General features: G+C 52.4%; 1 protein-coding gene and 1 long non-coding RNA gene across 2 annotated transcripts; one reads left to right on the forward strand and one right to left on the reverse strand.

The window, feature by feature from the left end:
• Positions 1–25464: 25464 nt before the first annotated feature.
• On the reverse strand, positions 25465–33788 carry LOC121017540 (60S acidic ribosomal protein P1-like). Its single transcript, XM_040455803.1, has 2 exons — positions 33732–33788; positions 25465–25837 (listed from the first exon to the last, which is right to left on the reverse strand). The coding sequence occupies exons 1-2, from the start codon at positions 33786–33788 to the stop codon at positions 25487–25489; spliced, it is 408 nt and encodes a 135-aa protein (XP_040311737.1). The 3' UTR covers positions 25465–25486.
• Positions 33789–68879: 35091 nt separating this feature from the next.
• Positions 68880–69846, forward strand: LOC121018242 (uncharacterized). The gene is made up of 2 exons (XR_005785102.1): positions 68880–68988; positions 69524–69846. It is a non-coding gene; the product is annotated as an uncharacterized LOC121018242 (long non-coding RNA).
• Positions 69847–70477: the final 631 nt, after the last annotated feature.

Consider the following 70477-nt stretch of genomic DNA (forward strand, 5'->3'; position numbering starts at 1 on the left):
CAGTATCTACCTATCCATCCATTTATTATCTCTCTCTTCCATCCATTCCTGCATCATTCATCCATTATCTACCCTTCCGTCCGTCCATTTGTCTATGTATCTATCATCTGTTTTTAAGTGTGGGGTCACACGCATGTGGGGACACTCCTAAGTATGTCTGTGCCTAGGCACGCATGCATCTGAATGTACGTGATAGCTGCCAGCGTGTATCTGGTGTCCGGACGTGTGACCGCCTTCACTCCCTCAATGGGGACCCTTCCCCCATGCCTGGGAAGCTACCTGAGGGAGGAGAGAGAGGGAGGCCCAGCCTCAGCAAGGCTGCCCCGGGCCCTGGCTCCCCTCCGAGCCTCAGTGGAGGGTTAATTGAATCCTTTCCCCGACAAGGGTGGTAATTAGCGCTAATGGCTGGGCCGCGGTGAGGCTGCTGGATGTCCTGCTGGGGGTGTGTTTGAGTGTGCGTAGGCATGTGGGTGTGGGTGTAGCGGGGCCTTAGCGTGAGGGGCTCGTGGGACCCCGGGAGGGGCCTGGGAGAACGCCCCGCTCTCCTCTCCCTCCAGATCTCCTCATCGGAGGGACCCCGGAGGCCTGGGCGGTGGTGGGTCTCCCGCCAGCTTGCCTGGAAAGGGCCTGCTTGTGGCGCCCTTGGCCCGAGGACTCTGGCTCTCTGGGCGTCCACGTGCGACTGAGGGTGTGCTTCCGTGTGCGTGTGTGTGCGCACGGGACACTATCTGTGAGCCTTGCCGCGTGCGCATACAGGGCCCTGTGCAAGAGGGGCAGTGATGTGAGGCCGGGCTCCACGTTTGTGCGTCCGCGACGTGTGCGTGACGGCGCGTTTCCGGGGGTGCTCTGCGTGCCCCGAGGGGCCCCTGGATGTGGGTTTCGGTGAGCGGGTGCCTCTGTGTGTGTGTAACGGAGAGCGAGGAGCCGCAGGGCAGCCGACTTCCGGGGCCTGACTGACACCCTTTGCAAATAAATGTGACAATGAAATATAGTCCCGGAATTGCTTTGGATGCTCCGTCAAGCAGGCGACGCGGAATAGGTGAGGTTGTAAAATGTTCCCCGGGGAGCCGCGGCGGCTGAGTGACAGCCGGGTCCTGGCTCCCGCCTCTCTGCCCGGCTGTCCCCCTGCGAGGCCCTGGGGCTGACGGCGCTCGTCCTGACCCGCAGCCCGGGAGGAACGTGAACCCCACTTCGCGGCCTGCCTGAGGGGTGAAGGGCAGAGTCCGTCTGTCGGGCTTCTTTGCTTGATGTTCGCCTCGCCACCCTCCCCAGAATGGAGAACCCCAGAATAGGGCCATGTCCAGTCCCCCATGTCGTGCACTCCTACTGGGCCCTGTCTCCTCCCCCTCCCTCAGACTGGATGCCTGGAGGACGTCAGGCATCGGCCTCTTCAGACTGGGCTCCCTGGGGACACGGCCCTATCTCCCCCCCGGAGACTGGGATCCCTGAGGACAGGCCCATGCCTCCCCTCCACCTCAGACAGGGTACCTTGAGGACATGACCACGTCACTCCTTCAGACCGGGTTCCCTGAGGACACAGCCCCATCTCCCCCTTCAGCCTGACGTTCCAGGGGGCACAGCTCTGCCTCCTTCTCTGACCGGGGCTGCCCTGAGGTTGAGAGACCCCTGAAGAGAGTGTCAGGAGGTGTCCCTAGGCACACCCCAGCACCCTCCAGCTTGCACACTGTGAGTGCGTGTCTGGTGGAGGGCACATTTGGAAGCCAAAGAGCGATGTTTGCATGAGCCTCGGCTTTGGAGACCCGGGTTCAAACCCCACATCTGCTAACTTCTGGCTGTGACCTCACTGAGGCCAGGGGTGGAGTGGAGGGAGGAACAGCTTCCACGAAGCCATGATGCTGCTTACGGCTCTGGCTGCGGGGCCGAAGGGGGTGCTTTTTTCCCACAAGGATGCCTTCGTTCAGTAGAGCCATGCGCCCCCCCCCAGGCCGCACTGTTCTAGTCTGTTAGCCCAGGGGGCCCGTGTTAAAATCCCCCCCAAACAGCAGCACAGGCTGCGGTGGCCGTGTGCGGAGGACAAATGAGACTGGCCACGTGAAACACTTGCTCAGCGCCTGGTCTGTGGTGAACGCCACGGGGGCCGAGCCCTCTGGTGAGGTCTTCTGTGGGTTGGCGGTGAGGGTCAGAGTCGTCTCTGGGCCTGAAGACTGTGTGGGGGGCACTTTGGCTTCTTTGTTTTACCTCTTGTGTGGTGGCCATTTGTTCCGAGAGCCAGCGTGTGTGTGTGCGTGTGTGTGTGTCAGAGAGAGAGAGTAGGAGGGGAGAGGGGAAGAGAGAGAGTGTGGTTGTCTATGTGTGTGTGAGAGAGAGAGAGAGAAGGGGGGAGGGGAAGAGAGAGAGAGAAGGAGAGGAAGGGAGAGACAGGGAGAGATACCAAAAGAGAGGAAGAGGGAGAGGAAGGGAGGGTAGGAAGGAGAGAGAGAGAGAGAGAGAGAGAGAGAGAGAGAGAGAGGAGAGGCACTGGTAAAAGAAGACAGGGGTGGGGTCGGGAGCGGGGACGGGGGATGACAGGGTGACTGGTCGTTTTCCCTCAAGCTGGGCCCTCTCAGTCATCTGTCAGGAACATCACTGGGGTTTCCACTGCCCCTTCTGGGAATGTCCCTTCATCTCTCTGTGCACAAGGCATTCTGGGCCACGTGTCGGGACAGCTCTTGCCATCTGCTCCGCCCCTCCCACAGCCAAGTCCTAGGAGGGTACGTGGCCTGGGACAGAACCCATCCTTGCCCCTAAGCAGGCCATGGCTTGCAACTGGGCAGTGAAATGTCTCCTGTTCAGAGCCTACAACACTGTGAACCCCGTGAGGGCCTGGACTATGGTTTCTTTACAGTCAGACATCCTCAGCTCCTGGCACGTAATAGCTGCTCAATAAATACCAGTCTCACAAGTGTGTTTCAATATCAGGATCCACCCCTCCACAGCTATGGCTTCTGGCATTGTGCACGGCGTGATAAAAATTAAGACCAAGATCACTTGGCTGGCAGAATGTTCTGGAGGTTTTACGGACAGGTAGTGAATTCCACAGGATGAAGGTCAGCGAAGTCTTGGGTCCAGCCTGACTCCGAGAGAAAGATTCCCTCGCAGCCTTTATAAGCCCTAAAGGGACAATAACTTCCGTGTCTCCTTCTACCAATTTCACCTCCATTTCCATGTGACACCGGGCCTTGGCAAGAGAGGAGATTTGTGGCTGTGACTTTTGCTGTTCGTCCTGGAGGCTCTCCGCCCAACCTTTAATCTTCCGCACGGGCCATCAGCCGACCTCTCGGTGCCCTCAGCCAGACTTGAAAATCCCGGAATTCTAGGCTGCATACCAGACGGACGGGAAGAGACATTTCCACCTTTTCCACCCGAACACTTGTTGACAGGTGGCCGTGATCAGACCCGGATGCCTCTGGGTTTAACAGAGGTGAGCGTTCTGGCCAATTTAGTCAGGAAGAAAAAGAACAAAGGGAAAGCCATTATGTACGTCTGATCGTTTAGAACCACTCTGGCTTTTCCCTGCGAAGCGCATGGGGGAGGGAGCCAAGTTTCAAAGCGTCTGCCCACGCGTGGGTTGCTGCTAATTTCATTTTGATATTAGACCATTGTATGACGAATAATTACATACCTGTGCGCAGCGAAAGAAGGATGGAAAGAAGGTGCGTGCCGGGAGGCGTGGAGCGGATGGGTCAAAAGCGGGGGTTTGGCTCTTCTGCTGAACAGCCGGGGGGGGGGGGGGGGGGGAGGTTACTTAGCAACCCCGTGCCTCAGTTTCCTCACCCGTAAGACAAGAATGGCACTTACTTTACAGGGTATTTGTGAGTATGAAATGAGATTACGCACACGCGAAGTCTGTGGTCAGGCAAAATGTTGGCCATTACCATGTTGTTGCCTTTAGGTATCTGCATGCGAGCGCACGTGTGGGTTGTCCCGGAAACCCCTGTACGTGTCCACGTGATGGGCACTGAGGACGTGCGTGTACGATGGGCACCTGCGCATGTTGGACCGCGCACGAAAGACAACGCGTAGGAGAAAAAAGCTTGGCTGGGGATTCAGCTCTGTGAGTTCTGTTTCTATTTCTACCATATATGTATTATGTATGATGTCGAACAGGCCGTTTACCTGTTTCCTCGTCTGTAAAGTGATAAAGATGATGGTGATAATCACGGCACATGTTTAACCAGCGCTTCCTCTGTGCGAGGATGGTAAACCCGGTCCTGGCTACCCCACAGGGTTGGCATTAGATTCAGATTCAGAAGTGTGTTACCAACCAACATGATCTGGGCTCCTAGGATGGAAGTCGTTGTGGATGTGCATACGTGAGTGTGCGTGCACAGCCCAGTGTCTTTCTCGGTTTCCAGGCTGGGCTGCATGAACACGCACCTGTGTACCGACCACCCCACCCGTCTGAGTGCACACCCAGCCCACCCATGTGGCCATGCCCATGTTTCCACACATGTGCTCACGCGTGTACAACCAAGTCAATGCATACTCACCCCCGTGCCCCCCCCCCCCCCCGTGCAGGTAGATGTACACACATGAGCATTCTGGCATTGCCCTGTGCACGCGCACCTGCCCACTAGCACGAGCACACCCCCCCAAAGACGGCTGAACAACGTGCTATTCCCCGGACAGCCATTTGTAACTGACCGGTGTGTTAATTTCTAAGGGTGTCATAACAAAGTACCACAGACGGGGTGGCTTGAACGGCAGACAGGTCTTCTCTCACCGCTCTAGGGGCTGGAAGTCTGAGATCAGAGGGCCAGCAGGATTGGCTTCTTCTGAGGCTGCTCTCCTTGGTTTATGGGTGACCGTCTGCTCCCTCTGGCTTCCTGGTCCGCCTCTGTGTGTGTCTGTGTCCTAATCCTTTCTTCTAATGACACTAGTCATACTGGATGAGGGCTCACCCTAAAGACCTCATTTTACCTTAATTACCTCTCATTTATTAATTTTTTGATGTTTTATTTGTTTTTGAGAGAGAGAGAGAGAGAGAGAGAGAGAGAGAGAGAGAGAGAGAAAGAGCATGAGTGGGGGAGTGAGAGGGGCAGAGAGAGAGGGAGACACAGAATGCGAAGCAGGCTCCAGGCTCTGAGCTGTCAGCACAGACCCCGGGGCGGGGCTTGAACTCACGGACCTCGAGATCATGACCTGAGCCACCCAGGCACCCCCTTAATTACCTCTTCAAAGATCCCATCTCCAAACGCAGTCATAGTCTGAAGGTACGGGGGGCTAGGACTTCAGTATGTGAATTCTGGGGGGACACAGTTCAGCCCATAACACTGGGGGAGAGAAATTCTCTAGCACAGTTTTCTCTGTACAGAACACCTTGACTTTGGCCTTGCTTCATTGTCCTTGTCTGTAAAATGGGGATAACGACTGTACCCACCTCGTAGAGTTGTTTTGAAAATTAAATCAATTAATCTATGGAGGTGCTTAGGGTAATGCCTGCCTGGCACACAGTATGTGCTCAATAAACATTAGCTGTTTTTATGATCATTTATTATGATAAACAGTTTTATATTTGTTGCATCACAGGTGACACTGCACCTGTAATGAATGGTAGCAAGGTCCACACCTCTGAGGTGGGCTTCCTGCTTAGCATCCCTAGGCTTAGAAAACTGTATCCCTGAGATCTGACCTTGAACCCCAGAGCTCCTAGACTGTCTGTGTCCTTTGCTGAACAGGAATTCTCACTGGAACGCCCTGACAAGCACATCAGGGTTTGTTTGTTTGTTTGTCTTTTCGTTTGCACACCTCCAGTGATGGGGAGCTCATTTCCTCCCAGAGCAACATTGATAGAAAGTTCTTTCTGGCTACTGCCCTGAGCAGCGACATGTCATTCTGTCCATGATTCCTCCTTCTGCCCTCTGCAGCCATGCAGCAAGCCTCGTCCCATTTCTAAATGGATTCCCTTGAACTGCGGCCTCCGATATTGCTTCTGACGCATGAGTTGTGGCCCCGTGAAGTCCTCAGCCTCTACAAGTGAGGCAGACTTTTAAAGAAAATGTTAATAGTCCTATTATTTTTCTTGATCTAAAAATGTAATACATGGTCACTAAGAAAATTCAGACAATACAGGAAAATAGGAGGAAGAAAGTAAAACCACCTATCACCCCAGCAACGAAAGATAACCAGTGTTAACATTCTTTAATTTAATTTTTGAATAGGCAATACATTCACAGGGTTCAAAATTAAAAATCATAAAAGGGTATTATTCAGGGGAAAATTTCCCTCCCACACCTCTGTCTGGTAGCCTTAGTTTTCCTCCCCACAGACTAAAAAAGTTATTAATTTCTTACGGATATTTCCAGAGATATATTAAGATATCTGAGGCTATTTTAAGATCTTTTAAGATACCGTTGGGCTATTTTAAAGGGTCTTTTAAGCCATGTGAGGACACACACACACACACACACACACACACACACACACACACGTTTTCCTCCCCACCCCCCATTTTTGTTCACTGCTTTGTTTGCTAAACAGCATCTGGAACTCTCTGTCTGTTGGTTTTCAAAGATCGGATCTTTCAACACTTCCTGTTACACTTTGTCTTCTTGGCCTGAAGGCACTGTTTTGGACTTTCAGGGTCATTTGACATTCTTCTGTCGGTCCTTCCAGCTTTCTGACATCTTGTCATTTTCAGGTGTGTTTGCGGTGACCCTCTCCAATGACACGGCCTCCACCCCATTTAATCAACGCTCAGCACAGCTTCCATCAACGTAGGACAGTATTTCGCCCAGCCCACGTTTTACAGAAACCAGTGTGGCTCTCTTAGGAGGGCCTCACCTGTGGTTCTGAAGTATCCCCAGTGCTCTTTGACTCGTGTTCCAGAAACGCCATTCAGTGTGGACGTTAGCAGGATGTAACTTTTTCAAGTGAACCATTGTTGGCTCCTGGCGACTTCTCTTTTCTTCCTGAAGAGCTAACAAATGAGCACAGAACGGCTAACACAGTGAGGACTCTTCCCCTGCCAGGCATGGTTACCTCACGTACCTTATGTCATTTATTCCTCCAAAGACCCTTACAAGAAAGGGACCGTTACTACCCCTATTAAAAAAATTTTTGGGGGGCGGGGTGCAGAAAGGTGATTTTATTAAAGCATGGGGACAGGACCTGTGGGCAGAAAGAGCTGCCATTTTTTTTTTCAACGTTTTTTATTTAATTTTGGGACAGAGAGAGACAGAGCATGAACGGGGGAGGGGCAGAGAGAGAGAGGGAGACACAGAATCGGAAACAGGCTGCCATTTTTTTTTTTAAATGTTTGTTTATTTTTGAGAAAGAGAGAGACTGAGTACGAGTGGGGGAAGGGGGGCAGAGAGAAAGGGAGAGGGGCAGAGAGAGGGGGGAGGGGCAGAGAGGCAGAGAGGGAGGGAGACACAGAATCTGAAACAGGCTCCAGGCTCTGAGCTGTCAGCACAGAGCCGGGCGGAGGGCTCGAACCTACAAACCGTGAGATCATGACATGAACTAAAGTCGGACACTTAACTGAGCCACCCAGGCGCCCCTGTTACCACCCTGTTTAAAGGTTAGGAACCAGTCTCAGAGAGGTGAAGTAACTTGCCTGAGGCCACACAGCTTGTAGGAGGCCACCCTCTGGCTTCCCCAGCTCTGCCACTAGGTGTTGTCTCTGTCATCCCATCAGTTGGCAAATGTGTTGCAGAGCTTTGTCAGGCATCTGCACTGAGTTGCTGCCCCCGGATTGCCACCATCCTGATGGGCCCCCTGGGCACGGTGGTCCAGGCTTCTTCATGGGGTCTCCTCTTCACGGGGCCGCGGAGGGGCCTTCCCTCATTGGCTGACCCCTGCTCTGCCGTTGTGGGTGTCCTGCGTGCGGTTTTGTGGACGGGGCTTTCCTTCGCAGGAACTGTGGCAGCAGGTGTGAGCCTGCCATCCCCCGGGGCCAGCAGAAGGGGACGGTGCAGGGAAGGGTAACGATCAAGACCACCGCATTTTGGCCAGGTTCCACTCCTCGCTCCTGTGTGACTTTGGACAAGTTACTTAACCTCTCTGGGCCCCAGTCTCCTCCACAGCTGGGGAGAATAGCTGAGATGATGTGTGGAAAATGCTCAGTGGCAAGGAGGCAGCCAGGAGATCCCCCATCGTTGTTATGGTGGTCATCCCAATCTTATTTGTCAGACCTGGGCCTCCCTTTTACTCCTCAGTTTCCTCAGTTAGCCCTTCTTCAATGGTGCAGTACAGGTCCTAGCCAGGCAGGGTGGGGCTGGAGACATGAATCATCTTGGTCCCGACCTTGAGGTTTCCTGTGTGTGCATAGGGCAGCCGGGCCTGGGCGGGGAAGTCTGGGATTGGCTCTGTCTGTCCTTTCCCCTACTCGGCCCGTCCCTGCCCCACCAGCCTCTGAGGAAAGGTCCACTCCCTGGTCTCTTCTGAGGGAAGGACATTCCAGACACCCCCTCCCTCACCCCATGACTGCTCGGTCTTTCTGGGCTGTGGCTTTCTCTGATGGAGATGTTCTGGCCTTGTGCCCTGTCTCCCCTCCTGGATAAGGGTCTCTCCTGGGAAGGGACGGTGTGTCCTCAGATTGGACTTCCCACGGCCCTGGCTATGTGTCTCCCTTCAGACTGGGGCCTCCAGTGATGCGTGTGTCTTTCCACCAAGGCCCTCCAGAACAGGGGTGAGGCTGCCCCCCCTGATTGCTCTCCTGTCCATCTCAGAGTGGGGGTACCCAAAGAAAGAGTCTGTGTCTCCCCAGGTCGGGGCCCCCAGGGCCCCCCAGGGACATGAATTAGGTCTTCCCCCTCAGGAAACTCCTTGGGGGTGAGAAATTTCTCCTGTCACACTTGGAGGTGGTCAAAGATAGAGGCGTATCCTCCCTCTCAGTTTGGGGCTTTCCGGGGACAAGGGTTGTGACTTCCTGCTCAGATCTGGGCTCCCTGGGGTCAACTTGTGTCTCCTCCCTCACGCTTGGGCTTTTCTGGAATAGGCCTATTTATCCCTTCAGACTGGGGCTCTCAGGCTGGGCATTTGTAGCCTGCTCCACCGCCCCCCCCCCCCCCCGCCCCCATGCCCTGGCCAGGAGTTCGGTGCCAGGCAAGTAATTGAATTCCTGTACGTTAACAAGTCAATCATGGAGTCTTAATGAGTCCTGAGTAATCTCAGACATGCGTGTTAATTAAATAGCTGTCCTGGTTCTAATCCGCTGGAAGTTAATCATTGGGGAATTAGGAGGTGTCAGCTGGGGAACTTCATTAAGGTGGTGAGGGTGGGGTCTAGCGGGGGGTGGGGAGGGAGAGAGCCAGGGGTGGAGTCAGGGAGGTGGGGGCACGACCTGTCCCGGGGGGCTCCTCAGAGGGCGGGAGTGGAGGGGCACGTGGCAGCAGGGGTCCCAACCACCTCTGGGCATCAGGGTCGGGAGCATCCCCACCCTCAGTCTTCCCCAGCCCCTTGTGCCTGGGCAGAGCCCCTCCGCTCCCAGCCCGGTTCAGCGCAGCCCCTGCCCTGCCTTGGTCTCCAGTCCAGGAAAGCTCAGGAAGAGGTACAACATACAGAAAGTGCCAGGCACACAGTGGGGGTGAGCACAGGCGCGCTCTGCAGATACAGGTTCTCTCCATCCTTCTGGTGTTTGCCCACTCACTCCCTCACCCTGCCTTCAACGCCCTCCACCCTCTTCTGTACCTGGGAGGCAGAACCTCTAGGGAGGTTCTGGCAAGGCCAGATCTAAAGAGATTTGTAATTTCCACTTTTTTTTTTTTAAATTTTTTTTTTCAACATTTATTTATTTTTGGGACAGAGAGAGACAGAGCGTGAACGGGAGAGGGGCAGAGAGAGAGGGAGACACAGAATCGGAAACAGGTTCCAGGCTCCAAGCCATCAGCCCAGAGCCCGACGCGGGGCTCGAACTCACGGACCGCGAGATCGTGACCTGGCTGAAGTCGGACGCTCAACCGACTGCGCCACCCAGGCGCCCCTGTAATTTCCACTTTTGTTGCTTATAACACGCCCTCTTGGAAGCCAGGTGCTGTGTAAGAGGTCTGACTACCACGAGGCCACCACGTTGTGAGGAAGCCCAAGCCAGGCGCACAGAACCGCGTTGGGGCACCAGACAGGTGAGCGAGATGTTGGGCTTTCCAGCCTGAGCCACTTGTCAGCTGGATGCAGCCAGCATGTGTCCTCGGCTGAGCGCACACGGGGCACAAAAACCACCTAGGTGACTCCTGTCTGAGTTGGCAGCCCACCGAGTTACAGACGTGATAGATGGTTGTTGTCTTAAACCGTGACCTTTTGGGGTAGTTTGCTACGTGGCAAAACCGAAATGGTCACCAAATGTGTTAGTTTCTTAGGTCTGTCCTTACAAATGACCGCAAGCTTGGCGGCTGAAAACCACAGAAATTTATTCTCTCGTGATTCCGGAGGCCAGAAGTCCAAAATCAAGGCGTTGGCCGGATCGGTGCCCTCCGGAGGCTCCGAGGGAGAGTCCGTTCTGCACCCCTTATTTGTGCCTTGCGGCTGCCAGCAGCCCCCGGTGCTCCTTGGTTTGGGCTCACACGGCTTCAAGCGTCACTCCATCTCTACGTGCTGCCTTCTCTCCGTGAGTCTGTTTTCTCTTTTCTGTTCCTTCTGAGGGTAGTTGTTATTGGGGTTTAGGGCCCACGTCATCCAAGATGATCGTATCTTGAGATCCTCACCTTAATTAAGACCCTTATCTTAAGTGAGGTCACATGCTGAGGGTCTAGGTGGACATACTTTTGGGGGCTACAATTCAGCCCCCTACACTGGATAGCGTGGCCCACTGGGACTTCCACGGGGCCTGTGTGGGTGGTCCCATCTGGGACATGCCAGCTGTAGCCAACAGTGATTCTCAGACCACTGCCAGCCTGCATTGTTGTCCTTGGCATTTTTCTTTCTTTTTTCTTTTTAGAAGAGGCTTTACGTTTATTTATTTATTTTTCAGAGAGAGGGACAAGAGAATCCCGAGCAGGCTCTGTGCTGACAGCACACAGCCCGGTGCAGGGCTCGAACCCACGAACTTGCGGGATCACGACCCGAGCTGAAACCAAGAGTCAGAGGCTCAACCAACCGAACCACCCAGGTGCCCCTGTTCCTGGCATTTTTCTTCTCTCCCTTGGAGAGTGAGTCAGGGTGCCTTCTCTGGCTGTATCCACGCCATGGCCACACATGCTGACCCGAGCATAGGGCACTTCATTACACAGGTAGTCACCAACGGTCCCCTTTCCCCACCGCCCACCTCTCCTTTGTGTTCCCATAGGACAGCATGAGGTTTTGTGGGAAAAGCTGTCTGCAATTCATATACCTGGAGATGGTGGCCTTCCCTGATGGCTGGGTTGCTCCAGAACAGCAAATGGGGGTCGTGGGATGAGATATAATCGCGACTTCTCTGAGTCCTCACAGTCCAGCTTGAGCTTTGCAGGATTAACCTCTCTCTCTTCCGGGCTCTCGCAGGGCTCTGGGGGAGCACCTATTACTGCTTACTTATTCTCTGCTCTTCTCCCATCAACTCTGAAGTCCTACCCCAGCCCTGAGCTGGGAGGCGACGGCTGGCTCGCTTCAGTTGGGAATTTCTTTTGCTGACTTCTGGTGTCTAGATGTTGGGAGGCACCCTTCCTTACTCCCAGCCAGATGGCAGAAGTGGCTATTTTGCTGGACCAGCTCACTATCTCAGAAGCTTCTAAAGCTGAGCCCTCATTCTGTAGGGCTTCCCCCACTGGGTCTGGTCTACAGGCTTGACTGTATCTTTGTTTGGATTCGGTTTGTCTTGGTTGGTGGCCTCCGGGGCCATCAGCACTGTCTCTGGGTCCCGATCGCAGTCTGAGGTCTCCCTTCCCAAAGCCCTGGCATGCTCTGGATCTGTGTGAGGTCTGGGTCTACGTGAGGCGACAAATGTCTGAGGGGCTTTAGTGATGCCGATGGAGCTGAGGACTATAAGCCCCTGGACCCTGGTGTCTCGTGTCTTCCATCCCCCTCCCCCTCGCCACGTTTGCTCTGCCCTGTCTGCCTACCTGTAGATCAGGGATAGGACAGCTGCCAGCCAGACACACGGAGTGGCTTTTACTCTGATGTGGACAATGGACACGCGGGCCCAGAGCACAGCCGCCTTCCTGGGCCTGGTGGGGGCGACAGCCCCTTTGTCTGCTCCTCCCTGTTCCTGCCCCTCGCTCACCAGGGGAGTCCTTTTCCGGGTGCATCCCTCTGGGTGGCCAGCACAGCCCAGAGCGGCTCCCCAGTGAACTTACCTGCTGCCCGAGGGGCAAGGAGATTCAGTCCTCTGATCTTTGTAGAAGAAATCTGCCTTTCAAGAGGCAGTCTAGGACAATGATAAAAGCCCAGACTTATCAGTGCCCGAAAAGCTGTGTTATTTGTTGCTTGTCCCCTTCAGATAATATAAACTCCCGGAGGGAAGGGTCTTTGTTTTGTTCACCTCTGCATCCTGTAAGGGTGTCTGTTGCCTGGCTGTTAAGGGAAGGAATGAATAGCGTCTTATTTAAGCTTCACAATCACCCTTGAAAGTAGCCACTCTTTTTTTTTTTAAGGTTTGTTTCTTTTTTAAATTTTTTTTTTCAACGTTTATTTATTTTTGGGACAGAGAGAGACAGAGCATGAACGGGGGAGGAGCAGAGAGAGAGGGAGACACAGAATCGGAAACAGGCTCCAGGCTCTGAGCCATCAGCCCAGAGCCTGATGCGGGGCTCGAACTCACGGACCGCGAGATTGTGACCTGGCTGAAGTCGGACGCTTAACCGACTGCGCCACCCAGGCGCCCCTAAGGTTTGTTTCTTTTTGAGAGAGTGCAAGTAGGGGAGCGGCAGAGGGAGAGGGGAACAGAGGATCCGAAGTAGGCTCTGCGCTGACAGCAGCAAGCCTGACGTGGGGCTCGAACTCACGAACTGTGAGATCATGACCGGGGCTGAATTCGGACGCTCAACTGACTGAGCCACCCAGGCACTCCTGGAAGTGGTTATGCTTATTAACCCCATGTAGAAATAGGGAGACAGAGGCACAGGGATAGTAAGTAACTTGCTCATCAAGGTCACAGAAATGGTAAGTGGCTTAGCTGGTTCACAGACGCAGTAGTCTCACTCCAGAACCCTCGTTTTTTACCACTTTTGTCCCCCAGTTTCCTGTTTGTACCTGACACAAGGGGGTGGGCTGGCCTCCTGCTGCTCTCTGCTGATAGGTCAGGGGCTGGCTAAGTGGCTACAAAGGGCAGAGTTTCTCATGGACGCCACTCCTGTGCCTCCCATGGACTTTGCAGGAAGAACCCACCTGGCTTCCAGCCTTCCTGGGGTCCACATGGCTCCAGGCGAGGAGCCCAGGATAAGTAAGCACTGGGGGTGGGTTGCCCTGCAGGTAAGAGAGGAACTGTCACCAGCCCACTGCTCAACTCACTTGCCTGGCCTATCCCCTTATCTTCATTATCCTGAGACATAATTCTTTTCCTAAGAAAAGCCACACCTAGTGCAAATCATAGGATTCAATTCAGATTTCTCTGTTTATTTATTTATTAAAAAAATTTTTTTTAATGTTTATTTATTTTTGAGAAAGAGAGAGACAGAGCGTGAGCAGGGCAGGGGCAGAGAGAGACAGAGACACAGAATCCGAAGCAGACTCCAGGCTCCGAGCTGTCAGCACAGAGCCTGACGCGGGGCTCAAACTCACAAACCGTGAGATCATGACCTGAGCCGAACTTGGAGGCTTAACTGACTGAGCCACCCAAGTACTCCAGATTTCTCTCTTTTTTAAAAAGTTTTTTGTTTAGAGAGAGAGAAAGAGAGAAAGAGAGAGAGAGAGAACTGGGAAGGGGCAGAGAGGGAGGGAGAAAGAGAGAATCCCGAGCGGGCTCCCCTCCACAGTGCAGAGCCTGATGCAGGGCTCGATCTCATGACCCTGAGATCATGACCTGAGCCAAGATCAAGAATCAGACACTTAGCCGACTGAACCACCCAGTTGCTTCCAATTTAGATTTCTCTTGCCAAAGGAAAGCCTTGTGACTTTTACCCCTTCCTACCTGTAGCTGACTTGATTAGTGTTTATGCAAATCGGGTTTGGACACACGGAAGACCACAGTTTCCAGCCTCCGTGCAGTGTGACATTTCTAGCCGATGCAGTGAGTGCAGGTAGCATGTGTCACTTCTGAGCTGAGGCATTTCAGAACCTGGGTGCTCACTCTTCTAATTCTGGGGTGACCCTGGAGGTCCTGTATTCCAGCTGGTGTAACTACAAGATGGCCGGGCCTCTCTCTGCCAGCCTGGGTCCCTGAAGTTCACTGTGCGAGGCAGAGACCCTTGTTTTGCTGACCCAGGTTGAGCCTGCAGTGTGGCCTGAAATAAGTCTTTGTTGTCTTACACCACTGTGATTTGGGGTTAATTTGTTACTGCAGCTTGGTCTAGCCTTTCCTGACTAATGTGCTGTTTCGGACCTATTTTGTATACCTTCAGAATTGGTGGCTCATAGCTCATTCTCTGCCCATGGGAGCGTGAATCGGTACAGCCTTTCTGGGAGACAATTTGGTAGTACACGTATATGAAAAGCCCTAAATAAATGTATTGTCTTTGACTCAGAAATTTTACTTCTAGGAATTTATCCTAAGGAAATAATTGGACAAGTTCAGAAAGTTGCGTGGATGAGAAGGATATTCATCACATAAAATGGTGAGAATTGGATCAGACTAAATATCCCACAACAGCAAATTGGTTAAATAAATTTTGATTCAGCTCTACAATAGAATACTATAGCTGCTGCCCGTGGCACAGATTTATTGGCACAGAAAGAGAGAGCCCCAGTCTATTATAGTGCAGTGTATGCATAATGTGAGCCCATCTTTGTAGAAAAAAAAAAAAATATATATATATATATATATATGTGCATGAAGAAAGTCTCCATGATAGTCAGCAAAAACTTAATGGAAATTTCTGGGCGTGGAATCCCAGGTGGTTTTATCTTTATTGTTTTTATTTTGCCTCTCTCTATTTGAATTTTTTCCTCAGTGATTTTGTATCATGGGTACAATTAAAAATGAGAGGGGAGGAAAAAACGACTATGTGCTGTTGGACACGTTAGCCTCTAAGGGTCACGATTTCCTTACTGTGAAACAGGCGCTACCATACTCACTTAGCTGGATTTGGGGAAGTTGCCGTGAGATCACGTGTTACGAAGCATCTGGCACCTGCTAGGCGTTCAAAATCCATAGCCGTTGTTCTCGGTTATCAGTGAACTAAGGAATCTTAGAGGTTGGTTTGTTTATTAATTAACCCTCCCGTCTATTTATTAATTCACTAAGCGTGGGCTGGAACATACTGTGTGCGTGGCTGTGTGTGGATGAAGACAGTAGGGATGATGAGAATAGTGAACCCTTCTATGTGGTGCCGGGCACTATTGCAAGTACTTGGAGTTTATTCACTGTTTAAATCTACACCATAACTCTGTGAAGGGACACTATTCTTAGCCGTTTTATAGATTCTGAAACCGAGGCGCAGAAAAGTGACCTGCCTCACGTCACCGGCCTAGGAAGAGGCAGAGCCAGGCTCCAGAGTCATTGCTCAGCCTCCAGACTACATGCCTGAGGGACGCAGGGAGTCCGCTGTGGGTTCCACCCTGCTCCCCAACTGGGAGCGCAGGGGCGAAGTGGGAGGTGCCTGCTGGGGGAGGAGCAGATCTCTCAGGGCTAATCCAGACACGAGAGGGTGGTTAGCAGGGTTAGGGGATTCCTATTATTCTGAAGCCCCTGGCCGAGCTGTGGCTCTCTGAACCCAGGCTCCCAGGAGACCCAGACTGAGGGCGACACCAGTCTCCTGGTGAACAAACAAGGCTCCCCACGGGCTGGATACTGGGCAAAGCACATTCACGCAGTATCTCATTTAATCCTCATGTCAACTCTGAAGGAGATGCTGTTTTGTAGAAGTGTATGCATAATGTGAGCCCATCCGAAGCTCGGCCAGGTGGAGGGACCTGCCCAGGGCCTCACGGCTAGCAAGTGAGGAGACCAGCTTCACACTAGGGTCCTGAGCTACTGTCTTAACCGCTGTGCTTAATATCCCCTTGTGTGGGGCTCCCCTGTCTCCTCTCCACCCGCAGTGGGGGTCCTGGGGACCCACAGGGGAGCTGGGAGACTTCCTCTATCAGGCACACCATTTGAAGATAATTGCTACTCCTCAGCTGCCATGGTTTTGCTGGGCCAAGGGACAACATCGTCACATCAGGGCAGAAGCAGGGGAGAGCTGGCAACGCCCAGGGCCAAATAGGCACACAGATGGGAGTAAGCTAGGGGAGGAAACTGGGAGGCTGGGGTAATCCCCCTCTACCCCCTTCATTTTACGGCTGAGGAAATGGGGACAGGGGGTACTTGTCCAGGGTCCTGCATGGGTACTTGAGCCCAGGCTTTCCTAAAGTAGGATCTACCGTTCCGCCGCAGGGGGAATGAACTGAGGCTGTGGGTGAGGTGGGGGACCGTGGCCCCTCGGCCGTGACTGGAGGTCTGGGACTCCTCTGGGGAAGGAGAACCATCTAACATTCCTAGGAATCTCAAGCCCCAGGTGATCACTCCAGCCCTACAAGTGGGGGCTTTGTAAAAAAAAACAAATCCCCTGACAGGTGCTCTGTGTGTGTCTGTCTTCCCCGCTTCACAGCAGGATCTCTGAAAGGCAGCGCCAGCGCGTGTCCTCACCGGCACCACCTCCTCCCTCCCCTCTTCTCTCGAACCCACCCAGTCTGTCCTTGTCTCCCACCAGCCTAGTGAAACAGCTCTTGTCAAGGTCCCAGGGGCCCTTACAGTGGCGATTCAGCAGTCACTTCTCAGGCCTCAGTGGCCCATTCTGTCTTCTCCTTGAAAGAAACACTCTCTGCATTCGGCTTCTGCCCCCAGGCATGGCACACCCAGGCTCTCCTTCCACCTCCCTGGCCCCCTGCTCTTCCCAATCTCCGGCCATTAGGAAGACAAAAGTCAGATTCTTCTATTTGGGGGGATTAGGTACACGTTTTCTTGGGTGTAGGAGGCTGGACCAAGTGATGGTTCATCCATATAGATACTCACTGAACAAACAAACAAAAATTAATTCCATCTTAGAAAGAACATCTTGACAGCCGCTGCCCTCAACCTCCAGGAGTCCTTCCCTCCCATGATGATATGCTGCTGGCAGCTTTGGAGAGGGAGGAGGAAGCCAAAACCCAAGAAGCCTCTAGGAAGCCACAGGAAGCCTCTAGAAGCCAGAAAAGACAGGGAAACATCTTTTCCCCTCAGAGCCTCCAGGAAAAATGCAATCCCGCTGTCACCTTGATTTTAGCCTAGTGAATTAAAACCCCTTTGGACTTCTGCCCTTCACGACTCTACGATAGTAAGTTTGCGTTGTATTAAGCCACTAAGATTGTGGTAATTTGTTATAGCAGCCGTGGGACATTAATAATTTCTGTTGATATGATGAATTACACTGGTTTATTTTTGAATGTTAAACCAACTTTGTATTCCCGGGATAACCCTCACTTGGTCATTATATATAATCCATTTTATATATTGTCAGATTCAAGTTGCTACAATTTTGTTTAGCATTTTACTTCTATGTTCATGAGGGATATTGGTTTGTAGTTTTCTTATAATGTCTTTGGCTTTGTTATCAGAGTAATGCTGGCCTCACAGAATGAGTTGGAAAATATTCTTTCCTCTTTAATTTTCTGGAAGAGTTTTTGTTGAATTGGCATTATGGCTTCCTTAAATGTCTGCTAGAATTCTCCACTGAAATCATCTGGTCCTGTAGCGTTTTTTTTTTTTTGTTGTTGTTGTTGTTGTTGGAAGGTTTTTATATACAAATTCAATTTATTTAATGGATACAGGCTATTTAGGTTATGTTTCTTTTTGAGTGAACTTTGATCGTTTATGTCTCAAAGAATTTGCCTATTTCATCTAAGTTGTCAAATTTATTTTAAGAAAGATGTTCATAATGTTCCCTTATTCCTTTTAATATTTGTGAAATATTATGGTGTCATCTCTCTCATTCCTGATACTGATAATTTGCCTTTTCTCTCTTTTTTCCTTACTTGTCTATCTAGAGGTTTATCAATTTTACTGATTTCTTCAAAGAACCATGTTTTGGCTTCAGTGCCTTTCTCTATCATTTTTCTGTTTTCTGTTTCATTGATTTCTGCTCTAATTTTTAGTATTTCTTTTCTTCTGTTTACTTTGGGCTTAATTTGCTTTTCCCACCCCAATTTCTTTTCTTCTTTTTCAAATTGAGGTATAATTGATGTATAACGTTATGTCAGTTTCAGGTATACAATAACATGATTAGTTATTTATATATATTGCAAAATGATTACCACAGTAAGTCTAGTTAACATCAGTCACCACAAATTGTTGTAAATTTATTCTTGGGATGAGAGCTTTTAAGATTCACTCTTAGCAACCTTCAAATATACAGTATTAGTAACATCACCAGGCTGTACATTACATCTCCAGGATTAATTTGTTTTATAGCTATAAGTTTATATCTTTTGTCCCCTATCACCCCATCCCCTTCCCCAGTTTCTTTAGGTGGAAGTTGAAGTCAGTGATTTGGGACCTTTTTTTCTTTAAAAAAATTTTTTTTAACATTTATTTATTTATTTTTTTTGAGAGAGAGACAGAGATAGTGTGAGTGGGGAAGTGGCAGAGAGAGAGGGAGACACGGAATCCAAAGCAGGCTTCCTGATAGCTGATAGCTATCTGTGCTGATAGCTCAGAGCCTGACCTGAGGCTCGAACTCACGAACCGTGAGATCATGTCCGGAGCTGAAGTCGGACACTTAACCAACTGGGCCACCCAGGGGCCCCAAGACCTTTCTTCTTTTTTAATATTGGTATTTAGTGCTATATATTCCCTCCTAAGTACTGTCATAGAAGCATACCATGAATTTTGTGTTTTTATTTTGTGTTGTGTTTTCCTTTTCATTCGGTTCAAAATACTTTGTAATTTCCCTTTTGATTTCTTCTTTGAACCATAGGTTAGTAAGTATGTTTTTTGTTTGTTTTTGTTTTTAGCTTCCAAGTATTTGGTGATTTTCCTCATATCTCTCTGTTATAGATTTCTAATTTAGTTCCATTGTGGTCAGAGACCATTCTTTGTATGACTTGAATGTTTTAAGATTTATTCAGACTTGATTTATGGCTCTATCTTTTAAAATATTCCATGAGTACTTAAAAATCATGTATATTCTGATGTTGAAGAGAGTGTTCTATAAATGTCAACTAGGTCAAGTTGTTTTAGAGTGTTGTTCAAATCTTTTTTTTTTTTTAATTTTTTTTTTCAACATTTATTTATTTTTGGGACAGAGAGAGACAGAGCATGAACGGGGGAGGGGCAGAGAGAGAGGGAGACACAGAATCGGAAACAGGCTCCAGGCTCTGAGCCATCAGCCCAGAGCCTGATGCGGGGCTCGAACTCACGGACCGCGAGATCGTGACCTGGCTGAAGTCGGACGCTTAACCGACTGCGCCACCCAGGCGCCCCAAATCTTCTATATCATAAATGCTTTCTGTCTACTTGTTCTGTCAGCTTTTGAGGGAAGAGTATGGAGGTCTTCAACAATAATTGTGGATTTGTCTATTAATCCTTACCATTATGTTTGTGCATTCCGTAGTTTGAAACTCTGTTATTAGATGCGCAAAGATTTTAGATTGTTATGTCTTCTGTATTAAGTGATATCTTTATCATTATGAAATGAATTTCTTTAAGATTTACTTTACCTGGTGATAGTTTTTGCTCTGATATCACTCTGGTATCTCTTTAAAAAAAATTTTTTTTTTTAATGTTTATTTTTGAGAGATAGAGAGAGAGAGGGAGAGGGAGAGAGAGAGTAGGGTAGGGGCAGAGAGAGAGGGAGACAGAATCTGAAGCAGGCTCCAGGCTCCGAGCTGTCAGCACAGAGCCTGACATGGGGCTCAAACTCCTGAACCATGAGATCATGACCTGAGCCGAAGTCAGATGCTTAACAGACTGAGCCACCCAGGTGTCCCTACTTTGATATTTCTTTTGTTTAGTGTTAGCATGGCATAGCTTTTTTGGCATCCTTTTAACCCCTATGTGTCTTTATATTTAATGTGTCTTTTTTGAGACACATGGTTGGTTCTTGCTTTTCTATCCAGTCTGACAATCTCTGTCTTTTAATTGGGATGTTCGGATCATCTATATTTAATGTGATTATTGATATGGTTAGGTTTAAGTCTATCATCTTGTTATTTGTTTTATGTTTGTCTCATCTGTTTTTGTTTCCTTTTTTTATATTGTTTGGTTCTTTTGGTTTTTTTAATGGTTCCAATTTATCTCTATTGGTTTATTAGCTATAACTTGTAGTCATTATTTTAGGGTGTATAGTATGTGTGTTTAACTTACAATCGTCTACAAATGGTATTGTGCTATTTCAGGTGTGATATAAGACTTTTATGATAGCATGCTTCCATTTCCCATCTCCTAGCCATTTTTCTATTGTTGTCATACATTTTACTTATAGATGTTATAAACCTCATAGTATACATTGTTGTTTTTGTTTAAATAGTCAATTATTTTAAAAATTAGTTCAAATAATAATAAAACTAATATATTTACCTGTGTAGTTATCATTTCTGGTGTTTTTCATTCCTTGAATCCATATATCTATCTGGTATCATTTTCTTTCTGATGGAAGGGCTTTCTTTAACATTTATTATAGTGAAAGTCTGTTGTTGATGAGTTCTTTAAGCTTTTGTATGTCTGAAATAGTCTTAAATTTGTCTTTGTTTTGGAAGATATTTTTGCTGGGTTTGGACTTACAGATTAACTGCTGTTTCTGGAAAATGCCAAGGATGTCCCTGCATCGGGAATACTTTCTCTTTCCATTGCCCGGAATGCTCCCCCCCCCCCCCGACCCCAGACATTTCTCTGTCTCTTCATTGTGTCTCAGCTCAAATGTCCCCTCCTCATAGAGCCCTTCCATGACTATCTGATCTAAGATAGCAACTCTGTTGCTTCTCTTCTTACCATATTTTATTTTTCATTGTAAAACTTATCCTTACCTGACATTCTGCATTTTTATTTGTTTACGTGCTTATCATCCTTTCCTCAGTGGAATACAGGCTTCACGAGGGCAAGGACTTTGTTTTGGTCACTCTTGAGTTATCTACGCTTAGAACAGTGCCAGACATATTGTAGATGCTTAATGAAGCAGATTGAATGAACGAATGAATGCTCTTTTTGGTCATTAGGTGCAATCTACTTGCTGTGTGACTGTAGACAAGTCCTGTTCCACCTCAGGGCATGTCCTTTTCTAGTGGGCAGTGGCTGAATGTCAGCTCACCCTCCCCGCTAACCTCCCGCACTGGGCACTGTGCCAAATGTGCCCTGGGTTTCGCCGCTCCCACCCTACCAGAGGGAGTAGGGCCAGATGGTTTCTATCCAGGGCTTGAGGGCACCAAGCTTTGTATTGTCATGATCACCACCAGGGGGCGCTGGATGCTTAGATTCTGGACCATTGGGCTCTGTGCCCTCGCTCCTCTTTGGGTTGGTAGAAGTCACTGTGAGTGACTGTCGATTAGGATCTCTGATGCAGGTGGTGTAAATGGACGTGGGGAATGGGAAGGCATTTCTAGGATCCCTGACTCCCAGGCTCAAGGTGTGGGGTTTCAGCTCTCGCTGTTCACCCTCCCATGGCTCCCCACCCATCAACCGACCCCTTGAAATGATTCACCCGTGTCTTCCTGGAGACGGGAAGAAGTGGGCCCGCTAGGATGGAAACCGTGCAGGGTGCTTGGTGGCATCTTACATGTCCTGGACCCCCAAATCAACTTGCGGCTTTGGACAAGTAAACCCTTTGGCATCACTGAGCAGGGTGACCCTGTTATCCTTGGGGTCCCTCAAAGAAGCTAGAAACCTGGCAAACCTGTTCCAGCTCTTTGGCTTCCTTTCTGGTGTTTTCCTTTGGCTGAGCTCTTCACTGCCCCTCCTCAGGTCATGGAAGAGCCCCGGCCTGCAGATTGTCCCTCAGACTCTGAGGCTCCCATTGTCTGTTCCCCCTCTCCCACTAGACTGGAGCCCCTTGTGGGCGGGCCTGCAGATTGTCCCTCAGACTCTGAGAGCCAGGAGGAGTGGGGAGTTGCCTTCCGCGTGGAGAGGTTCACATGTTACAGAGGCTCATTTAGTTCTCTTAAGAAGTGGGAATGTTTTTGCTACTGACCCATCGATGGGTGGGGAGACTGAGCCCCAGAGAGTAGGACGATCAGTCTGCGGTCGCATATCGGCATGTCGTATGCTTGGTTCTACTCACTTTCTGTGTTGGGTGTGTCCAGTGCCCCCTTGGGCCATTCCCTTTCCAGAGAGCTAGCTCCTTTAGCTGACGTAGCCTCTGAGCCTTCGCACTGCTGACTTTCCTCTGCCTGGAGTATCTTTCCCTCACCCCTTCACGTGGCTGGTTCCTTCCCGTCATTTGGATGACAGGCCAGATGTCACCTCCTCAGAGAGACCTTCCCTGGCCACACCTCGTCCCTCATTATCTCGGCAGCTTGCTTTATTTCTTCTAGAGCACTCGTCACCATCTGAAATCAGCTGATACCCTGGTTTATGGTTTATGCTCCGTCTCCCCTGTCAGAATGAAGTTGCCAGCAGAGCAGGGACCTTGCCTGCCTTGTTCCCTGATGGGCCACGTCTCACACATGGCACACAGTCAGAGGCATCCCATGGGTGTTATTGAAGGAGTGAGTGAGGACGATGGAGAGTTGTCTGTCACCCATGCGGGTCTCCAGACAGTAGTGCAGAGTCACGCCGACCCTTCCCGGGAGGCCCCAGGCTCTGGAATCCTCTGTGGCCGTTGTGTCCGTTCCTCTCTGGGCTTCTTACTCCTTCATCGTCTCCCCCATGAGTAGCATACTCCTCAGACAGGAAGCGTGTTTGATTCACAAACCAAAGCCAAGATACGAGAGGAGGAAGGAGGGGAGCCATGGGCCTCGAGGGTGGGGTGTTCTAGAGCAGAGACCAAGGATTGCAGACATGCTCCATGCCTTTGATTTTCCAAACTCAGGCTAAGTGTGCAGATGAGGTTTCTGGCCGTGATGACAGCCCCGTGTGAGAACGCGAGTTCCCTGTTAGAGGACCAGTCTTGTCAAGAGGCTGCCCAGGGCACCCTTCTCACCCTGTGTGTTCCTGGGATCCCTCCCAGAGCCTTGAGTACTTACCTGCATGAAGGCCTGGTGACCGGATGGAGAGCAGACAATGCAACAGGAGAGGAGTCATGCTTTGGGCCAAGGAGACCTGACTTAGATAGGGTCCTGGCTCAGTGGCTTCCATGCTGTGTGACCTTGAGCAAGTGACTTTCTCTCTCTGAGCCAAGAAGAAATGAGCTCTGCTTTCTGGGATCAGTCATCCAGGCCCCGCCTTTTCTGTTGAGGTTCCTAGCCATCTTTCAATGTTCAGCATCAAGGGTACCTCTGGGAAAGCCACCCCACCCCCATCTGGGGAGTCAGGTTCTTTCCTTCCCCTGGACTTATCCTGTTCTGCCTATGTCAATAGCACGATGACATTGTCTGTTTAGATGTCTGTCCCCCTCTCCCACTAGACTGGAGCCCCTTGTGGGCGGGACTGAAACTTTGTTCATTTCTGCATCTGTCACGTGCAGCATGAGGACAGGCGCACCACAGGTATGGTAGTGATATCGAGTGAGTTGGGTCGAGACTGGGTTGATTTCTCTTCTCAAGGATCTCTGGGACAAACCTGCCCTCCACTGAGTTCAGAGAGCCCTGAACTCATCCAGCACTCCCGGCCCTCCCCTTCCTCTTCAACGGTGCTGTCCAGAGTGGAACAGTATCATCAGCGGTGACCCCTAACTTACCAGGCGCCAGGCACGGTGCTGAACACTCACCTGAGTTATCTTATCTAATCCTCAAGGCCACACCGTGACGTGATTTTAAGCCCACTTTAGACACAAACATACTGAGGCTCAGACAAGTCCAGTGACTTGCCTGAGGTCACACAACTCATAAGGGGCAAAACCCAGTGGTATGCTGGTCCATGCTTAACAACTGGCTCTCAAAACTGGCTCTCAAAAAGCCTGGATTTGAGGTGTTTGCCTCTTTCTGCGGTGCTCATACTCCCACAGAATTTCAAGCCCCCAACATGACATCCCTGAACTTGAACTTGGGAAGACATGCTCACAATTGGCTCTTGTGGGTGGGGACGAGCCAGCTTCAGCACACCGTGGGGCAAAGCTGAGATTCAAACCCAGACCAATTAGCATTCGAGATTCCTAAGATTTGGTATTCAGTGAAAAAAAGCAAGGTGTATATATACATCCACACAAAAGAATATACATGTACGTATATACGCATTATGTATGTGTGGGTGTGTTTGCTTGTGTGTGTGGATCTTGAAGGATTTGCTAGAAACTGATAACACCCCTGTGTGTGTGTGTTTTTTTTTTTTTCCAGGGAGGGGAACCGTGTGGCTGGGAGATGGCAGGGGTGGGGGCTGGGGAGAGATTTACTCGGGGTGTCCTTTCTACTTTTTGAATTTTGAACCATGCGAGTGTATTAACTATTAAAAAAATGAACAAACAAACAACAAATCCCGGCAGCCAACCTACTGCGGACGGATGCTGGGCCTGTAGCTCTTTGCGAGGCTGGTGGCCGGTCTGCGGGCCGGGAGCTGGGCGGGGCGTGCTGAGTGGCTTGGTTGGGGCTGGTGTTTTGGCAGAGGGGGACAGATAGGGAGGCCCCGTCTTCCCACAGCATGAGGAACAGGTGTACTTGTTTCAATTCTCATCCATGCGGTTTGGTCACCGAGACTATGGCACTGCACTGTAAACTCAATTAGAAATTTAACAAACCTTATAAATCCTCCCCAGCCTGAGCCTTGTAAATCTCCAGAGCAGGGCCAGCTTAGCACTTATCCATCTCTGGCTTAATGACCTCCCCAGCCCAGCCCGAGAGTGATTCAGGGCCAGTGACAGGTCTAATTAGTGAGCACAAAGTGTAGCCGCGGGCAGGCCGGCAAGGTGAGGAGGAAGAGGGAGCCTGGTCCTTGCCCGGGGGCATTAGGGAAGTGAGTCCTGACCCTCCCTTGTCCAGTCTGGACCTCGTGGCTCTGGCACACAGGAGGAGAGGCAGGGAGGGGTGGCAGGTACCTGACTGACTTTCATAGTTCATGTCGCCCTGCTGGTGGTGAGTCTCACTCGGGGATGGCTGTTGAAGACACGCCACTGGTACCGAGATTGCGTCGAGGGCCACGTGGGAGCCAAGAAGTCTCCTAGCTAGGCAAATCTGTGGGCAGATTTGAGGCTGTGTTGATAGCCAGTGTGGTGGGTGTGGGAGAGTTTCGAGGGTGGGTTCTGATCTTCCAGTGCCTCGGGGAATTATATTCCAGAGCAATTCATGTGAGATCACAGGGAGTCCAGACAGCCCCATTTTTAAGAGTGAAGGGTTCAGCTTTAGTGAGAAGATAGCTGACTATCCTTGTGAGGTAGTGAGCTCCTCGTCAGTGGATAGACAGCCCAGGATCCTCTACTATTTTTTTTTTTTTTTTAAGAGTTCAGCTTTTTATTGAACAGGTTACGGGAGAGGTGTGGTCCAAAAGACCAAAACGTGTGTCATCACCAGACTCATCCGATTCTTCTTTCTTTGCTTCCACTTTCTTCTCCGCAGGGGCAGCCCCGGAGGGGGGAGCGGGATCTCCTGCTGGGGTGGCTCCTCCAGCCCCTACCTCGAAGATGAGGCTCCAGATGTTGACATTGGCCAGGGCCTTTGCAAACAAGTTCCTCCAGAAAGGTCCCACATTTACACCTGCTGCTTTAAGGAGGGCATTGGTCTTATCCTCTGTGACTGTGACCTCATCGTTGTGCAGGATGAGGGCTGGGCCCGAGTAGATGCAGGCAGGCGAGCTCTGAGCCGGAGACCTTGGTGCCCGGGAGTGCTGAGCGGGCTCTCCTGGGCGGGTGCTCCTCACTGGTGGATAAAGCCAGGGCCCCACCCCAACGCGACCTTAGCTTCCTTGGAAGGACCGAGCACCTCAGCGGCAGCTGGGAAAAAGGGCCAGGGTCCTCTACTATTAACCCCAGCTGTGTGTCGGGCCTTTTATACATCATCTGATGTGATCTGCAGGCCCCCATCTTACAGGTGAGGAAACCGATGTTCAGGGAGGTTATGCGACATGTGCCAGGTCATTCCGAACCAGGATTTGGATGCTGGCCTGCCTGGCTTCAGAACCCGTGGCCCCTGGCTCCCCCTCCACACTTCTCTCTATCTCTGCTGAAGATGCGCCCTTCAGGCTGGGCACAAAATGATTAAAGGCCCCACAGCCAAGAGCCACGATCTCCCGGCCACAGGGGCTGCCTTCGACAGGCTGTTGCACCGTGTTCCGCGCCAGGGTGGGAAGACGTGGGTCCTCTCTCTCTGCAATCTTTCCCTCCTCTCCTGCACTCATTCTGAGGCCTCATTTTCCTGTCTTCTCCCAGCCTCCCTCTGGCCTCTCTCTGGCCCTGATCCCAGCTCCCACTGGGTTATTCACCAGGAATTTGGGGGTGGGGTAGGTCTCAGCTCCCCCTCCTACCAGTCACCTCCACTGCTTGGATGTAGGAGGCAGAGCTGATAAGGCTGCCTGGGGAGATGGATGCCGGCTCTGGTCCCCGCCGGCCCTCTGACCCCCTCCCTGCCCTCGACCCCCCCCGGAGCAGTCACCAGGAGGAGGCCCGGGTAATTGGTTCCATCCAAGACTCATCCTCAGTGGCGCGAAAGGGAAAGTTATAAATATTTTTACCTATAACTCATGACGAATAAAATTTTAATTACACTGAAAAATTTAAATTTCATAAGAAATAAATATTAATCCTGGAGAGTGACTTCTGTGGGAAGTTAACTTTCAAATGTCGTCAATCTGCAGGTGCCTGGGGTCTGGGGGGGGGGAGGAGGAGGCCCCCAGTTCTGGCTCCTGGTTTGGAGTGGGGGTCTCCCCTCCTGAGACTGAGGGTTCAAAGACTCAGATCTCCACCCAGGGAAGAGTCCGCCCTCAGCTCGCTCCCTCTCTCCGACGATAATTGCTTACCTACCACGTCGAGAGATTTTTCTAGGTGCAGCGAAACTGCGGGAAAGGACACACATTGTTCTTGCCCCGGGTCACGTGGAGGCAGACGTTAAATGAATAATCACCAGCTACAGCCCCGTCGGTACCCCTCTGCTGGGCACAAATCCCTGTTTGGTTTTATTATTATTGTTATTTTACTTTTGAAAAATTCAAGGCTAACACACACCTAGAAAGATGCATAACAAACACATAAGCATGCAGGGCAGGGAGGAATGACAGCGTAGGGGAAGGCACGTGGCCCGGGTCAAGGAAGCTAGCGTGGGCTCCCACGCTAGACGCTTGAGGGAGGGAGAGGCCCTGCCTTGAGGACCTTCACAGACCATTTGATGGATGGCTCCGGCCGCCTGGCCAGGGAGAGGCGATTGGGGGTAAGGTGGCCTAATATTAGTAACAACATCTCAATACATACTGGCGGTTTATCATGTGCCAGGCGTGATTCTAGGCCCTTGATGGGTATTCGCTCATTTCACCCTGACAGAACCCCACAAGGAGAAAACAGAAACACAGAGAGGTTAATTAACAAGTCCAAAGTCATAGCTGGTGGAAGGCATGGCCGGGTTACGCTGGAGTCCCCTGGCTTAGAGACTTCTCTGAGTTTCTCTGAAGTGGGACAGCCCAGGTCTTGGCCACAGGTGCCTGGCTTCCAGTGCCCTCTGGAACCTCTACAAACGCGCTCGTGTTTCACATCTGCTGTGTGGCCTCAGTCAAGCCTCTCAGCCTCTCTGAGTTTCAGGTTCCTCTTTCATGACCCAAGGATTAAAAATCCCCACTCTGTGCCTCCGCGGGTTTGTACGGGGCTGGAAAGTGGTGTTGTAATTCTGGTCACAATGACAAAGCTGATTCTAGCCGTGAACCACTGTGGCCCATGTGCTGGTAGGGATATTGCAAGCCACCTCCCTGTGAGGCAGGCCTTGTTCCCATCTGATGCTGGGGACACTGACATCTCAGGAGGAGCCTGAGGAGAGCGAGGTGATTAGAGAAGCTGCCTGTGGGCAGTGGTGGGGGTGGTGGGTTATTGTTCCAGGCAAGGGAGTTGAGGGCAGGATTTGGGACCTGCTCCAGGAGGGCTCTGACATGAGCAGAGGCAAGGAGAACGATGTGTGCATGTTGTGTTGGGGGGAGGGGAGGGCAGGCTGGGTTCTGAGCTGCCCACCTCAGCTGCTTCCCCATTCCACAGATGCTAAAGTTGAGGCCACCCTGAGCTGGGGCTACGGAGCTGGGTCTGGGTCTGGGTTGCACCTGGGTAGAGGAGGGGGGCAGTGGGGGTAGGATCGTGGACTTGGGCCTGGCAAGCAAAGTCCTTGGCTCTTGAACCCGAGACCAAGGCTGAAGGGGGTGGCTGGGCCTGGTGCCAGCTTGGGGCGGTGCAGTGGGGCCCTGAGGGCCTTGTCCTGCAGCCGTCAGTGATATGGTGGGCTGGAACCGCCATGGCTCACATGTGAGAGAGCCCAGAGGAGGCTGGGGCCCTGAGTCTAATTTGCTCCTTTATGACCCTCCATGGAGGTAGGTGACAGACACTTACAGCTCTCCAGGGACTGAACAGACCAGGTCCCCCTTAGTATTGGGAAATACTCTGAGTCCTTATTTGGCTGGCCCGGGACCCTGAATGGGGGTACTTTAGGAGGGAGGTGGGGAATCCACCCTGTGTGGCAAAAACTCAGGAATGCTTCACCCTTTCCCCCAGGCCCAGACACACGTGTACAGATATTCACATATTCAGACATGGACGTGCACGCTGACACGCGTGTGCACATAGCTGTGTGTGCTCGCGCAGACACGCATACACACGGGTGCTGGTACGCAGGCGCCCACACAACCACAGATAGTTTCCCGGGTATCCGTGGATCTCCGGGTGCCCCCTCCCGACAGCATTCCGCTGATGGAATGCTGTAATATTTTTCTATTAAATGTTGCATTTGTTGTGCCTTTTAGTAGCTCCCCTCATTAAAAATGATATTATCCCCATAAATAAGCCGGCTCCTGAGAAGAGTGCCCGACTCCATTTCTCTTCCTAATTGAGACACTTAGCTTTGATTTGCTCGTTGGCACGTACCGAGCGGATTAATTTTCAATTAATGCTCGTGGGCGGGTGGCTGCAGGCAGTGTGGGCTTGCAGCCCAGTGGCCTGGGAGCAGGGGCAGGTGGGAAGGAGCAGGGGCAGGAGGACCCAGAGAGGGTGTCTTTATGTTTCCTGGCCGTGTGAAAGAGAGCACTGGGGACTCCCTGGAGCTTTGTGGTTTTGTTCTTTGTGGGAGAGTGGGCCCTGGAGGGCCCTTTCTGGTGGGAAGCACCCTCTTCTCTTACTAAGCGCTATGGGCTCAAAGTTTATGTCTCCTCCCCCCCAACCCCCTCCCACCCATTCCTATGTTGAAGCCCTAACTCCCCATGTGATGGCATTTGGAGATGGGTCCTGCTCATCCTCAGAGACCTACCCCTGGTCATTGACTTTCTAGGCAAACGCTGGGGAGGTGTTAGGGCTCCGAGGGTAAGTGGGTAGACAGGCCAGCTGACCTGGGTTCAAATCCTGGTTCTTCTGGTTAGCTCATGACCCGATCAGGTTATTCTATCTCCCTAGGCCTCAGTTTCCTCTGTAAACAAGGGTGATAATAAGAGTACTTATTTCTTTTTTTTTATTAAAAAAATTATTTATTTTTGAGAGAGACAGACGCAGGGCATGAGCAGGAGAGGGGCAGAGAGAGAGGGAGACACAGAATCTGAAGCAGGCTCCAGGCTCTGAGCTGTCAGCACAGAGCCTGATGCGGGGCTTAAACTCATGATCTGCGAGATCGTGACCCGAGCGGAAGTCGGCCGCTCAACTGACTGAGCCACCGGGGCGCCCCAAGAGTACTTACTTCATAGGGGTTGTTAAAAAAAAAAATTCGACCAAGTAAATTTGAGCATCTCATTGGCTCTGTTAAGTGATTCATGAATTAGGAAAGGATTGTTTCAGGCAAGGTCACCTGCACTTAGGTGGAGGAAGGGCAAGGGGTCTCATTAAGTGGGTTACTTCATCTTTGGGGGGTGGAGAGGGCCTATGTATGTGGAGATTGCCTCCTTGGTGCTGATCACAAAATTCCCAACTGACTGGTTAAGCCCTTACATTTCTGAGGGAGGCTGAAACCGCGATTATGTTAGATATTAAGCCCCAGGTTTGATGGCTTGGCCTATGTGATGCCATTTTAAGCCTGTGGTTTTCTTTTCCTCTTTTTTTTTTTTAATTAAATATTTTATTTTTAAGCAATCTCTACACCCAACATGGGGCTCGAACTCACAACCCCGAGATCAAGAGTCACATGCTCCACCGACTGAGCCAGCCAGGCGCCCCAAGCCTGTGGCTTTCTTTTCAACAGGGTGTTGTGCCAATTAGATGAGAGAAAGCATTTATACTTGGCACTCAAAGTATGGTGCCTAGACTGGAAGCATCGGTATCTCCTGGGTGCTTATTAGAAATGCAGAATCTCAGGCCCCACCCCAGACCCGCTGCACTTGAATCGGCATTTCAACACGATGCCCAGAGGTCCCTTGGTGCCCAGCCAAGTTTGAGAGGCTCCGATTTAGCATGACTCTTGGCACAAAGTAAGCACTTCCAAGTGGCAGTCGTCATGATTATTAGTCTAATAAGAATCCCTTACACGAAGGCAGATTCTGGTGCTGGAGAGAAGCCCTGGGGCTCACATTCCGGCTCTGTGGATGCGCAGTGGGTGCCCACTTCAGCTTTGGCACTGGCCTCACGGGTCTCCACCTGTAAACGCGGAGATCAGGACGCCACCTCCCGGAACAGATCGGAGAGCTCAATGAGATTAAGCAGAAGGTAGCTCCGGGAGTTGTGCAAGGTGATTCTGAGATTGCGAAGCTCCAAAAGCATTTTTGTGCATGTTTTATTTACTCTTCCTTTGTCCTTTAATTTACTCTTCCATTGTTCGAATTTTAAACGTGAGCAACGGAGGCATTTCAAACCAAGTGATGAGTCCAAGCTCATTTGGTGAGTCAGCCGCACAACTGGGTCTGGTCCCAGGACTGGTGGCCGTGAGCAGCGCCAGACCTCAGGGAGCTCCTAGAGCAGTGGGATCAGGCCACGGCCCCTCCCTCCAGCCACTGAAACCCTCCCGGTGCCTATCTCTCCCTGGATTGTGCTGTTGGCCGGTTTCTCCTTTTTTGTGTGTGTTGGGAGTGGAGGTGGCTGCAGATCGGGGAGGGTGGGTGACAGGAAAGATCGGGCAGCTCTGGGATCGGACGGTTAATTAAAATGTCCTCGTGGGTGATCAATCCACAGTCAATGGCTTGAATCCACAATGACCCAGCTTCTTTCTGGCTGAGCACGTGGCCTTCCTGGTGGTGCTGGCAGGAGGCCCTGCTGTCTTCCTCCTGGTCCTTGGAGGCCCGGGACGGGATGTGCTGTCGATGCTGCCTCCAAAATATTCCCATCTTGTTTCCATAATAGCTTCTGTCACTGCTCTTGACAGGCCAGCCATTAAGTCTTTGGCAAAATTGTAAGAATTATTAACATATGAGGTTTTATATTATTTGACAGCTGTCGGCTCCTTTGGAATCCACATCACCCTGTCCCCTCTCTCCCCTCCCACCCTCTCCCTTGGCGTCACCCCTCTTGGCCCAGAAGGATGGGAGGGGCCTCCCAATCACTGGGGAACCAGGGGGAGACAAGCCCATGTCAAACTTCACTCACAATCGCTCCTGCGCATCTGTGGGATGTTCCCTGGGGTCTCGCACACCACATCTCTGGCCCTAACCTGGATCATTCCTCAGCATGGACCCTCCTCATCCACACCCCTGGCTTCGATGGCTTCAGTGACGACTCACCACCCTCTACTTACCTCCCAACTGTGCCCCAGACCCAAGTGCCCATCTGTTTCCTGGACATCTCCCTGACGCTTCAAAGACTCCCTCCTGGCTCTGCCTCTTGAGTTTTCCATTTAGGTCCTTCCTCCACCATCCACCTGTCTTCTAGGCCAGAAATCTGAGGGTCACCCCAGTCTCTTCTGCCTCCCACACCCTCACAAGTCTCAGGTCTCCAAGCCCTGTCCATTCTGCTTCCTAAAGGCCTCTTGACTCTCCCCTCCCCTCCCTTTGCCCTTGTCTGGGTCTTGGCCTCTGCTCCTGGGCCACCATACCTGCTTCCTCGCTGGTCGGTGCCCAGACCCCTCGGGCTTTCCAGGTAGCGCATGCCTGCCCTGCTTCCAAAAGCCCGCAGTGTTTCCCTGGAGCCCTCCCTGCTTTTCAGGTCCCCTCTTGGTCGGTTGCTGAGGGGAGTTGCTGCATAAATGCCCCCGCTCCTACCCCTGTGGGTGGGATAATTGAGGTCCAGGGTCTACACAGGTCCCCGAGGTCACCAGAGTGAAGCTCCACTGTAGTAACTGGCTTGCTGAAGGCACACGTCTCATCTTCCTCCCTCCCCTGCCTCCCTCCCCAACTCCCCTGCTGGGTTTCTGGGATGCCTCCCAAAGAAACTGCTTGCACTCAAATCCTTGTCTCAGAGTTGGCTTCTAGGGAGCCCAAACCAAGACGGGACTCATGATTTGTCCATCCTGCACATCCCAGGGTGACCCTTGGGCGATGCACATCTGATTCTTTCTCTCCCTCCTTAGGATTACACGCTGTGGCTTTTATTCCTTCACACTGCTGCAGCGAAAGGAGGTCTTTGGAAACCTGAATGTATACAGCATTTGGGGACTGCTGCTTACGTTTCCAAAGCAGTTGCCACAGGCTTCAGATAGTATGCTTTTTTGGTGCCATCATTAGATAAAGTTATGCTTTTACACAGCTATTAAATAATACAGATAGAGGGCCATCAGTGTTAAAGAGAACCACGTTCTCAAATATCGAAATAACATCACGAAGCTATCCTTACTAAAACTTGAGTTGGTTAGCACAAGAATTAACCAGGTAACGGAGATGGGCAAAGTCGGTTCCTCCTAAATGCTAAACGTGGCATTTCAAATTAGTGTAGACATGGAGGCAGAGAATTAGTTAATCGTGGGGGAAAAACGCAGACACCTACTTCATGCAAATTCCCGATAGATAGAAATGTGAATATAAAAAAAGTGAAATCATGAGAGATCTAGAGGAAACAAAGGCGATTATCTCCAGATGCAGTGGGCCTTCCCAGGGAGACAAGGGAAGAAGCCACAGGCAGGATGGTGAGAACCGCTGGGATGAACAAAGAATCCCGAAGTCAAAAAGACCAGGTGGGAAACTCTACTGGAAGCATGCACTATAGAAGGAAAAGAAGAAATTGAGTAGGGTTTGGTCGAATCAATCTCCATTTTTGTTTGTTCCTGACCCCTAGTTAAAAAAAAAAAAAGTCAGCCAAAGCTGGAACAAATCCTGGAAAGGTGAAGCTTTGGTCGTCCGCTCATGAAAGCGCTTACCCTGGCGGTCAGGAAGTTCTTCCTGGTGTTCACCCTGCATCCTTCTTGCTTCGGTGGGAGCTTTTCTCTGCTTTAGGCCTCAGGGGAGAGGGAGGGCCTTTTCTGGAAGTGACTTCAGATAGTATGTGTGGTTCCCAGGGCGTCCAGGCCAAGAGGCTTCGGGAATTCATGCCTTGCCACATACCAGGTCTGGGAGGTTCCGGCTTCTTAGAGCTTCTCCTGGGTCTTCATCCTGGATCCAGAGCTGGCCTTCCCCTCATGCTGGCTTCCTCCCTGTCCCCATCTCCTTCCGGAGCCCACTGGGATCCTACCTGGAGCTTGTCCCGAGACCCATTCTGAACCGCATCTGGATTCCGGTCTTGAGCCATCTCTGACCCCCAGCGCACCCATCCGGGGCTGTGGCTGGAGCCCCCATGGCCAGATCCTGTCGGGCTGAGCTGCTGCTCTGAGCCAGGCCGGCTGTGCAGGGAACAGATGGGCTCCCCGTGGACGTGGCAGCGGCACAGAAGTTAATCCACTTTTATCTCGTTATGGTGACAGCCACCCTGTTAAATGGAATGGACTATCGATTCGGGGCTCACTTCCAGCCCGAGGATTTTCCATCACAGGCCTGAGTAGAATAGGAGAAAAGCAACACTTATTAACTCGGATGCCAGTCAGGGGAGCTGGGGGTGGGGGGTGGTAGGGGCTGGGCAGGCGCAGGCGCGAGGGGCGCCGGGGATCGGGGCTCAGACCTGGGGTGTGGGGGAGCCCCTCCTCGCCTCCTCCCTCAAGGAGGACGGGGAGACGAGGGACGGGTGTGTGCATGCACACGTGCAATGCTGATACGTACACGCACGCACGTGCAACACTGACACACATATGCACCCGCCGTGGACACATGCCTGCACACGTACCCATCATAGACACACATAGAGTCCAAGTGTTGACACACAGAAATGCACAGTCCTGACTTACATAAATAAACACTCCCTGCCGACACACATATGCACAACCCTGGCACAGGCTTCCGCAATGCTGGTAGATACACATCCGTACGCATGCTGACACATATTCTGATACATTCTTTTTTTTTTTTAATTTTTTTAAACATTTTATTTTTGAGACAGAGAGAGACAAAGCATGAACAGGGGAGGGTCAGAGAGACAGGGAAACACAGAATCTGAAGCAGGCTCCAGGCTCCGAGCGGTCAGCACAGAGCCCGATGCGGGGCTCGAACTCACAGACCGCGAGATCATGACCTGAGCCGAAGTCGGCCGCTTTACCGACTGAGCCACCCAGGTGCCCCAATACATTCTTTAAAAAAAAAAATTTTTTTTTTAATTTTTATGTTTTTGAGAGAGACAGAGACAGAGCTTGAGCGGGGGAGGGGCAGAGAGAGAGGGAGACACGGACTCTGAAGCAGGCTCCAGGCCCTGAGCTGTCAGCCCAGAGCCCAACGCGGGGCTTGAACCATGAACGGAAGCAAGTGGCTTCCCATGAACGCGGGGCTTGAACCCACGAACGGAAGCGAGATCATGACCTGAACGGAAGTCAGTGGCTTAACCGACTGAGCCCCCCCAAGTGCCCCTATACTGATACATTCTTGCTCATGGTGTTGACACACGCCCAACACTGATACACACACAAACGCTGGCTCGCTGACCCACATTCTACAGACACACCCACTGCCAACCAGCAGTCACATCCAAGGGACACATACGTGCCCTGCTGGTAGCCTAATACAGACAGAAACACAGTGGCGGTGCTGGCGTAAACATCGTCTCCCACTGACACACAAATTAACGATGCACATGTATATGACACGTATACACCTATACACAATATTCACACATACACACACTCACACTCATGAGTTCGCTGACGGTTCCCTTTGTTCAGGCCCCTGGTCATTATGGAACACTTTTCCATCTATTGTTTTGATCAGGTGCTGGGCTGAACGGTAGAGTGAGACCTGGTGCCCGCCCTCAGGCAGCTTTGCCTGGAGCGGGGAGATGTACACACAAACAGACCACACAACACCCATAGTAATTACAGCTGCCTCATATATAGTACTTGTATATGGCCCTTACTGTGGTAAGCACTTTACATGTATAAACTTAAAATGTCTATAACAGCCTTTGGAGGTAAGTACTATTATTAGCTTCAGTTTATGAGGGACTTGGGCACAGAGAGGCTAAGTGACATGCCCGAGGTCACACAGCTCTGGAGCAGTAGAGCTGGGATTTGAACTCAGGCCATCAGGCTCTCAAGCATGTGTAACCTGTGTGTGTGTATTGTTTCCTTGCATCCGAATCTGACCAGAAAAAAGCCCCCCAAACCAAAACATGGGCCACCCCCATCGTAGACCCAGACCTATCTGCACACAGTCACACACCCACGGTACCATCATGGCCCATTTGGAATGACCCGCACCCACCTCCTGGGAAGGCTGCGTGCAGGGAGGGTGCAGGCCGAGGACCTCACAGTGGCCTGCCTCTGCGGGGAGGGGCAGTTCATGTTGGAAAAGGCCCTGGAGAGGAGGGGTGTGGGGCTGTGGAGTGGCATGGGTTTTTTTTTTTTTTTTTCCCAGCTTTTCCAGCTGTCTTGTCTCCGGTCTGTTGTCCCGGGGCCTCTTCCTCTACCCGTTTCCTAATTCCCTTTGCTGGCACTAGCGGTGGCTGTTTTATGCAGCTGGGATCTCTCAGGACCAGGGCTGGAGCGGTGTGGGGGGCGGGGCGGGGGCGGGGGCGGGGGCTGGCGCGGTGTGCGCCGCGCCCGCCCGGCGCGGGGGGGATGCTGCTAGGCGGCAGAACCGGTTTTCTCAAACGGGATGGGGAAGGTGAGTCACTAAGCAGGACAGCTGTGAGCTGGGCCTGGAGGCCTTGCTCCTTGGGACAAGTTCTGGAGGGGTATTTTGGGCTGCAGCCAAGTGACCAGGAGCCTGGAGCTGCGCTGACCACGTGCAGTCCCTGTTTAGGACCGACTACTCTGGTTTGAGCCACCCCTGTGGGCAGGTCCCTTAGTCCTCAGTTTCCTCGTCTGAACCTAAGATTCACATGTTGAAGCCTTCTGGTGTGATGGTATTTGGAGGAGGGGGATTAGGTTCAGATGAGCTCATGAGGCCAGGAGCCCCACGATGGGGTCAGAGCTGTAAGGAGTCTTGCTCTTTCAGTGTGCCCCTCCCCCCGTCCCCTCCCAGCATGCAGAGGAGGTCGTGTTAGCACACAGACAGATGGTGGCCGTCTACCAGCCAGGAAGAGGACTGTCACCAGTACCCCACCATGCTGGCCTCCAGCCACCAGACCTGTGGGAAGATAAATTTCTATTGCTTCAGCCCCCTCAGTCTGTGATATTTTGCTATGGAAGCCTGAGCTGACTATGACAGGGCTTCAGGGAGGTCTGCTGGCGAAGGCTGGTCGGAGGCCGGCACCGAGAGCTGGCTCAAGGACACACTGCAGCCGGGGCTTGCCTTGTGTCTCCTTTCTTGCCCAACTGTCCCACCTCAGCCCAGCGGTCCCCCCACCTCAGCCCAGCGGTCCCTCTACCTCAACCCAGCTGTTCCCCTATCTCAGCTCAGCTGTCCCCCCACTTCAGGCCAGCTGTCCCTCCCGACCTCAGGTCAGCTGTCCCCTCATCCCGGTCTAGCTGTTCCAACTGCTCTCCCAGTATAGGCCTAGCGATTCCCCAACGTTAGTCAAGATGACCTTCCCAGGTCAACCCAGCTGCTTCCCAACACGAGCTTAGTTGTTCTTTCGCATCTGCTGTCTGTTCCCTTAGATCAGTCCAGATGTTTCCCATGTCACCCAGCTGTTGTACCTTATCAGACCAGTGGCTCTGCCCTCACATCAGGCCAGGTGCCCCACCCCATCTGCTCGGCCGTTCTCCCCCAACATCATCCCAGCTATTTCTCTTCGGGTCAGCCCAACTGTCCCCTTCCACGTCTGTCCCCCCACCTTTCCCTCGTCACATCAGCCCAGCCGTCCGCCTCCCCTCGCCCTCGCATCAACTGGTTCTCTCCTTATATCAGTTCAGTGGTTCTCTTTTCTGGGCACCTTCTCAGGGCGTGGAAGGGATATGTTGAGTTTCCCCAGGGCAGCTTCTCTGGTCTTGCTAGAGGGGTTCCCTACTGGGCTCCAACTTCCCTCACCCCATGGGAAGCAGGGGCATGGCATGAGGTGTCTAGTCCTGGGCTCATACCTACTCTTCCATGAGAATGGAAAGGGTGGGGAGAAGGACGTACTTGAGACTGGAAGAAGTAGAATTCATGTATTCCCTACCTCCCCCCCATTGACAGGAGGGACCCCTACATCATCGCCAACCCCTCCCAGAGACGGGTGGGGTACCTGGCCTTACACCACCTCCAGAGAGGCAGGGGGAACCCCAGGCGTTCCACGGTCACCCCGGCTCCAGATAGGAGAGACACCCCCTCTATCATCCCCTTCCCCAGAGATGGGAACAACCTCTGGAATCATCTTCCCCACCCTAATCTGAACCCCTGGAGGAGAGAAGACAGATCCTGATTAAATATGCAAATTCAAACAGATGGTGGAGCAGTGATGGGCTGGCTGTCAGGGGAGCATGTCACCATGTGATGTGTGTGCCTTTGTGTAAATGCGTGTCTGTGCAATGAGTGTGGAGGACACTGCATGGGGGAGGGGGGAGTCTGGGAGGGCGGCTCCGCCTCTGGCCAAGGGGGCTGGATTGCGTGGGGTGGGGATTCCGCGGGAGGGGAAGAGAGTGCAATGACTTTCCACCGTGGGCCAGCCTGGGACCTCCCTGTCTCCAGCTCTCCAGGCCTCTCCAAACCAGGATGCTAATTCCACCAGGTCCAGGCTGGGACGGGAGGGGATTCGTTAGTATAATCTGTACCTGTATCTCTGCTCTTGCCATCGGCCAAACAATAAAAGACACAATATTTACACAACTTACTGGGGGAAGCAATATTGGGCCATTGATTTTGTGTCCCTCTGATTTTCACGGTCTAAACCTTAATGGTTTTTAATCATAAAATATTAGCGCCGCAGGGTACTTAGCACCGGTGCCTTGCTGGTGAGGGATGGCACCCTGCCCCCTCCCCAGCTCCAAGGAGAGCGTCCCATGGAGGAGGGGCCAATACCACACACACACACACACACACACACACACACACGCGCGCGCGCAGGGCAGCGGAGCCTTCAGGAACCTGCTGTGGAATTGGTCCAGGTCCAGGAACAGTCGGGGAGCCCCTGAGAACAGGGCACTCTAGGATCTGTCCCCCCATTTCTGGAGACAGAGCAGACTTGAGGAAATCAACGGATTCTCAAAAAGTGGAGATTTGCCTTCATCAAGAGTGTTTAAAATACAATCTTTTATTCTTGCCTTTTCCTTCCCCCAATACACCCTCACCCTCGCTCAGTCTGGGGACTCCTATCCACCCATTAAAATCTCCTAAGTGGAGTGGGACCAGTTTGCGTTCATTTCTGTATCTTCAGCTCTTGGCCCAGGGCTCAGTATTGGTTGAATGAATGAACGAGTGAGTGAATGTAACTCATTCATTCATTCAATAAATATTTACTGATTATCTACTGTGTGTCTGGTCTCAGAGATGCATCTGAGTCGGGTCCTGTCCTCACCATGGCAAATACTATCATGTGGTACTGGGAGGCCCCAGGTGCTGGGGAGGTGGGCTCAGGAAAGAGCCTGGGGAGTGAGACGGAATGCGTTTTTCAGCAGGGGGGTTGACACGCATCAATAAAGTTCAGGCTCCCAACAAAGATGCAGACTCTGAGCCCATCTCAGCTCAGCCCTGTCTTGTCCCGTCAGGGAGGACTTCTAGGTGGGGCTTCCACGGAGAGTGAGGTTTGACTGTTGTGTGTGATGTGTGCACGTGCGTGTGCACGCGTGTGTGAGTGTGCGTATGTGTGCAGGAAGCCCTGCCGGGGAGAGGCCAGTGCAGAGGAAGAGGCGGGTGGGTGTGGTTGTTGCTGTTGTTTATTTTTTCAGAAAGTGAGCACACTGTCCACCCCACCCTGCAACTCCCCTCCTCAGTGCCTGCGGGGCAGTCGATAGCAATGGATTAAACAGCGAGGAGAAGGCTGAGAGCACAATTGGAAGAAAGATAAAGATAATTAAAACTAATTCCAACTGCTCCCAGAGAAATCAATTTCATAACTTCGGTGCATCCCTAAACTTGTTCCTGAGGTGCAGCAGGACGTCTGAGAGCATAGAGCAGGCGCCGGGTATGTGGTGTGAGGACACAAGCGTGCGTGGATGTGCAGGTGTATGCATGTGGTTTCCTGTGGGTGTGTCCATGTGGCTTCATGCACAGGTGTGCACGCTTGCACGTACACCTGTGTGTGCTTTGTGTATGTGGGGGCACACGCAAGTGTATGAAGCAGCAATTCCTTTGAGTCTCCGTGGAACACCAGCTCATGGCCTCACCCAATCCAGTGTGCAAGGGGCAAGAGAGTAGGGTGGCCGAGTGGGCTTAGGCTGCCTCTCCTGCACCCAGATCCTTCCTCTTGCTTGCTGCAGAGGCCTCCTAGCTAGTCCAACTCCCCTATATACATACAGGGAAACTGAGGCCCAGAGAGTGGAGCCTTGCGCTGGTTCACAAAGCAAGTAGGAAGCTTAACCGGGTCCAGGATTATTCTGGTCTCCCGGGTTTCCTCTACTCTAGGGACTTCACTGGCCACTTGGGTGAGGACAGCGAGGGATGGAGGGGGTGGTACATCTGACCTCATATGGCTGGAGCTCCCGTGTGAACAGCCCTTAAGTTACTCACTTATTCTTCGTCCACGAACTGAGCACCTACTGTATGTCAGGCCCTGGGGGTTCTCTAGCTTGGCTGAGGGCTGGGGGTTGGTCACAGGTGCCTCTGGGAGAGGCTGGGTCCTCTGGAGGAGAGGACTGCCGGATGGTGGCCTCTCTATGCCCCTCACCAGGCAGCCTCTGAAGCAGAGCCCAGTACAGAGCACTCCTAGGAACCATGGGCTGCCAAAGGGTCCACCTTTGGCTCTGTTGGCATCGCTGACACAGCCGGTGACTTCTCACAGAGACCTCATGGCTCGTCCCTCATGTGACTGCCTGGTGAGTGGGCCAGGCTAGGGCTCCCCGCCCCCCTCAACCCCTGCCCTGTGGTGAGCTTGCCAGGGGGAGGGCAAGGGGGAAGACAGGTCTGTTATGTCTCTGGGCTGCCCAGGACCTGGCACAGACCCTGGCACACAACGAGTGCCCCTCCAGCACAGGACTGGAACATTAGTGAACGTCTGAGATATTGAAGTGAGCCAGAAAAAATGAAGCCAAGAAGACTGTTCACATCCAGGTGTGGGTATCAGTTACTCTACATGAATGGTTCCCTCTACCTGCCTGTCCTCGTGTCCTCGTTAGTAAAATGGAGCATATTATCCACATGGCAGCTGCTGTGAGTCTCAGAGGAGGTGATGTACAACAAGGGTCCAGCACATAGCTTGTGGGTCCACACCTTCTTGTGGGTCCTGGGTTTCCTAGAGGGGGTTGCCCAGTGAGCAAGGAGCCAGGAAATAGCTCATGGCCACATAGCTGCCTGGAAGCAGGGGAGTGGATGAGATCTCTTGCAGCGCCTCCAGGGCAAGGAGTCTGGGCACATTTATCCATCCTTCCGTGGTGGGCTTGGGAGTGAAGGACCCCTGGGGCTCCCAGGTCGGGCACCAGTTCTTGCAGTTCCCCATCTCACCTCTAGATGGCAGCATTGGCGAGCAGGAGCCGAGTGGGAGAGGACGGGAGGGGGCTGGGCCAGGCGGGATGGGCTAAGGCAGGCTACCCGGCTCTCCAGTCCCCAGGCCCCCGCACCTCCCCACTGTCTGTGAGCAGAACACGGAGGGGTGCGGGGTAGGGGAGGCGATCTCTTGAGAATTCTTGGACTGGGGAGGAAGACTTGTCCCTTCTTTTCTTGAGACAGCCCCTCTGGGAGTTTAAGATTTCCAGCTCTGGGGTCTGGGCATCCAGGCAGGACAGGAATGGCTGCAACCTCTTTTCTCAAAGATCCTTCTACCCTTAGGAGTGGGGCCTTCAGAGGTGTAGGTGGGAGGAGGTCTCTGGCAGAAGGGCAGGGGGCACCCATGCAAGCGGGAGATGCCTAGCAGCTCCCGCATGTGCCATAATGGGACCAGGGCTGAGCGCTGGAAACCCATCCTTTCTGCCCCACGTTTCTTGGCGTCCCCTCCTCACTCTCTCCCTTTACCCAGGAAGCCTGCGAGGAGCAGATGGGAACTGTCAGCAGCTCATTAGGGTTACAGATGGGGAGCTGGGAGTGAAAGAGGGAGGAAGGGAGTTGGAGGGGTAGACTTGTTGGCCAGGCCCCTTGCGGAGCCCCAGGCCTGGCCCGGCAGGGGTGGCCGTGGCCCCATATTCCCTTCTCAGCCCCTCCCAGCCCCAGGGGAAGCCCGGGGGTTCTCCAAGCAGCTGTATCTGGAAGTAACATGGATGTGAGGGTGGGGGCTGAGGAGCCGCAGGCCTCCTGGCCTGGAGAGAGCTGGATGGAAGTGTCCCTCCTCACTCCTGCCATCCCACCACGTCTCTGGACTTCCCAGGGTTGGGGGCCGGAGGCACCCCCAGATCACAGGGGAGAGGGGACCAAGGGCCATCCTCAGCCAGTGGGTGCTCTGGGGAGACAGCAGTGGGTGAGTCTAGACTATGGGGCTCTGAGTTGCTTGTGAGCTCCAATATGCTGGGGTGGGGGGCAATTACTTAAAGATAGAGAACGTTCAAGGGATAGGTGCCACCAGCATCTTGACCACGAACAGTGAAGCGCCTGGGCAGTGGGTAGCAGCCAGGGCCAGGAGCCAGGAGGCCCGGGTATGGGCATATGTGTGGTCTGCTCCTGATTCCTGGTGGCCCTTTCCCTCAGCCTTAATTTCACCATTTGGTAAATAACAACAACAACAACAACAACAACAACAACAACAACAATAAATAATGGCTCCCATTCACTTACACAGGACACAGGACACAGGACACAGCATTTTACATATATTATTTTATTTAATACTCATAACCAGCCTATAGATACTTGGAGGTGGCAAATGACTTGACCAAGGTAATACACAAAGAAGCAAGAACTCAGACCAGGGGGCACTAGCTCTTTCCCCATGTCTTCCAGGAGGCTTAGGAGTGGGTGACTGAGGAGGGGGGAGGTCATTTTAAGGTTCCACATTTAGCCAACGAAAGTACAGGATGCCCGATGACATTTAAATATGAAATGAATTTCTAAGTGTGAGTATACTCCATGCAAAATTTGGGACATACCTATACTTCAAAATTATTTGTTGTTTATCTGGCAACCCTGGTCAATATAATGCATTTTATTGTGCAGTTACTAACTGCCAGGCAGTGAAGGTCCGGGTGGAAGAGAGCAGAGGTCTATGTGGGTCATGCCCAGGTTTTACTCACTGTTAGGGATGCCTCTTTAGGCTCTGTTTCCTCGTCTATAAAATGAAGAAGAACCCCTTCCTCCTTCCTCCGAAGGATGACGGGAGCATCCAGTGCCTCAAGGGATGTGGGTGGCTTTGCAGAATCCAGAGAACTTTGCCAAGATGAGCCCTGGTCTGGTTTGTAGTGGATGCCAGCCTGTCCCCAGGCCCCTCCCCATCTCCTGGGCATCCGTCAGTGAGCCTCCCTGCCCACCTCCATCCATAGCTCTACAGATGCTGATGAGGAGGGGGCTGCGTCTATGATAGAGCCTAGCAGTGCTTCTCAGGAAATCGGTGGTCTCTTAACCTCTTGGGGAGGTGCCCTGGCCAGCAATGGGCCTGAAGGGCCTGGTCTGCACTGCATTGCCACCATTGTCTAGCCCGGGAAGCATCTGGCCCCTCAGAGTCTCAGTTTCCTCATCTGCGGTGGGGGAAGAAAGGATCTCCATCTCACGGGTCAGGGGGAGAGTGCAAAGAAATGGCAGAGTGTGGATGCCCAGGACGTGCTGGCTCTGCCCCACCGCTGGCTGTGTCTTGTGGCCAGGGACACACATCGTGTCACTGCCCCGGCCAATTCACTTAAAAAGACCACGTCATGGCGATCGTCTGCCATAGGTGGATGATTGGGTGGATAGCCGTGGTTTCCCAGTGGTCTGGGCTGAGGTTTGTCTGCTGCTGTAAGGGACAGGGACACTCGGATGTGCTGTCACCGGCACCTTGGCACATGGAGTCACACACACAGACACACACATTCTGTCAGCACACTCACGCTTGGCACACCCACACAGATAGGGGGCTTCTCCATTCATCTCCTCTCCACTGTTTGCCTGGGGTTCTCCCTTTGGTCTGTGCACCGTGCTTCCTGGGCACCCACTGCACACCCACCCTGCCTGTCCTGGGATCCTGGTGCCACAGGCTGGGTTACAGGCTTGCATGGAACCACTTGAATTTGGTCTCCAAATTCACTTACACCCGTGGCACTCATTGTGCAACTTAAGTAATCAGTAAACCAAAATATTGTGAATGCACAAAAAGTTGATTGTAGAAAAAGTTGATTGTAGAAAAAAATGGAAGTTTTCAGAAAGACTCTATCAAGGTGAATTGCTAAAAAAAAAAAAAAATTTTGCCGTCCCATTAGGTGCGGATAAGCAACTGTAAGATAAGATTGGAAACGAAATTGTAAAAATCTAGAAGATTCAGCACTCACATCACTTCACAAGTGTCTTTTACGCTCATGTGCCACTTTAGAGAAATCGAAATTGGAAATTGAGGATGATGTGTTGGGGGTTTAGTTTACCCAACAAATATGACGCCTCTCCCATCAGCAGACCCACAGGCAAAGGCAAGACTTTGGTCCTGCGCTAAAGAGAATGAAAAAGGCAAAAAACTTACATGCCGTGAGTTGAAATAAAATGTTGGAGCTCCGAAGGTGAGTATTTTTAAAATGATTTCCCCCAGAACCATTGTTTTTGGATTAACCCACCACCCCACACGAATGGTCTTAGTTTAATCGGAAGGCTTGTATAAAAGGACACGTCTGGACACGTTCACTGCCATACGCCCTTCTAAGCAAATCCACGTGTACACATCCCAACCCCTGCACACGCACACATCCTTGCACACACGCAGATATGCAAAGGCACGTACACTCAGCCAAACAGTATACTTGCGCACAGACCCATGTGTGCACACGCTCTCACACCCCCAGGCTCCAGTGGACACACGGATGCTCACACATAGTGAGTCACAGGCACACTCCCTCAGTTGCTAGCTCACGCACACCTGGGCACACGCGTGCATACTCACACAAGCTGAACCTTTTTTTTTTTTTTTCCTTTTGAAGAACGGTCAAGGCAATAAGCAGAGGTTGGTTTTTTAATCAGAAATTCACACTTGTGAGTTTTTCTCCACTTGGCCCAGTGGGAGGTTGTGGAGGAAGGTGGAGGGAGCGTGGGGAGGGAACTGGTGGGAGGAGGCAGGCCTCCAGGCTAGATTCTTTAAGCTGGCACCCGGCTGGGGAGACATGTGGCCATGCAGGTGAGCTAGACTCCAGCTGCATTATCCAGTGCCCTGCTCCGCTTTTATGTAAAATATAGCCAGGACCACCTCAGAAGGTGGCCCTTCTGGAGCTCCAGGAGGGAGGTGGGGGCAGCGACTCCAAATGAAAAAGGGCAGTGGGCTTCCTGGGGATCTAGGGCTGGAAAGGTCTGTTTAGTCCAGGTTGTTGCCAGAGGTAGGGACATTCCACTGGGGAGTTCTCTTGGTCTGGGGCTTCCCCAAGCTGGCCTCAGGGGCACCACCTCAGACCTCCTGCATCTCTGGGAGTCGGGCTAAAGAATCTGCATTTTAAAAGTTCCTTAGGTAATTCTGCTGAGCAGTAAGGTTTGGAACCAACCCCTGATGGGAGCATATCCCGCTGCAATAGAAAGACTTCCCTCTGGAGACCCCCAGGGGCACACTGTCTCCTGGTACCTTCGGAATCCTGCGTGATCTTGGCCAGGAGTGGGGAGATTTCTAAGACAGGGTAGAGTGTCCCAGAACTCTGGGAGCTGGAAGGAAACTCATGCATGGGCCTTCTATTTTCATAAAAGGGGATACAGAGAACCAGAGGAAAAAGGACTTGCCCAAGGCCATTCAGGGAATCAGTGGATTGGTGGGATTTGAACCTGGGCCATCTGGTTCCAAAGCTCATTTTGTGTATCAGTCAGCATAGGCCAGGCTGTGCTGCCATAACAAATAACGCCCAAGTCTCCGTGGCTAAAAAAACAAAAACAAAGACCAAATCTCTCATGTCTGCGATATGTCCAGCAAGGGTCAACAGAGCCTCTCTTCATCATCACTCTGTTCTTAGTCAGCTGGTCAATAGGGCTGCTGCCATCTTGGATCTTGCCAGTAGCTGGACTGAGGGAAAGAGAGTCCTGGAGGGCGTGGTGGCACTTAAATGCTCTGGCCCAGGATTGGCCACACCTCTAACAGAAGTGGCCAGAACTAGTTGCCTGCCTCACTTCCAACTCTAAGAAGTGCAGTCCTACCCCCTGCCATGAAGGGGGGAGAATAGGAAAAGTTTAGTGAACGGCACCTGTCACCTGTCTACTCTCTCCAACTCCCTGTAACATGGGGCCCAGGAGCTCTGCTGTGTCCCTGGAAGGGATTGCCTAGACTGCTAGCCTGAAACAGCCCTTCTCCTCCCCTCTGTAACCCAGTCCCAGCCTCTCCAGCTTATTTCTGCACCTCCCAGTGTGGCCCCCCCCCCCCCCCCCCGCCGCCCCATCCCCTTTTAGGTCCAGTGGCTCCTTCTCTTCATGTTCCAACCTAGGGATTTTAAGTTCCAGTCCTGGCTTTGCCTCTAACCCACTGTCCTGGGTGTTCCAGAGTCTGTCCTTTCTCATCCAGTGGGTCTCAGTTTGCCCATCTGTACACTGGGACTCTGCCTCCGAATCTTGGCCCCTACTGCCTCTTGTGGGAAGTGTTTCTGGAGGCCTTTGCATGTTGAGACAACAGACCTGGGGGAACAGACTTTATTTTTCTTCCTTTCCTGTCCCTGTTTTAGAAGATCCCACATATGTTGGGCCTGAAGGCATCCCACGCGTCCTGGTTGCTGAAGGGGCTGCTGCTTCTGCCAGGAAAATCCCTTCCTGGAAGTGGGGAGCTCTCCCCAGAGAGAGGCCAGGGCAAGCTTGTCCCCTCCCTCCTCTTCATTTCCGTGGGGGTGGGGGCAGCTTCCAGGGCAGCAGGCTGTGGCTGGGCAGAGAATTCACCTGGAGACGGCCCAAAAAGTGTGCTTAATGTCTTGACAGATTTAGGTTTGATGTCTGGAAGGACTTCCTGGGAAGAAAAGTTATTGGATGGGAGCGGGGGTGGGGGGTGGGGGGGAGAGATGAAGGACAAGGGAATCTTCTCCATATAGATATAACTTTTAATTAGCCTGTAAACCTTAAACATCTCTCACATTTTAAAAGTCGTTGTTAATGTTACAAAAGTAATACATCCTCACTATAAAAAACAAAATCCAGAAGTTTAAAGAATGCAGAGTGAATATCCTTCCTCCTCCAGACCCACCCTCCAGGGGCAACTTCAATCAGCAGCGTGGTGTCTATTCTTCCAGACCTTTCCGCATAGACATACAGATAAAACCATAAGGTTTTAGAATTTCTTTCCTTTTTTTTTTTTTTCTTTTTTGAAATAAATGGAATTGTGTTTTTGCATATAAATACAGTTCTCTCACCCACTCATTCTTCAAGCGTGAACTGAGCCCCTGCCGTGCGTCTGGCCCTGTTTTAGGCCCCAGGCTTTGGCACAGACCTCCCTGCCTTAGCGTGGCCGAGGCGGGGGCTGCCGCTGGCTCTCGGAGAGGCTGGTTCCTCGGGAGGAGGAGGCCACTCGGCCGTGGGACTGGTTGTCGGTGGCCTCACCGGGGGGTGTCTGAAGCAGAGAAGGGGGCTGAGAGGCTGGGCCGGCTTCTCCTCAGATGGGTTGGCGGTGTGTGCCGGGACTAGGGTCCAGGCCAGGTGGGGGACGGAGCAGCCAAGGTGTTCCCGGCTCTAACCGTGCAGGACTGAGTCCCCTTCATGGATCCATGAAGCCGGCCACCTAGGGTCGGGGCCACATTTATTGAGTGCCACTGTATACTAAGGCTTTCTCACATGTTACTGAATCCTCTACACTAGCTCTGCTCTTTTTAGAGCTTCCCGAATTAAACGCCACCTCCTTCATGAGGCCTTCCTTGGGGCTTCCTTTCCCCTTCCTTGGGGATGGGTGGGTGTCTTTCTCTTGCTGCTCTGCTCTTTTCACTCTTCTGTGTACCCCCTTCAGAGCAATGGCCTGCTTGCTGGTCCCCCTCCACACCGTGACCGGGTTTAACGCTGTATCTACGTTTCTAGCACATGGAAGACACCGACTGCAGCCTCCCACTGGCCTCACACAGACTCAGGCCTCTGGGTGGGACCTAGGGTGGGGGTCTCCCCTCCCAAGTCTTTCCTCTCCTTTCTCTCGAAGGGGGGACAACTCTCCCTGCCCTCCCCTACTCTCCATCCGGCCCCACCCGTCAGATTCTGCGTATCTGAGGGTGGACACAGAACCTTGTGAGAGAGAGCGGTGAGTGTCTGCCCAGCTCAAATACCTTCTCTGACAGGGAGCTCACCACCACTCGCAGAGCCCCTTCCTGTCAGCAAGGAGCTGAAGTCTGTCCCTCGGGGCCTTGGACACCAGCCACCCAGTTTACCTGGCCTTTCACAGATGAAGGAACGGCTTCCCATTCCCTTGGACTTGTTCAGAGTGAATTGAGGAGGGAACCCGGGCTCCTGGGTCCCGCCAAGGGTCCAGGTTCTGACCTCTGGGCCTCACTCGCCCGGGGAGCTTCCTCTGCCTCAAGGGTTCAGCGACTGGGGCCAGGAAGGGGGCGTCTTCCCCCTGCCGGCCTCCCCTCCTCCCCAGACTGTCTCCGTGACGGCCCCTGGGACAGAGCTGACCGGGCCTGGAAAGGCTGCGGTTCGCCCCCGCCCCCCACCTCGCCTCCTCCTTCCCCAGCGCCTCTCATTTTTCCTCTGAAAGGAAAAAATTAATAGAAAATGTAAGTGAGCAATCTCGCGGACGAGGCGGGTTTTCATTATTTGCGGCTGGGGAAGGCAGGCTGGGGCGCGGATCCCAGTGAAGCATGGATTCTGCCAGGAGCCTCGGGAGATAATTGAGCGGCGGCGGCAGAGGCAGCGGCACGGGGCGGGCGCGGGCGCGGGAGCTGTATTATCATTAGAATTTACATGACACATTAGCCAGAAGTGGCAGCGTTCATCTTTCTAACCAAATCCCATTTACCAAATGAGCAGCCGACACTTGTTTTATCAGCTGGCTCTGTTCTCCGAGCGCCTTTCTGCTCAGAGCGCTCCGAGTGGGCTGCTGGCCCTTTGGGCTGGGGAAGGAAAGGCCACCGGCACTTATTAAGCGCCCACTGTGTGCCAGAAACCTTCTTACTTGCTTCTGAATCCTCTTAATAGCCCTGTTGGGGAGGCAGTGTTATTACCCCCATTTTATGGACAGGGAGACTGAGGCTGAGGGAGGTGAGGCTGTGCTTTACTTTAGTTGTGCGTTGTTCTAGACCAACGGTGATCGATGATCGTAAACTTAAGAGGCTGGACCTTGAGGCCGGACTTCCTGGGTGCTCTTCCACTTGCTGGCTCTGTGGCCTTGGGCAGGTTACTTAACCTCTCTGGATCCCCCCTTGTCCTCACCTGCCGCACGGTATTAATACCAGTATGTATATCAGGGCTGTTGTGAAAACCGTATAACCACACCGAAAGCAGAGTGATGAACACAAGTGAACACACAAGTGAGCGGTTGGTGTGATTTAGTTCTTGCTAGGGCTGCGATGGCGGCCCCACCAGATGCGAGGAGTGTGCTAGGCACTCTTCGGCCACTCTCACGTCGTTTCTTCCGATGAGGGACTCGAGGCTCCGAGAGGCGAACTGGCTTGGCCAAGTTCACCCAGCTCCTGCGGGGTGAAGCTGTTTGCCGAGCTGGAATGGAGTCTCTTTTGATAGCAACACCTGTGTCTTTCTGGCCGTGCCAGCTGCTTTCCGGGCCCCCAAAGTTTTTCCTAAGAGCAAGATAGTGAAAGCCCTTGACAAAGGGCCTCTTTGAGCCCCTCCCCCCAGCCTCGCCTCCTCTCTGCTCCTCCCCTCTGCCTAGAGGCACCTGCAGGGGGGTGTGGGGCAGGGGGTGTCGGCTCAGCCCTGCTGCTTTTGCCCTCAGGAGTGTCTGCCGCTGAGCTTATCACACGTGCAGGGAGGTGGTGAGGGTTAATGGCAGGGAACCCCTGACTGAGCACCTACTATGCGCCGGGCCTGGGGCGAGACAGAGATGAATGAGATGCGGCCTCCAATGACAACACAAAGGGTATCGCTGACGGAACATGATTAATTGCAGAAGGGAGGACACGGACAGCAGCGGGGCTGGTTTGCAAGTGGGAGAGTCCTGCTCGCTCTGATCCGCGAGCCCGAATCTCAGATGCCGTGAGGCAGGGTTTGTTCATTCATCCTGTGGATAGTTACTGGGTGCCTACTATGTGCCAGGCACTTTTTCCAGGTGCTTGGGGCTCTCCCTGGGGCCTCTGCTCCTGTGGAGTTTAACATTGTAAGCAGATGACAAAGAATAATGATGTAAAACCATAATAAGCTAATTTCAGATGGCGAATGCTCCGGAGACAATGAAAAAGGCTGACGGGGCTGAGGGGAGGCGTTGTTAGATATTGAGGTCAGAGGAGGCCTCCCAGAGGAGGTGGAAGTGAACAGTGACCTGTATCAGGAGAGGGAGACAGCCATCCGAGGGTCAAGTGTGTTCCAGGCAGAGCAAAGGTTCTGGAGGGAGGGATGAGCTTGGCGGGTTGTACAAATGGGAGAGCAGAGCATGACTAGCAGGGTGGTGCAGGGAGGGAGGCTTGGAAGGATGTGAGGTAGGAACGCAGACCCCGGACCCTGGTGGAGGGAGAGGGGACAGGAGGGGACGGTTGTAGTTTCCAGGTCTCCATGGTGACCCCACGTCTTCTCTGAGTGTTCCTCTCCTCTCCTGGTTGGCCTTGTTGCCTCCCTTTGTCCCCCCATCAATGTCCCTTCCTGTTCCGAGGCCCCATGGACACAGTGGAGGGGCACAGCTAGCTTCTAGAGCAAGGGGCCTCCCTAATCCCTGCCCATCCCCTGCCTCGCCTCCTGCTGCCCCTCCTGGATGCTGTATTTCTGGTTCTTTCACTTGTCTGTGCCTTTGCCCATGCCGTGCCCTCCATTTGGAACTCCTTTCCCCATTTCCCCTTGGCAAGGGAAGGCTGTCACCCCCAGTCTGCGTCCCTGGGTCCTCATGCTCCCCCTCTGAGGGCACAGGACACAGCACGTTAGAATCACCCCACTGCCCCCGGGGAGGGAGGGCTTATTCATAAATATGTCTGTCGAAGAATCAAAGAACATGCTTCGTTTTTGACTGTGGATCTGAAACTTCCGAGCGTGGCTGGCTGGGGTTGCAGCTCTTGGCCTCCGGGAACTCCCTCAGATTTCCTTCCAGGTGGGAAGGGGCTTTGAGGGGATTTCTCCAGGCGGTTCCCTCCCTCTCCTGTGTGTGTGTTGGGGGGTACCCAACTAGTGACCTAGGCTGGGGGTGGTGCGGCTCCCAGCTCAGGAGTCTATACTTCTGTGCGCCAGGAAATGACTTGGAGATGCTCTGTCAAGCACAAGATACAAATTGCAGGCAGTTTTTAAACGTTTGGAGAGATTGCTTTTTGAGTGGCAACCTGCATCTGTGCATGTCAGGAGGGGGCGGGGCAGGGAATCGTGGACTTTTTTTTCCATTTTCTCTCCTCCCTGGGACTCAAGGCCCTTCTTAGCCCGGCAGGACCCCACCTAGGCCTGGAATAAGAGGGAGGGGCTGTGGACTGGAGGATTGGGGGATTGACTGGAGGGGGTCCCTAGGTTCAGTCCGTGACCTCCCCCTGCTGGGATCTGGACGAGGGGCTGGCAGGCCTGGCAGGGAATCGGCGGACAGACTGGCATATAATAGGCCTACCTGCTGGTGGGCAAAGCCCCCTCTTTCTCTCCCACTCCAAACAAGAGGGGCTCAGGGGCCTGCCTTTCAATGCTTTTCTGCTAGATTGACGTTCAGGGCATAGGTTCGACTACATCGTCTTCCGTCTCAGCCAGCAAATCCCACAGGGGCCCCAGCTCGGCATAGGCGTCCTCATTTTCTAGACCCTCCAGGCCCATAGGCTGGACCTCTGTGTTCTGGTCATGGGGACTGCTGGGGGTTGGGGAGATCATCTATGAAGCGGGGTGACAGATGCAATTATTCATTTGTTTCTTTGTTCATTCATTCATACCAGAACTTTCTGTGTCTCAGTAACCTAGGACTGATAGGAGTGAGGTATGAACTCAGAGGGTTGAAGGGAAGATTTGCATGGGACCGAGCCCTGGTGAGGGCCCTGGGGTGTTTGCTGTTTTACCCTGTGACCATTGGTCCCCCGCAAGGGGGATTTGGCTGCTTTGATTCCCCAGCCCTGTGACTAACCCAGGGAGGTGGAGAGCAGGGCTGAAGCAAGGCTGGGCAGTCCACCAGGGCAAAGGCCACTCGAGCCTTGCTCACCACCAAATCCTAGGCCGTAGCCCAGGGCCCGGCACGTAGTGTTGAATGAGTGGTGTATATAGCTACATACCAGCTACCTCCACGTCTGTCGCCTTGAATTCTCCATCAGAGTCCGGCCAATACTTTTCAAATGGCAGGTCTATTAAAAGGAGGAGGGGGTGATAAACAGACGAGCTGGTGGGGTGGAGGGAGGCTTGTGTTTCTGCACAGAAGACTTGCCCATGGTTAAATGCAGAGGGCAGTAGAGAGAAGAGGACTTTAGAAGAGCTGCCCCAGGGTGTAGGAGGAACTGAACCAGAGGGGTCAGAGTAACCACAGACCCTCTCCTTCAGGGAGCAGAACGGGGTGGGGATGGGCAACTGAGGTATATACCCCTGCCAGCCTTGGTTTCTTCCCAGGGAACTTGAATGGCAGTTCAAGTTGAGAGTGGGAGCAGGGTGGGGTGCTGAGGCCTCTGGGGAGTGTCTGGAGGCAGGGAAGGGGGGGGGGCCTCCCCATTAAAGCACACCGCATTCTCTGCTTAAAAGAGACCCAGCTCTGTTTTCAGGAAGTTCCAGTCTGAGGGGGGAGACCCAGCTCTGTTCTCAGGGAGCCCCAGTCTGAGGAAAGCCATGGCAGAAACTTCCCTTCTCTTTCCCTCTCTTGGCCTCAATCTCTGGCCCCCAGCTGGCTCGTCCCTATGTCTCTTGGAGCCCAGATCGAATTCCAGCACGTAGGGAGTGGGTGCTGTGGACATTTTGAGTTAATCCTGGCAGGGCTGGTGGTCTGGCCCCTCTGTGGCCCTCCCTGTGTCTGGCTCCTGCTGGTCCCCTTGAAGGGTCTCTTTGGCCCTAGCAGCTCCTCTTAGACCACACTCCTCAGTGAGGCTTCCCTTGCTTCCTGGGACATGAGGGCCCTGGTGAGCCAGTTACTAGGGGACTCTTCATTTCCACCCCAGGGAGGCGACAGGGGAAACAGGAGCTCCTGGCCAGCAGTCAAGGATTTGTGGTCACACTCCTAGGGAATCTGTTTGCTGGGAGGTTGAGGGCTGCTCCAAAGCCCAGGGAGGGAGGGGGCTCGTGGGCCATATTGTGATACCTGCCCAAGTGGCCCTGCGGTCATTCCCCGACCCCCCGAAAACCACCTCTGCAGGGTGCACTCAGCTGGCAACAGGGTGGGAGACCTCTGAGGGGCAGCAGGCTCCTGGGCATGCATAGGGCAGTTGTCCTGCGATTCCCACTCCTGGGCTAGAAAACTAGCCTGCTGGTTCCTCCATGGCAGTCTGGAGGGCTCCCCGAGGACCTGGCCTCCTGGCAGGCGCAGAGAGCTGGTTACCATTTGAGTTAATGCTCCTTAGAAGGAGCCAATGGGTCCCTCTGGGGCCTTTCGGGAGAAAGATTACAGATCGTACTCAAACCAATCCACCCTGGAGAGAGAGAGGGGAGGTGAGTGCACGCATCAGCCCTCTGAGCCCTGGAAGCCAAAAAATGTGGGTGAGGGCTGGAGTTGGCACTAGAATTGGGGCAAATTTTACACAGAATGAAGGATGTGCCACCTGACTATTGCTCTGTCGGTTGTCTCAGCCTCGCTCAGACCCATCAGGTAGGTACTAGAATCGTGCCTATTTGACAGATGGGGAAAGTGACCAGCAGAGAGGTGAGCTAATTTGCCTCAGCTCCCACGGCAACTTTTTTTTTTTTTTAAATGTTTATTTTTGAGAGATGGAGCATGAGTGGGGGAGGGGCAGAGAGAGAGAGAGAGAGAGAGAGAGAGAGACAGAATCCGAAGCAGGCTCCAGGCTCTGAGCTGTCAGCACAGAGCCCGATGCGGGGCTTGAACTCACGAACCGTGAGATCATGACCTGAGCCAAAGTCGGCGCTCAACCGACTGAGCCACCCAGGCGCCCCATCCCACAGCTCCTAAGTGGTAGATCAGGGATTTGCACCAATGCAGCCTGCCTTCCGAGCTTGGTTCTAAGCAGGAACCACACGGTTCCAGAGCAGGTGCTGGAGCTACAACAGCAGGTAGATCCAGCCTGGAGCTGGCATTGGCATTGGCATTGGCATTGGCATTGGGCGCTGAGCTGAAGCGAGGGACGGGAGCTGGCTGGAGCTCATGCCCATACGGAACACTCCCTGTTCTCCTTTGTGAACAACGGGCAGATGGGGGACCTGCTAGGCTCACCTTTCTCTCTTTAGAGTCTCCAGGGATACAGGGTCTGGGAGATGCCCACCTTCACCCCTCCTGGTTCACCCCCGCCTGGATGGCTGCATCTCTGCCTGCCCTGAGAGACTGCGTCTCAGGTGTTTGGGGCTGTGGTTCTCCTGGTCTGGGCTGGGGAGGTCCTGGGGGTTGGAAACAGCTCACGCAGCTGCATCAGGAACAGGTCCCGGGCACCGTATCTCCTGGTCCTGGGTCCAGATCCCATCCACGGTTGGAAGTTACAAAACTCCTAAGCTGGAACCAGAGCGGGGGTGGGTGAGTGAGGCGCAGAAGCAGTCAGAAGCCATTCCCCTGAGACACCGAAGCCCCCTCTCTAGCTCTCTTGACTCCTGGGTCTCAGATACCAGAAGTCCCAGGCTACTTCCTTGCTTACACATTTTCAGTGATTCACCATTGCCTGCGGCATACGGTTTAGGCCTTATATACCCTCCCGAGTTCTTTTATCTCAGCCTCCTGGCTAGTGAGGGGCACAAGAGTTCTCAAGGGAAGAACCAGGCCCAATGGCTGGGCAACTTCTTTGGGCCCCCTGACAGGTTGCTGTTGGCATGATTGGAAGGTTACGTTCATTCATTGTTACTTCTGACATAAACCAGCTCAGGGCCTGGCCTGGAGAGCCTGGCTAATGTGCATGGTTCCATTAGAAGATGACGCCTGTCCTCACTTTTGCTCTGGGCTGGAATTTAGCATCTCCCTCTATACTTTTGGCTGCCTCATCCCATGGAATCCTGGGCTGGCCAGGTATAATGGATCCTTTGAAAAATTTCAACCTGAAATTCATGAGAGGTAAACAAAATGCAGCGTAATTTGTGTCTCTCGCTGTCCTTGTAAATTGTATCCCCACTGGGGCGCCTGGGTGGCTCAGTGGGTTAAGCTTCCGACTTCGGCTCAGGTCATGATCTCACGGTCCGTGAGTTCGAGCTCTGTGTTGGGCTCTGTGCTAACAGCTCAGAGCCTGGAGCCTGCTTCGGATTCTGTGTCTCCCTCTCTCTCTCCACCTCCCCCGCTCATGCTCTGTCTCTCAAAAATGAATAAATGTTAAAAAAACAACAAAAAATAAATTGTATCCCCATGGCTTATTGGCTCACTTTTAGATTACAAGTCCATTAAAAAAAAGTCACTTTCAGGCATAAAACAGGTTTCAATCCCAGAATTAGAAAGGATAGTCCCAGGGGCGCCTGGGTGGCTCAGTCGGTTAAGCATCCAACTCTTGATTTCGGCTCAGGTCACGATCTCCCAGTCGGGGGCTTCGAGCTTCACATCCGGCTCTGAGCCAGGAGCCTGCTTCAGATTCGGTGTCTCCTTCTCTCCCTCTGCCCCTCCCCTGCTTGGGCGCTCTCTCTTTCAAAAATAAATAAATAAATAAACATTAAAAAAAAAAAGTATAGTCCCAGATAATAATAACAACCCCCATTTCAAATTTGATTCGCTGTCAACCCTTTCCCCTCCCTAAGCCAGAGCAACTGCCAGGCTATAGGGAACAGGGGATAAGGCTGCTGTAAATGACCCCTCCACGGTGGGGAAAGGGTTTGGGCAAGGGGAGGGGCGGGGGCAGTGAGATTCCTTCCTGGCTCTGGTCGGAGTAAGGCTGGCTGGTGAGCATCTCCTCCGCTTCCCCTCACTCCCAGGTGTCTACGGGTCCCTTCTGACTTCTGCTGCTGAGTCCCTGCTCTTCCTGGGAGGATTCAGCGGGTCCCAAGCTCTTCTTTCTTTCTTGGGTGTGCAGTAAGCGTTTGAGCAGACTGTGACCCCCCCCCCCCCCAAGCTCTGGACGTGCACACCACCCCCCCAGGGCAGCCACTTTTCTACGCCACGATCTTTTGCCAGTTAGATTTCCGGCAGGAGTTGGACACTGGAATTGAGTCTTGGGCAGACCCGTCACGTGGGCAGGTCATGTCTGTTGCATCTTGGTTGCCTCTGTGAGAACTTGTTTCTTTCTTTTCAAAAAAAATTTTTTTTAATGTTTATTTATTTTTGAGAGAGACAGAGACAGAATGTGAGTGGGTTAGGGGCAGAGAGAGAAGGAGACACGGAATCCGAAGCAGGCTCCAAGCTGTCAGCACAGGGCCTGACACGGGGCTCGAACTCATAGACCGAAAGATCATGACCTGAGCTGAAGTCGGACGCTCAGCCGACTGAGCCACCCAGGCACCCCTGTGAGAACTTGTTTCTTAAACCCCTGTGGGAGAGGACAGTTATGCCTCCAGCCTGTCACTAGGGGGTCAGCCACAGGGGGTGCAGCGTCTGCCCACAGGTCCCAGCTCCGCCTTCCCCGCCCGAGGGCCAGCAGACTGACAGGAAAGAGTCCATCTGGGTGAACTATGGTATAGGGAATCCCAGCTCCGTTCCTACTAGGCGTGTGGCCTTGTGTAGCTGACTTAACTTCTTCGTCATCCCGTTTTGTCACCTGTGACCTGGGGACAGTAGTCCTTGTGTCATAGATTGCCGAATGAATGCTGTAACCAGAAACACTTAAGGCGGTGGGCCTGGCACACAGGAAGTCGTCAGCAAGCGACATTTATTATTGTCGTCCTCTTGCTCACCACCATCCTTGGACCCTGGACCTTGGGAGGCAACAGGGAAATGGTGAGGAGCATAGGCGGTGATGTGTTATCAACACAGCCAACTTATGGAAAGAGCCCAAATGTCCATCAACTGATGAATGGAAAAAGGAGATGTGGTATCTATATAAAGGCATACTACTCAGTGATCAAAAAGAATGAAGTCTTGTCGTTTGCAACAACACGGATAGAACTAGAGGGTATTATGCTAAGCAAAATAAGTCAGAGAAAGACAGAGATCATATGATTTCACTCGTATCTGGCATTTAAGAAACACAACAGAGGAACCTAGGGGCAGGGAAGGAAAAATAAGATAAAAAAGGGAGAGGGAGGCAAACCATAAGAGACTCTTAAATATGGAGAACAAACTGAGGGTTACTGGAGGGGAGGTGGGTGGCGGGATGGGCCAAATGGGTGATGGGCATTAAGGAGGGCACCTGTTGGGATGAGCACTGGGTGTCATATGTAAGGGATGAATCACTGGGCTCTACTCCTGAAATCAATGTTACACCGTATGTTAACTAACTTGAATTTAAATAAATAGATTAAAAAAGAGCATAGGTTGTGGTACCTGGAGTGAGATCTGGGTACAATCTGGCTCATCTTTTGCAGCTTCGAGCAAATTATTAACCTCTGAGCCTCAGTTTCCACAGCTGTGAAATGGAGCTTTCGCTGTCCCTGTTTTGGGTTAGGGCTGTTGGAGGGATTTACTGAGATAAAGTCTCCAAGGTCCCGCCCGAGCTCAGGGTTTGGCTTGTAGCAGGCATATGATAAAGGGAAGCCACTGTATTTGTTACAGTTGGAGATAGATTTTTCTGGAGGTCTAGGAAGTGCCAGTCCTCATCAGTGCCCTTTAAATCAGTTGCCCTGCCCTGACTTACTTGTGCTGCTTTAATCACCAAGGAAACAGTGAAGGGTCCCAGATATTCCTGAGAAGCTCTTGATTCATAGTCACTGTATCTCAAGGCAATAATCACTCCCTGGCCCCGCCCCCCCTGCCCCCCCACCCCGCCCCCGCCCTTCACCATCCCCAGTCCTGGTCCTGCCTGTTGGAATTTGGCTCTCCATTGTCAAGAGCTGCTAACTCCACCCTCACATTAAATACAAACAGATGAATATCTCTCATCTGTGTTTTTGTCTGAGTTTCCATGAGGTTTTGGAGAACAGGGGAGCTAGGGGGAAATATCTCCAGTGGCTTGCTAATGAGCAGGCTCGTTTTTCTTGCCCTCCTCCCTCTGTAAGGACAGAAGAATTGGTTTTCTGTTTGGCAAGCCAGTATCAATATTGCCAGAGTGATATGAGGAGGAAAACAACCCGAGGCTTTATTAGTCTTCTGGTGACTTCAGGACGCCACACAGTGAGGATTGCTGGGGACGCGGCCCCCCTCCCGCCCCCGGCTTCATCCCCGCCATGTAGAGCAGCCCAGGGAGTCAAGCCGGACCAGTGACCCACAGATGGAAAAGCCCCTTGGAGACAAAGCCTGTTGCCCAATCCTTTGTGCACGTAGAGAATCTTTTAGAATCTTTCAGTGGAATCTCATATGGAACCCCCAAACATAAAACGGGCGTCGTGGAGATGTTCTGACTGAAGTGTGGTCAGCAGGGAAAGGTGAGCAGGAGCCCAGTTTCACGGCATCCTACAGCCTGGTTGAGCCTTAAAACTCCTTCAAGGAACCCCAAGGTTCTACGACACCCAGTTGGAAAACCTCTGCAGAAAATTCCATCGTCTGTGTTTGGGGCAGACTATTTGAATCCAAGCAGAGGTTTGGGAGGCTGCTTGTTGCCTCTCCCCTCAGCGTGCGGGCACCGGCCCTCCCGTTTCACAAGAAATGGTCAAGAAGATACCACGCTTCTGAATGGGTTGAAATCCACTTCCTATTACTTCTAGTACGATGCCCATTTTGCAGCTGAAGCAACTGAGACGGGAGGTTAAATGACGTGTCCCACGTCACAGAGCTCACACGAAGTTCCGATAGACAAAGGAGCTAAATGGGACTTGAAGAAGAAGTTGGGGCTCTGGCTCCTCCTGTTACCCCTCCACGCCGCATACTCTGAACACACACTTCGAACACGGTGGGTGCAGGTCAACCCTCTCATTTGATGTGAAGGGAAACTGAGGCCCAGAGAGGCATGGACTTGCAGAAGGTCACTCAGCAAGCCAGTGGCAGAGCTGGTACCCAAACCCAGTGTCTGGACTCCCAGCTCAGGGCCTCATCCTTGGCTGCACTGGGCCACATGGGGCATCATTCTGGCTATGTGAGATGATCTGCCTGGGCCTTTTCATCGAGAACATTCCTGAGCGCTTGCTCTCCCCTTGGTGGGGCCGGGCTGGGCTGGGCTGATCTGGGCTGGGCTCTCCTGTCAGGGATATTGAGCAGAACCCTCCTTAAGGCGAGAAATGGCCCTCTAGGCACACCCCAGCTCAGACTTTTCTCTTCTCTTTGAACTTTCCCAAGTTACAAACCACACAGTTAAGGGCTGCCTAATAAGCCATCCATCTTGTCCCACAAAGAGAGGACTGTAGGCTTCCCGCCGGCTTCCTCCTCCTCTGGGAGGGGATCAATGCCTTATCGCAGCCGGGCCTGCCTGCGTGGAGAGGAGGGAGGAAAATGAAAGCACTTAATTAAGGCGCAGAAGAGCGGAGAGGGAACACCGCGTCCTCCCTGGCTCCCTGCTCCTTCTTCACCTCCCCGTCGCCCCTCCGAGGGCAGCAGGCACAGTCCACAGAGACTGGCCTGCTCTGGAAACGGAGGAGGAGGTGGTAAAGGTGAGAAAGACTCTAGAAAGGCCCCGCTGTCTGGGCCTGAGCAGAACTTACCCCTAGTGGAAATTTCCCACCCTTTACTGTCCCCCACCCCTGTCCCAAGCAGACCTGGCCATGGCCATGAGCAGTCTGGAGGGTGGTAAGCAGCAAGGCCATCTCCTGAAAAACACCTTCCTTGGGACTGAATTTCTTTTTTTAAAAAAATTCTTAAAAAATGTTGATTTATTTTTGAAAGAGAGAGAGAGAGAGAGAGAGAGAGAGAGAGAGACAGAATCTGAAGCGGGCTCTAGGCTCTGAGCTATCAGCACAGAGCCCGATGCGGGACTCGAACTCACAAAAGGTGAGATCAGACCTGAGCCGAAGTCGGATGCTTAACCGACTGAGCCACCCAGGCACCCCTGGGCCTGCATTTCTAGCATTAAAACATATTCCTTTAGGTAAAGAGCCTTCTTGGCTCTCTCTCTATGACCAGAATGTTTATAGAAGGACGTTTTAAGAGGAGGAGTCTGGACACTACAGTTTAATTTTCCCTTCTCCATTTCCCCTGGGCAGTGCCTGAAAAACAGTCCTTAGTGCAGCTAGGAAGGTGAGAGCCCACATGCAAAAGCATCCACATACTTGGAAGACCTGCCACCGTAATTTTCTGGAAGGTTCAGCATTTTCCCCTTGAAGTTCTTCTGAGCTATTCTGTGTGCCTCTATCTTCTATGAACTTGGCTATCGACGCTTGGACATCTCCTACTCCCTTGTCTCCTGACTCCATCTGTCCTGACTGATGTCAAAGTGTGTCCCTTTGCCCCCCTGGCCTGGATATGGTCCTTGTCTCTGGCTTTTCTGAAGGCACTCTTGTCACACCTTCATTGTTTGCACCCAGCTCCAAGATAGTGGGGCGGGGGGCACCTTTGACATCCTGTGACCCTGGTGGTAGCCCTGCCTACCCACAGTGGGGGGACAGATGGGGTGAGAGCCATTCTCAGAGGACCCGGGCCCTGGGTAGATGAGCATTGCTCTCTACCCTGGGGGATCCCCAACAAAGCAGTTGCTTTAGACTGAAGAGTTGTGTCTCCCCCAAGTTCATATATTGGAACCTAATTCCCAATGCGAAGGCCATTGGAAGTGGAAGGTGGGAGGTGATTAGGTAATGAGGATGCTTTTATGAAACAGACCCCAGAGAGCTCCCTTGTCCCTTGTACCAGGTGAGGACCCAGGGGGAAGATGGCTGTCTGCGAACCGGGAAGTGGGCCCTCACCAGACACGGAAGCTGCCGGTGGCTTTGTCTTGGACTTCCTAGCTTCCAGAATTTGTGGGAAATAAGTGTCTACTGTTTATACACCACCCAGCCCACGTTCTTCTATTACAGCAGTCTGCACGGACTCGGTCACCTATTCTGCCCTGGCTGGGAGGCCTGAGGAAGTCTGGACTTTGCTCAGCATCTGTCCCTGCCTGCTCTGGGGATTCAGGGTGGGCAACTTGAGGGACCGGTGAGCAACAGCCTGGGGAAAGCTGGCCATGCCTGTGGGGTGTGCTGTTTCCTCACCTCCCCTGGATGGGCCGGCTCAGTTCTATATCCAGTGGGACCAGTGCTGGCCCCTCCTCAAGAGCCAAGCGTTCTGAGATAACCTAATAATTCAATAAATGTTAATTGATATAATAAAAGGGGGAGCGGGGAACTGAACCCACCCTAGCGTAAAGCCATGTCCAATTTTTAAAAAAAAATTTTTTAATGTTGATTCACTTTTGAGAGACAGAGAGACAGAGCACTAGCGGGGGAGGGGCAGAGAGAAGAGGGAGACATAGAATCGGAAGCAGCCTCCGGGCTCTGAGCCGTCAGCCGAGCCCGACACGGGGCTCGAACCCACCAACTGTGAGATCATGACCTGAGCTGAAGTCGGACGCTCAACCGACTGAGCCACCTAGGCGCCCCTTAGCTGCGTCTAATTTTTAAGTTAACTTGAGTATGTACAGAACTGTTGTCCCCTGCTGGTCACCCCCAGATGTCAGTCTGGTGTGGTTGTGGCTGTAGTCACCGGTGCTTCCTGACCAGGGCAGTTTCTATCCTGGGGACTATCTTCCCCTCCCCTCCTCTGGTCTCCTGGGTCTAGGTTTCTTCCTCACATGGTTCGTTCCTGACTCCCCTCTGGCCTGGCCTGGCTGCTTCCTGACAAGCTCGCCAGGGCCCTTTCTGCCCCTGTGCTGGGGCTTGAGGTTCCCGGGAGATGTGCCAGCACCCATATGTGTCCAAACCTGGCTGTGTGCCTCTGTGATGTGCTACAGCCGGCTCGAACTGGCTTGCAAGAACTGGCAACTTTGAGAAAATTTGCCAGCCAAGTGTTAAACCATCGGTGGCTTGAAATCAGCCTCGGTGGGAGTGTTTACACCATGGGAATTGGCAGATGTTACAAATCAGAGCCCCTCCACCCCCACCCCACCCAGAGCGCGTTTACCAGGATGCTGTCAGAGGCAGTTAACAGCCACCCCTTGGGGCAACCGCTGAGCAGTGAGGTTTAGGAGCTGGTGGATAAATACTGTCCTCTTCCATCTTCGGGTATGTTCTCCACAACTCTCTCTCCTCAAAGGGTCTGAGCAGGATAGAGCCCCAGTTGCCCACAGCAGTGGCTAATCTAATAGTGTACCCTCGTATTGGGTTTCCACCCTTCTCTCCAGCCCCCCACTCCTCCTGCCTGGGACACTTCCCCAAATCAGCTACTTGCGGGCAAATCCTTATCTCAGACTTTATTTTTGTGGGGCAGGGAGAGGCGATCAGGGGCAGGAGGCACAGAAGCTAAGCCTACGCCTTTAAGTACAGACTATATTTACTTCCTCTGCACAGTGTACCATTTCCGTACTTTTATTCCTGCGGTTTTTATTCCCATGTCTAGCCGTGATTGTACAGAGTCTCCCAAAGCAGCGATTCCTGATTTGCCTTAGAACATCTTCTATAGCAGTGGAAAGGATTTTTAAAATATTCAGTTGATTCAGGCAGCAACCAGAACATCCTCTGGCCTGAGTGCTGTCTGCGAGTCTCTTGCTTGTTACAGTAACTTTCCTCTACGACTGATTTCAGTTTCCATTTGCAAATGTAACCGCCACCTGTGTCTTCTCCTCGTGATTGGATTTCTGCATCATATTCCTGCATCACAGCCGCCCAGGAACCTCAAAGCTGGGGTGTCTATCCTCAACTCATTTAGCCAGCTCTCCCCCACACAAGGTTTACGTATCTTAATTTTGTTCCCAGTTTCTGACCCAAATCATCCTGCCCTGATCTGTCCTCAAACTCTGCCCATTGATAATGTTGCTGCTTGTTGAATGCTCCTACCCGTGACTCCGTTTCCTGGTGTTTTGTTTTTGTTTTTGTTTTGTTTTGTTTTTTCTAAGCAGATTCTTAGGGGTTGCACTCAGCTAAGCAGGTTGGGTGATGGTTGGAGAGCTTTCTAGTTAACTGGGTCGTGCACAGTAGCTATAGTGATCTTCATGCTTGTCTTCTTGGAATAGTCACGTCCCAAGAAAACCAGGTCAGGTCAGAATGGAAGAGGATTGGGGATGCTTTTCCCTCCTGGTTCTCTACTGAAGAATGTCAACTCTGGGACCGCGGAGAAACATTTCCCCAAGTGAGTTCCATTTGGTCCACACAGCTCCGTGACATGTGAGCCCCTTGTCATCAGTTCTTGGTCGAGGATGGTAGAAGGGATAGAGAGAGAGGAGGTCATGGTCATTGACACCACGGAGAAGGCACAAGGAAGAGAAGTGGTCACGGTCAATGGAATGACATCCATAGCAGAGCCAGGCTGGCTCCCTCGGAAGATCCTAGTGGGCTCCCCAGGGTGTGGGTGCTGTCCGGAACCCCCAGATATTCCACCTTGGGTACTCACAAGGAGGTCCTCTGTTCGGGTTGTGGCTTTGAGTTCGCAAGTCTGTCATATTCTGTCTCCTGGACTCAGGACAGGATGGCAACGTATGGGGTGGCTCCCTTCCCTTCGTCTTGGGGACCTTCAGCCCATGGACAGACCAGTACAGTTTTGCAGAGCCTGCTGGGAGGCCCTGGGAAGAAGAACCTCAGACTGAGGTTCTGAGATACAGTTCCCAGCTGCTGCTTCTCAGAAAGGACCAACACCGTGGGCTGCTTCTTCCACCCAATCTCTTGCCTGTTGAGTTCTTCAATCTCAGGCCCTATGATAGAGACCAATTGTGGGCTCTCATGTGCACAAACATCCTTATGCTCCTGTGTGTTTCCCAGCCTCCCTTACAGTTAAGTTGGGGCCATGTTGACTGGTTCTAGTTAATGAGCTGTGGGCAGAACGGATGTCGGTGACTTCCAGGATGGCACCTGAGAACATCCCATGACATTATCGAGCCCCCTTTTTCCCTCCCATGGCAACAGTGGGAGCTGCAACTCGAGGATGGCAGTGTTGCATGACAGAGGAGCCTGGGTCCCCGAGTCACCCCTGGAGGAGTGCCGCTTGACCCACTGGGGTAGGCAGAATTTTAGCTGCCATGACCTTTGCCTCTGGGGTTATGTCCATGAATATATTACATACATTACATGGCAAAAAGGGCTTTGCAGGTATAATTCAGATTACTAATCAGATAGGGAGATTATCCTGGCTGATCTGGATACACCCAGAGAAGTCACACTAGCCCTAAAAGCAGAAGGGGAAGGCAGAGAGATGTGGGGAAGGGAAGTCAGAAAGATTTGTAGAGTAAAAAGGACTTGATGTGCCGTTGCTGGCTTTGAAGATGGAAGAGGCCATGAACTAGGGAATGTGGGCAGCTTCTAAAGGCTGAAAATGACTCAGGCCAACAACCAGAGAGGAAATGGGGACCCCAGTCCTATGATCTGCCAATAACCCCAATGAACTTGGAAGCAATTCTTCTCAGAGCTTTCTGATAAAGAGCCCTCCTAGGGGTGCCTGGGTGGCTCAGTCTGTTAAGTGTCCGACTTTGGGCTCAAGTCATGATTTCACGGTTTGTGAGTTAGAGCCTCGGATCAGGCTCTGTGCTGACAGCTCAGAGCCTGGAGCCTGTTTCAGAGTCTGCGTCTCCCTCTCTCTCTGCCCCTCCCCTGCTTGTGCTCTTTCTCTTTCTCAAAAATAAACAGTAAAAAAAAAAAAAAAAAAAAAAAAAAAAGAACCCATGGGGTGCCTGGGTGGCTCGGTCGGTTAAGCGTCCGACTTCAGCTCAGGTCATGATCTCATGGTTTGTGAGTTCGAGCCCCGTGTCGGGCTCTGTGCTGACAGCTTGGAGCCTGGAGCCTGCTTCGGATCTGTGTCTCCTTCTCTCTCTGCCTGTCCCCAACTTGAGCTCTGTCTCTCTATGTCTCTCAAAACATAAATAAATGTAAAAAAAAATTATAAAAAAAAGAACCCTCCTGGCCAACACTTTGATTTTGGCCTTGTGATACCCTAAGTAGAGGACGCAGTCAAATCCCCACTTGGACATCTCAACTATTATAAGACAATAAATGGTTCTATCTATCTATCTATCTATTTATATTTTACAGAGAGAGAGCACAAGTGGGGGAGAGGGGGAGAGAGAGAGACAGAGACAGAGACAGAGAATCTTAAGCAGGCTCCACGCTGAATGTGGAGCCCTACACGGGTCTCGATCCCGTGACCTTGGGATCATGACCTGAGCCAAAATCAAGAGTCAGACACCCAACCGACTGAGCCCCCCAGGTGCCCCAATAAATGGTATTTTTAACAAGCTGCTAATTTTGTGGTCATTAGCAATGGCAGTACTAGAAAATGAACACACCTAGATGCGATTTTGTGTGTGTAAGGAAAAATCCTTCCAGCCAGTGAGATGCTAGAGCCTCCCTGTTGTAGCAGCTAACGATGCTTATTCTGATGAATGCAGCGCCCCCCACCCCGTGTGCAGGGAGCAGAGCTCCATGCAGGCCATGAGGCACAGGAGAGGATGAGGACACTGCTCCTGAGGCATCTGAGTGTCTGCTTAGGTCTCCTGGGGATCCCACAGGGTCAACAGAGGTGGGTGCTCCACCAGGAGTGAGCTCAGGCCTCTTGAACCCTCCGGAGCAGGAATGTGGCCCAAGAAGAGAGAAGCCTAGCGGGGAGAAAGGCAGGTCTCCCAAGATCACATAGCAAAATAGCAGCAGAGCCAAAGCCAGAAGCCAGGCCTCCTGACTCGAAGGCCTGGGCTGTGTGCCCAAGCTGGGTGCTAGTGAGATTCGCATGGGAGCGTGCACGCGTGTGTGAGCTCCAGGTGCACATGCGCGGGCTCCACGTGTGCTCGCCAGGCCGGATTCCTCCTTCCCCAGCTCCCGGATCTCCAGGGTTAATGCTCCGCTCAGGAGGCTGAGAACAGCCTCTCCCCTTTGGTAATTGAAATCAATTTCTCAGCCTTATCTTTAGGAAACCTATATAGTCTAGACTGTAATCTGAAAGCCTGGGCTCGGGCAACTTTTAAATGAAAACTCCTCTGCGAGGAGGCGGAGGGAGGGAGGGAACAAGTGGCTTGCCTCTTCCCACAATTTCTCAAGGAGCGTATGAGTGTGGAGGTGATGTCTCTCTTCTTTTTCCGGGTATTTGGCTTCTGAGTACGTGAGAAGGTGTTTGAAAATGTGTGAGCGTATATGTGTGCGAGGATGTGAGTGTGTGGTGGTGCGGGGTGTGGTAGAGTGTGTTAGGATGGGGGAAGATGTGTGTGTGTGTGTGTGTGTGTGTGTGTGTGTGTGTGTGGCTGGACACAGGTGGGGAGGCCCCCTCTTTGTGTTTATTTTTGCCTCTGAGCCTGTGAGTATACGGTGTAGGAAATGGCAGAGAATGTGTTCTCAAGTGCAGATGTGTGTGTGCAGGTGCCTATGGGAAAATTCGTGGGCTTGTAAATACGTGTGGGATCAGAGAATGCATATTTATGTGTCTCATCTGAGAAAGCATTCCTCCTGGGCCTCACCTCTGAATTCCCCCGGGCCGGGAGCAGTTTCTTTTTTCTTTTCTTTCTTTCTTTCTTTCTTTCTTTTTTTTTTTTAATTTTTATTTATTTATTCTGAGACAGAGCGAGTGAGCAAGCAGGGGAGGTGTAGAGAGAGGAAGAGAGAGAGAGAATCCCAAGCAGGCATCAGCGCAGAGCCCGAGGTGGGGCTCGAACTCATGAACCATGAGATCACGACCTGAGCCGAAACCAAGAGTTGGATGCTTCACCGACTGAGCCATCCAGGCGCCCCAGGAACAGTTCCTTTTAATGCCTCCAGTGGCCTGACTACACTGCTGCTCATCCCTGAAAACCATCCTAGCCCTCCGGCTTTCCCCTGTGCCCCCGGGGAGGAGGAAAGGCCCTTGATTTGTCTACTCTGGAGAACCCTGTCCTTCCCCAGGCCCTGGCAAGGTTCCATCCAGACGGTTCCTCTCTAAAGGATGATGTGCCTGTGGGCAGGGGCCCTGGCTAGATCTCAGCCTCCGGGGGAGGCCTCTGGGTGTCACTCAGCAAGTGGATGTTCCGCTTGCCAAAGCTGTGGCATTAGACACGGAGGCCCACGCAGGTGAGGACAGCTTCCTCCCCGCCCCTCCCCCAGCAAAGGGTCCCCCACCCTCCCCGAATCCCCATGGATTTCTCATTTGAAGTCAATCAGCCTTGAAATCCCTGCCAGTGCCTGCAGGGTAATTATGGGGCTGGTAATCAATGCCAGACTCTCAGCTGCCCTGGGTGGGAACGGCACAGTTTCCCTGGACTCCAGAAAACACTGGAAGTGGTAGTAACAGCCGGGATTGGGAGGGTCTGGCCTGGAAATAGCCTCCGGCTCGGATGGGGAGGAGTTGGGAAGGAGGGAGGTTAGCGTTGGAGCTGCTTCCCAGCAAGGCCTGGGGGCAGAGGGTGGCTGTGGCACCAGAGAGGACAGGCATTTCCCTACCCTGTGACTGGGGGAAGCGTGGGGCACTGTGGGAAGGGCTGTGCGTGGAGGCAAGGATGGCACAGGTACCAAGTTAGCATCAGCCCCTGAAATGTCTGAGATCGGGACCTCTGCCCTTCTATCTGAGTTCTGTCCCCCATGAAGCTACCTGGGCCCTGATTACTTTGGTAAGTGACAGTGATGGGGGTGGGTAGAGCGGCCGTAGCTGTGGTGAGGGGTCACGGTGGCGTCAGGAATAGGAGGCTGTAACAGGTGACTTGAGGAAAGTGGGGAAGGGGAGTGGGGATGGTTATGGCGGAGCTGGAAGGACTGGTGGTGTAGGCGGGGCGGGGTGGGGGGGGGACGCTGTGCTGAAACTGATGATGCTGGCTGTTGGTGGTGATGGCGACCGTGGCGGGGTATGGGAAGTGTGACAATGGCAGTGAGATCGTGGTGAGGGAGAGGGTACCCAAGGGTGGTGACAACTTTTGAAGAAGGAACCAGAGGCGGGGGTGTGTGCACACGACTGGACACGACCCACAGGAATGGGGTGAGGAGACGGGGGCCCTGAAGGAGGGGGCGGTGCCTGCCGGTGATGGCCAGGTGGAGAGGGTTTGAACCGAGAGAGCTGTCCCTAGCGTCGGCAGTGTGCTAAGGTGCCAGGGGCTCAAGTCAGGCAGAGGGCCGCCGATTCAGCAGCCAAGGGATTTTTTGGGCCCCCTTGTGGCATGAAAGTCAGGAAGGTGGAGCTTGGATCCTAGAGAAATAGCTCAACTGGAATCAGGAGCCCAAGCAGAGAGCCGGGTAGGTGATCGGAGGATAAGCCGCGATTCTAAAGGCCAGCGGTGTAGATGCCAGTCTGAGAAGGGGTGAAAATGTCCCCCGGCCTTGGGGACTTGCCAGGATTTAGGTCCTGGCATCCCGTATAGCTCCTGCCCTGGTGCTTTGGGTTTTGCCAGGCTTCATACCCTTTGTTCCTCCAGAGAACTTTATTGTCAAGGTCCGATCAGTGACCAAGCACCTGGGTGTCTCTTTGCTGCCGAAACAGACTCAGAACCCAGTGTCCTAGAGGAGGCTGAGGGTGCTACACAATCAGTGTATGAAAGCCCCAGACTCCGGCTTGGGCTCACATCTGCTTTCCCTTTTGTGGCATTGTCCTGTGATGAAGAGTTTCGGGTTGAGGATGCAAACAGACCGCGTTCAAGTCCTAGACCTGTCCCTTCCTACTTGTGTGACCTTGGATAACGTCTTTGACTCCGTCTCCTTTCCTGTAAAATGGGAGCGGTGTTACCAGCGTCTCAGATTGCTGTGAGGGGTGCGTGGCAGAGACTGAGGTGGCCCCAGTAGTCCCACCCTCTTGGAGTTCCTGTTCTTGCACAGTCTCCCTCCTGTGGGCAGGGGTGGGACCTGTTCTAGCCAATAGAACCATCTTATGTCATATAATCATAGAAGCAACTATGTATGTAATACATGTGTGTATGTAATATGCATGTAATCATATATGTAATCTATGCATGTCATAATAGGTATGTATGTAATCTACGTATGTACTATAATCAGAGAAGTAACTTCTGTCCGTTAGAAACAACACTTACTTCATCAAAGCCAGCAGGGCAGGGAGTCTCCGAGCCACATGGGAGAGGTTTGAAGGAGGGGCAGGAGGAAGGGCAGAAGGCAAGGTACGGGGTCAGTGCCAGCCTATCCAGCCTGCCAGGTGGCCGCTCCTACAGCACCATTGGACCTTTGTCCCCATGCACAGCCTGACCACATCCCTCCCGTAGACACTGGGAGGCCTTCTCTTAGGCACTGCCTCCTGAGCCTCTCTAGAGGCCACTGTACCCAGAAACAAGGCCCCCGGGTGGCCCCAGGACAAGCCTCAGTGCCCACGCTCAGAAACAGCACCTTGGGGGGCCAGTGTCAGGCTTAGGGTGACTCTGTAAATCAGAGCATTTTGATGCATAAAATCTGGAAACGCAAGTCTATGAATCGTAATCGAGCATGACGAAATCTCATCAGCAGAAGTAAATATGAAATTCGAGATGACAGGGAGAGGCACAGATGTGTTCCCGAGTTCCCGCCCCACCCCCGCCCCTCAGCTCTGGCTCCTAGTGCTACCCCCAGATTTATTCTCTGCACACACCAAATTAACCTCAGGTGCCTCTGATGGCTCAGCTCAGCCACCACATCCCTCTCTCCACCTTTCTGTCCCTTTAGGAGCCGGGACGTTTTCTCCCGCCTGATGCCTCTGTGACAGGAGCCAGCTCAACTTTGCTGTTCATTTGGGCGTAGACCATTGGCTGGGAAAGAGCTGGTAACAGTGGGCATTTATTTACGAAAAGGCCTGTGCTGAATGCCTTTCCTGCCCTCCCTGGAGGGTTGTCTCCACCAGCTTTCTGCTCCTCCTCCCAGAAGGCCCATTCCAACCAGGACGGGCTCCTGCACAGCGATGGCCCTCTAACCCTTACTGTCACCCCCCAAGGGCCTGCATGAGCACCCCAGAGAGCCAGAGGACGGCTTAAAACCATGTTGCCCAGAGTGTGTTCTGTTGAGCGTGTTTGGGGAAAAGTGGGTGTGGACAAATAAGCTTGGGCAGTGCTGGTTAAACGAAGGCAGGCAGGTTTCCTTCTCGCAGGCCTTCTCTGAGCCTTTACTGTCCTAATCTGAAATGTACAGTTCCAGGACGGGGCTGGGGCAGACAGGCTTTCACAAACTTACTTGGCCATCGGCAACATTCTAGCCACAGCCCATCCTGGCCCCAGCATCTCCTCGGGCGAATATTCCCTTTAGATAATGTTCATAGAAGACCGTGAGGCCCATTCCCTGATTGTAGGGCCATCTGGGTCCCAAGCAGGAGCCCAGGTTGGGGGTAGGCCGGAGTGTCTCAGCCTTCTGACCTCTGAAGGAGCAGTGACCATAAGTCTATGGCAGGTTGGGAAGGGGATGGGCCAGGGGGTGGCTTCCCTCAAGGGGGATCTGTCTGTAGAGAGGCTGACCATTTATCAGCGTGAGTCACCAGTATGTGAGTGCATGTGCACGTGTGTATGTGTGCATGCACGGACATACATGCGTGTGAGCCAGTTATGATGGTAATTCAGCACCTCCAACGTGCAGGCCTGGCATGGCACCGGGCCTGGGGCAGAGAGTACAGACCTCGTCTTGGGAAACTCC

The sequence above is a fragment of the Herpailurus yagouaroundi genome, unplaced genomic scaffold (assembly GCF_014898765.1).
Source record: "Herpailurus yagouaroundi ecotype Mexico unplaced genomic scaffold, PumYag 77, whole genome shotgun sequence".
Lineage (NCBI taxonomy): Eukaryota > Metazoa > Chordata > Mammalia > Carnivora > Felidae > Herpailurus > Herpailurus yagouaroundi.

What these genes read in the sequence shown, in the direction of transcription:
- LOC121017540 (XM_040455803.1), bottom strand. Translation starts at nt 33,788, where the DNA reads ATGGCTCAAGACCGGAATCCAGATGCGGTTCAGAATGGGTCTCGGGAC. An exon ending in GGTCTCGGGACAAGCTCCAG is followed by an intron (nt 25,838 to 33,731) that starts GTAGGATCCCAG and finishes TCTCCGGCTCAG; the next exon opens with AGCTCGCCTGCCTGCATCTA.